A 72,089-nucleotide genomic window follows, 5' to 3' on the forward strand; every position below is an offset into this window, starting at 1 on the left:
ATTATTGAAAACTTGCTTTTCCATAAATTTAAGGTTTGGTATTCACATAAACAACAATCACTACTGTAAGAAAAAAAAGCTACATGGATTATAATTAAGGAGAATTTTTAGCTGAAATTTAGTAACTGTAAATTAATAACTAAGTTGCAGAAAAAGAGCAGATTTCAAATATCAAATTTTTCATATAAAAGTAAAATAGTCCTAGGACCTGTGGATTTGCACAACCACACAATGTCACAGAAAGTTCAGGTATTTATCATAAATATAAGAGTTCACTATAGCAAATTTGAAGTTATTAGGAAATAAAAACAAAATCCCAATTGTAGAAGTCAACATTTATGAAGATTGTTGCCTTGACCTTTAATATAGCTGATTATAATTATGCTTTTCTGGGTATATAGATTTTGTCATATTTTAAATGTAGTATCCTTTAGTAAATTTGGTATCTTTTTCCCTTTATTACATTTTCATTTTCTCAGGTTAATGAATCTTTTTGCAAACATCATTTTAACAAAATAATATTTCTGTTTTGGAATTTTTCTTCATATTATTTCTTGTTATTTACAATTGTCAGTACATTTCTATCAACAACAAAATAATATTTCCATTTTGGGATTTTTCTTATTATTTACAATTGTTAGCACATTTCTATTGACATACATAAATGGTATTATTTTATGTAAAATGAAATTTATATACTTTAAAATTAATTTTATTTTTTAAAACTTTTATTCTTGTTGAATTTCTTAAATATATTCAGTTTATAGAGGAGGCATAAACTATGATGAGATAAAGAAAATTCACCAGTATCAAAACTTTAAATTATTATATCTCTTAATTGCTCAGAATACTGCTCTGTGCACTACAGAACTGTAGAATTTGAGTCAACAGCAGCTATCATGAGTCCCCAATTCCTCATGGGACTATCACCTATTTCATCTCATACAGAAAAACCCTCTAGCCACTACTTACATGAATGCATAAAAATACAATCACATATACAATCCCTGGAATGCTAATTCATTTTTTAAATTTTCATTCATCTTTTTAAATTTCTTTTTGGTGTCCCAGAATTCATTGTTTATGCACCATACCCAGTGCTCCATGCAATAAGTTCCCTAAACAAATTGAGGGTTTTGGAGGGGAGGGGTAGGGAGGTTGGGTGAGCCTGGTGGTGGGTATTATGGAATGCTAATTATTTTATCTCAGAGAAATAATTTCTTTTTACTCAATTTAATAGGATTTAAAAAGGGAGTCACTGAATGCATAAATAAGCCTTTTATCATTCTGCTTTTATCATTAACATAATGTGTCCATATGTCCATAGCTGGTACTAAAGATGAGAAACGTATTATACACAATAAGCCAGACAGAAATGTATTCCAGATGGGCAGACATTTGGGAACCTTAGCAACTAGCTCTATTGAACCTATTGAACTAGCAATAAGCTCAAAGTAGAATGTGATCCTTCCTCCAACCATGTGCAAAGGGGAGAACCCTACAAGAGTTATGGTGATAGAAAAGGGCACAGGGTTACTATAGCAGCCTAATCATCTACAAAAGGTAATTTCCCATCCTAAGGAAAATTTCTACAGATTCTAATGACTATTCCACAGAATCTTAAATTCTACCTTTGAGGTTGTTTCCTGAAGATTTTTATTAAAAACCTAGTATCTCATGTAACGTGAGGATTTGGGGAGTAGGAAAAGAATAAATGAAACAAGATGGGATTGGAAGGGAGACAAACCATAAGAGACTCTTAATCTCACAAAACAAACTGAGGGTTGCTGGTGGGGGTGGGTTGGGAGAGGGTGGTGGGGTTATGGACATTGGGGAGGGTATGTGCTATGGAGAGTGCTGTGAAGTGTGTAAATCGGGTGATTCACAGACCTGTAGCCCTGAGGCTAATAATACATTATATGCTAATTTAAAAAAATGAATGGGAAAAAAAACTAGTATCTCAGGGAAATATAACTTAAGTCTTGAGACTCAATGTAAAAATTAAGAGAAAAAGAAAATACTGATTGATGGAAAATAGAGATGCATCAAGTTAAAGGAACTTTAGAATTTACTGAATATATATTCAGTATCAACTGAGGAGAAGATAATTTTTTTCAACTAATGAATAAGGATATATATCCTCAAGAGAAACATTTCCTTTGAAATGGGAAGATTCTTGCATTTTGTATGAAATATTACTTCCAATGTTACTAATGCCCCTTGTTTAATTTCTTTGATCAAGGAGCCAGGTCAAATGGATGAAAACCAAACAGAGGTGGTAAGAGACTTTGTTCTGGCAGGCTTCTCACAGATCCCATCTATTGAGACAGGGTTATTTGTACTATTTCTTTTCTTCTATGTGTCCACTTGGATAGGGAATGTCCTCATCATGGTCACAGTAGCTTCTGATAACTATCTGAATTCATCACCTATGTATTTCCTTCTTGGCAACCTCTCTTTCCTGGACTTATGTTATTCATCAGTAACTACCCCTAAGCTTCTGGCTGACTTTCTTGATAAAGACAAACTCATTCCCTATGACCAATGCATCGTGCAGCTCTTCTTTCTGCATTTTGTAGGGGCAGCTGAGATGTTCCTGCTCACAGTGATGGCTTATGATCGCTATGTTGCAATTTGTCGCCCCCTACACTATACCACTATCATGAGTCGAAGATTATGCTGTGTGTTGGTAGCTGCCTCCTGGATGGGAGGGTTTGTGCACTCTACTGTCCAGACCATTCTCACTATCCGTCTACCTTTCTGTGGACCAAACCAGGTGGACAACTTCTTTTGTGATGTTCCCCCTGTCATCAAACTTGCTTGTGCAGACACATTTGTCATTGAATTGCTAATGGTATCTAACAGTGGGCTGATTTCTACCAGCTCCTTTGTGGTGTTGGTTTCTTCCTATTCCACTATTTTGGTCAAGATTCGCTCCAAGGAGGGAAGGAGAAAGGCACTCTCCACCTGTGGCTCCCACCTTATGGTGGTAACACTCTTCTTTGGACCCTGTATTTTCATCTATGCTCGTCCCTTCTCCACATTTTCTGTGGACAAGATGGTGTCTGTACTCTACAACGTTATTACCCCCATGCTGAATCCCCTCATCTATACACTTCGGAATAAAGAGGTCAAGTCAGCCATGCAGAAACTGTGGGACAGAAGTGGACTTACTTGGAAAAAGCAGGAGACATAAGCAGTTGAAGTGATATTTTGAGAGCAGAGAATCTGAGATTAAAATAATTACTTTTACACTAATGAGTTACAAAGCTAATTGTTCAGTTTTCTTTCATTAAATCCTAATACTCCCATTAATAGCACTATAATGAAACTCAGAAAAACTCCTTTCATACTGAATTATTCTGTTTTCTGCCTCCTTTTTCTTCTCTGAAGCATCAGTTTGCTGCTTTTTTATCAGTTGTATTCTTCCATTCTACCCACTCATCTGATCAAACCTTATTCTACCCATTCTTTTCATTTAGTTTGATGCCACACACTGGTACAAACCACCCCTTCCAAACTCTCACAACTTTTATCTCCATCTTGTCTCTAGTTTTATTGTCTCCTCAACTTTCACAATCTAACCAGATGTCTGTAATGAACTGAGTAAGGAATGTATATGTGTTTATTACACTCACAAAGTATTTAGAGAATTATCAGATGAATTAGAGTAAATTCATTTTATATAACTGTGTAACAACAAACTAATGGTATATATTAGTTGGTTTCATCATTCATCACAACTACCATACAGTAGTGCAATTCAGAGAGCAATTGCCTAATAGTGCGGGTTCAACTAACTTTCTTTGAATTACTAATCAAGTGAATCTTAGACAAGTCATTTAAATTATTGCAACCCTACTCTCCTTAGCTGTAGCATACACAGAATGATGTTTAACTCTCAGTGCCCTGGGGAGAGCTAAAAAGGGCAAAAGATGGGAATAAGTTTAGTCTGGTACTTAACTCATAAGAGGACTTAACTATTATTTATTCATTAAATTTTTTTCAGTGACAGAAAGATACATATGGTGAACATTTAAACTGGTTGATTTCCCTTAATGAAACAACAGTAGGATCTACCATAACCAGTTTAGGGAGGATGCTAGAAAATACTCAGAAATGAGCCATGACATTTTCATCTTTATAAATTTGGTCACACTTTATAATACGATCACCATCATCACAAAAAAAGCCTTCATTAGTATTTGTTATCTTCAGAATTATATTAAGATTACTTCATAGGATTTTGCACTCCTTATTAAAATTTTATAATCAAAGATAGGAAAATTGAATTGTCATTTAAAAACTAAATAGACACAAAATATAAATGGACATTACAGCATTTTTTATCTTTACAGCTTTTAATTTTTTTTACATTTTTAAACATTTATTTATTTCACTTGAGTGAGCACTAGTGGGAGGAGCAGTGGGAGCAGGAGAGAGAATCTCAAGCAGACTCCTCACTAGGTGCAGAAGCTACTGCAGGGCTCAACTTCAGGATCCTGAGATCATCATCAGAGCAAAAACCAAGAGTCAGAGGCTTAACTGGCTGTGCCACCAGGTGCCGTATTTCTACTATTTTTTAAAGTAAGTGAACTATAGAAGCAATTTCAGCAACTAATTTGTGTGACAGAACAAAGCCAATAATGATAGGTAAATTCATTGAAGACTGAAGTATTGTCTTTTTTACCTTTACATCCCAAAGCTTTTTAAAATGCCTATAACAAAACAGAGATTCAATAAAAATGTATTTGATAAATGAAGGTTTTTATATGTTCTATGAACAGTGTGTGTCTAGGTGTTTTGATGTGTCTATTTTTTGATTAAATATTGTTTATGTGACAACTCTCAAAGTGTTTCCTACTTCTTGATGAAAAATTTACAAACTATCTTTCCAAGTATGAAGAAAGCAAACAGCTCTGAAATATCCCTTCCTTAAACTTTACCACACTGATGTATGTGTCTATTTTTGTGCAAATCCTATACTGTTTTGGTTACTATACATGTGGTATATCTTGAAATCTGGGGTTGTGATATGTCCAGCTTTGCATTTCTCTCTCAAAATTGCTTTGGTGACTCAGGGTCTTTTCAGGTTACTCAAAGAAGAGAATCACTAATTTAAAAATATATATGCACCCATATACTTACTGCAGCATTATTTACAACAGCCATGATACAGAAGCAACCTAAATATGTCCATCCATAGATGAATGGATAATGAAGATGTGTGTGTCACACACACACACACACACACACAATGGAATATTAGCCATAAAATAGAATGAGAGCTTGTCATATGCAACCAGATGGATGGATCTAGACGGTATATGTAAGTGAAGTGAGTCAGTCAAAGACCAATACCACATTTCACTCATACGTGGAATTTAAAAAACAAACCAAAGAAAAAAAAACAGTAAAAAAAAACAGGCTTTTAAATACAGAAAACAGGTGATTTCCAGAGGGAGGATGGGTGGGAGATGGGTGAAATAGATAGGATTAAGAGCACACAAATACTTATGAGCACTGAGTAATGCATACAATTATAGAACTATTATATTGTAAACCTGAAACCAACATAATAGTGTATTTTATAATTCAGTAATAAAAATAATTCTAACCCAAGTTGACCGCATTGTTCAGTTTATAATGAAATCATTTTCATCCCTTAAACTTCACTCTCTTAACACAACAAGTATTTATTCTTCATTCCTACCAATCTACAGATATGGGTGCAGATCAGCAATTGGTCTCTGCTCCATCTCCACTTGGGATTCTATTACTACTAGGGTAGGGAAAAGGCATGTGGTGAATCTCACACTACCTCCTGAATCTCCACTTACAACAATGGTCAATTCAATTATACCAAAAAGTTCAATTATTTGAATAAAATTTCCCATTTTATTCAAACTATTCAAGGCACTAAGCTGAGATCTATTAAAAATATTAAATCTATTCTTAAAATAATTCCCAAAAAGAAAATTCACATTAGTGAATTCTTCAAACACATAAGGAAGACAGTACTTGTGAAAAATGGAAAATAAGTTTAAGTCTTTTTATGCCATAAACTTGTCTTTAGTTCCAAAACACGACAATGAGGTTATAATAAAATTAATTTCACCTGTGAACATGAAAATAATAATCCTTAGTATAATATTAGCAAAATGAATCTAACTTGTATTATTCCAGGTATGAAAGGCTGGTTTGATATTCAAAAATCAATTTATATAATTAACCATGTTTATATATGGATAGATATAGTAAAACCTTTGATAAAATTCAACACCAATTCATTAAAAAAAATTGTAAACTACCAACAACATAAAACCTTATACTAGGAAATACTTAATCTGATAAAGAGTATTTACACAAATACATAAAATAAATAATTGTATTCACTTTTGCAGTATTAAAAACTTTCACCTTGACAATGGAAAATACATCAAAATGATGGTAATACAGCAGTATTATCACTTTAACTCAACACTGTTTTCGAGAATCAGATGGTATAATGAGGCAAGGAAAAGAAATAAAATGGAGAAAGATTTGGAAGGGGAAAAAAACTAAATACTATTCATAGATGACACAATGTATGTATATAGAAAATTCAAAAGAAATCTACAAAAAATCAAATTAATAAATGAGTTTAACACAATCATTGAATGCAAAGTCAGTATTTTATTGTAAAATCAATTGTAGAGTCCCAGTTCTGAAACAAGATGGAATAAATGTCCCTTTCTGTATACCTTCCACTAAAAGCTCGTTTTAAAAAATATAACCAAACCAATAGTTTTCACAAGACTAAGAAAATAAGAGTCAAAATAAGAAATGAAAGCAGAGATATTACAATGGATGCCAAAGAAATACAAAGAATCATAAAATTTTATTAACAACTATTCACCAACAAATTAGATAAACCTGGAAGAAATGGATAAATTCCTAGAAACCTAGAAACCAAAACTAAGTCATGAAGTCCAGCACCAGCTGGTGTCACTGGCAAATTCTACTAAACACTGAAAGGTAAATGATAACAATTCTTGAAATTTTCCGAAGGGGGGAAAATTTCTTCTACCTTATTTTACAAGTCCAGAATTAACTTGGTACTATAGCTAAATAATTACACTGTAAGAAAAATAGAGTACAGGCCTGTATCCCTGAAGATATGTGAGAAATATCAACAAAACATTAGCAAATCCAACTCAGCTCCACACTAAAAAGGATCATATACCATGAGCAAACAGGACTTATCCCTGGGATGAAATGTTTCAACATATGCAGATCAATCAATATGATATACCAACTATACAAAATCATAGATAAAAATCATATGCTCTTCCCCATGATGCAGAAAAGCATTTGAGGGGCATGCGGGTGGCTCAGTTGGTTAAGCCTCTGCTTTAGCTAAGGTCATGATCTCAGGGTCCTTGGATGAGCCCTCTGCCACTCCCGCTACTTGTGCTCTCTCTCTGCCCCTCCCTCTCTGTCAAATAAATAAATAAAATCTTAAATCTGTTCACAGAATGGAAGAATTAAAATTGTTAAAATGTCCATACCATCCAAAGACTTCTATATATTTGATGTAATTTCTGTCAATAGTACAATAGTAATTTTTCAAAGAATTGAAAAAACAATCACAAAATTTGTCTGAAACCACAGAAGACTATGAATACCCAATATTTCTGAAATTCTGAAAAAGAAAAACAACATTGGAGGAATTGTACCTCCTGACTCAAAGGTGTAGTAATCAAAGCAGAAGGTTATTGGCAGGGGTGCCTGGGTGGCTCAGTGGGTTAAAGCCTTTGCCTTTAGCTCAGGTCATGGTCCCAGGGTCCTGGGATCGTGCCCTGCATTGGGTCTCTGCTCAGCAGGGAGCCTGCTTCCTTTCTTCCCCTTTCTCTGCCTGCCTCTCTGCCTCCTTGTGATCTCTTCTGTCAAGGAAATAAAATCTTTAAAAAAAGAAGGGTTATTGGCATAAAAACAGATATACAGACCAATTGAAAGTCAAGAAATACACCCTCACATATACAGACAACAGAATAAACAATACTCAATGGCAAAAAGAACAGTCCCTTCAATAAATGGTGCTAAAAAACTGGATAACCACATACAGAAGAATAAGACCCCATCTTTAATAATTAGATCCTGGTATTAAAACACTCACAAAATATTAACTTGAAATGGATTAGAGACTTAAACATAATGCCTGAATCCATAAAATTCCTAGAAGAAAACATAGGGAAAAATCCCTTGATACTGGTCCAAGCAACAAGTTTTTGGATAGGTAACCAAAAGCACAAGTTACAAAAGTAAAAATCAAAATGTGGGACATCATCAAACAGCTTTTGCACAACAAAATGTAGAAGCAACATACAGGATAAGACGAAATATTTGCAAATCATTTATCTGTTGAGAACTTAATATCCAAGGGGCACCTGGATAGCTCAGACAGTTGAGCACCTGCCTTTAGCTCAGGTCATGATCTCTGGGTCTTGGGGGTTGAGCCCTCCATAGGCTGCCTGTTCAGCAGGGAATCTGCTTTTCCTGCCCTTTCCCTTGCTCATGCGCATACACTCTCTATTCTCTCTGTCTCCCTCTTAAATAAAGTCTTTCAAAAAAAGAGAAGTTAAATCCAAAACATATAAGGAACTCCCACGACTCAATAGCAATTAATCCATTAATCAATAAACAATCTAACTCAGAATAGGTAGAGAAACTGAAAAGAATTTTTCCAATGAAGACATTCAACTAGCCAGCAGGTACCTGAAATGGTACCCCCATGTCACTAATCAGGGAAATGTAAATTGAAATCACAATGAATTATCACCTCACACATGTTAGAATTATGGTCATCAAAAAAGATAAGGGATGAGTATTGATAAAGATATAGAGAAAAAGAAATCCTTGTACACTGTTGGTGGGAATATGAACTGGTGTAGCCACTAAAGAAAGGAGTAAAATAATTACAAATGGGAACTGCCATACAATCCAGCAACCCCTCTTGGTATATATTTTTATAAAAAAAGATCTCAAAGATATACCTGTACTCCCATGTTCAATACAGCATTGTTCACAATTGCCAAGACATGGAAACAACCTAAATATCTGTCAACAGGCAACTCAATAAAGAAAATGTGACATACAGATATAGATACACACACACACACACACACACACACACACAGGAATATTATTCAGCCATGAGAATAAAGGAAATTCTGCTATTTGTGACAATATGGATGGATCTTGAGGGCACTATGAATGAATGAATGAATGAATGAATGAATGAAATAAGTCAGAGAAAGACAAATGCTTTATGATATTATTTATATGTGGAATCTAAAAATGTTAGCTTACAGAAGGTTAAAAAAAACAAACAAACAAACAAACAAAAAATGTTATTACCAGGGCTTGGTATATGGGAGAACTCAGAAAAGTCACTTACAGGGTTTAACTTCCAGCTATAAAACAAATAAGTTTTGGAGATCATATGTACAGCCTGAGATTATATTTAATAATAACATAGTATATATTTTAAGATTGCTGAGAGTGTAATATTACACATTCTAACCAAAAAAATGTAATTGTATGATTTGATGACGGTATTAACACTGCAGTGATAATCATTTTGAAAATTATGTGTATGAAATCAAACCATTTTATAACTAAAATTTACACATTGTATGTTAGTTATATCTCAAAACTGGAAAAAAAGACACACTGAAGCCTTTACAGATAGATCACAATAAAATTCTAAATATTCAAGTAAGCCCAGGACAGCAGAGGAAAAAAAAAAAGAGAGCAATGAAAAATGAGGAAACAAACATAAAATAAAAAATACATGGGGAGACACCATATCAGCATTCAAATATAAGCATTTCATTAAAAAAAGTTTAAATTCGCCAATTTAGGACAGAGGTTGGCAAAAATGGAAAAATGACCTTTTAATGCCATCTCTATGAAACTTAATTCAAACATAATGATATAGTAGTTGAAAATTATATATACCAAGCAAACACCAAAAAAGCTAGAATAACTCTATTAATATCAAATACATTCAGAGCAAAAGAAAATTACCAGATACAGAGAAGGACATTACACAGTGAAAAAGGGGATAGTCCAATAACAATAGCTACCCAAAATATATATACACCAAACAAGAGAACTGCAAAATTTGTTAAGGAAAAACTGATAAGGCTGGAAGGAAAAACAGACAAATTCACAATCTTATTTAGAGACTTCAATGCCCCTTTTCTCAACAACTCACAGAGCTAGACAGAAATTCGGCAAGTATAAAGAAGAATTTGACTACACAGCCAACTGAAAAAACCCAATTGACTTTTATTGAATACACCATTCAACTACAGGAGAATAGTTTTTTCAAATATTCACAAAATTACCAAAACTGTATCTTGGACCATAAAATAACCTCAAAAATTTAAAATAATTAAAATTGTACAAAGGATTTTCTCTAACTATGGTTCATTCAAACTGGAAAGCAGGAATAGAAAGGTAACTGGGTATTTCCAAACAGTTGGAAACAAAACACTTTTAAATAATCCATGAGTCACAGCAGGAATTTCAAGGACAATAAAAAAATATATTGGACTGGAGAAAAACATGTAATGGATTGAATGAAGATGAAAATACAATATATCTAAATTCATGGGACAAAGTTAAATGAACACTGAAAGGGATTTTTATACCATGAAATGCTTATATTAGAAAAAAGGAAAGTCTCAAATCAGTTATAAAGTTCTCATATCAAGAACCTGGAAACATAAGAAAATAAATCCAAGGCAAGCGAAAGTACATTATAGAGAGAAGAGTAGGAATCAAAGGGATTAAAAACAATGACGACGACGATAACAACAAAAACAAAAACAAACAGAAAATCACTATATAAAAAGCTGGCTCTTTGAAAAGATCAATAAAACCCCTAGCAAGACTGAGAAAAAAAAGAAGACATAAGTAACCAATGTCAGGAATAAAATGGAATACCACCATATAACTTGCAGATATCAAGAAAATAAGAGAATACTGCCAATAAATCTACACATATAAATTTGACAACTTAGACAAAATGGTCTTTGTTATCATAATGCACAAACTAGCCTAACTCACCCAACATAAAACAGTTAATCTAAATAGCCCTACATTCTCAAGGAAATTCTAAGACACAGATCTGAAAAATTATCTATCTCTGGAATAGGTAAAGAAGTCTCACAGCTCCACAAGGGGAAAAAAATCCAATTAGAAACTGAATAGAAATATCTCACTAAGGTATATACATTGGTAGCAAATACTTGAAAAGATGTTCAGCATCACTAGTCTTGAGGGAAATTCATACTAAGACCATGTTGGGATATAACTACATGCCTATTAAAAGAACTAAAATTTTAAAAAATAGTGAAAATACTAAATACTGGTGAAGATGTGGATGAATTGGATTTCTCATACATTTCAATGGAAATGTAAAATGGTCCAGCCCCTTTGCAAAATAAGTTGACAGTTTCTTAAAGGACTATGAACACAGTTGCCATTTATCCCAGCAACAGCACACCTGGCCATTTATCTCAGAGAAAAATTTATATCAACAAACTGGACACAAATGTTTGGCACCTTTACTTGTAAAAATCAACAACTTGAAACAACCAAAATGTTCCCCAATAAGTGTGTGATTAAATAAACTGTACAATATTCACACCATGGGATATTACTTAGCAATTAAAAAAAAAAAAAAGAATATACCATTGACACTGCAACAACTTGAGTGGATTGCAAGAGCATTATTCTAAATGAGAAAAACTCAATCTCAAGAGACGCCATATTGTTTGGTTTTATTTACATAAAATTTTACAAATGACAAAATTATAGAGATGGAAAACAGATTAGTTGTTGCCAGGGGTTAAAGATGATGGGAGGAATGGGCACAAGAGAGAACTGCGGTGATGGAATAATTCTATATCTTAACTGGGCTGGTGATTACATGAACCTAACAAGTGACAAAATGACTTAGAATCAAGCATATATATTGCTCCAATGTCAATTTCCTGAAGTTGATCCTGTATGATAAGTATATAGAATATAAGCCTTGAGAGAAATCAGATAAAAAGCACAAAGGACCCTTCTGCACCATATTTACAATATTTCTAAATCTGTATTTAAAAATATGAAGTTTTAAAAGTCTACTATATTTCCATACACTGGCAATACAAAAATTGAAAATGTTATTAAAAGCAAAGCACTAAAACTATGATGCACGGAATAGAACCAATAGCAAAAGAAGTTGTAAAAGATAAAAATAGCTGGGGTTTTTTTTTGTTGTTTTGTTTTTTTTTTTTTTACTTCAACAAATGTAGGATATTGGACAAAACTCATTACCCACTTATGATGAAACTCACAAGGAGAATGAAAATAGTAGGAAATTCCTTAATTTTAGAAAGGATATTGACAAAGACCTACTGGAAACACCCTACTTCATGTGAATTATTTTTTTAGTACTTTTTTAAAGATTTATTTATTTGAGAGAGAGCAAATGCAAGGAGGTGGGGGTACAGGCAGAAGGACAAGGAGAGAGAATCTCAAGCAGTTTCCCTGCTGAGTGCAGAGCCTGATGCAGGGCTCCATCCCAGAACCCGGAGATCTTGACCTGAGCCAAAATCAACAGTCAACTGTTTAAGGAACTGAGCTACCCAGGTGCCCCTTCATGTGAATTTTTTAAAAGCTTTTCCCATCAGGGTGCCTGGGTGGTTCAGTCGGTTAAAGCCTCTGCCTTCGGCTTAGGTCATGATCTCAGGGTCCTGGGATTGAGCCCCGAATTGGGCTCTCTGCTCAGCAGGGAGCCTGCTTCCCTCCTCTCTCTCTGCCTGCCTCTCTGCTACTTGTGATCTCTGTCAGATAAATAAAATCTTTAAAAAAAACCTTTTCCCATCAACAAAAAGAAATAAAAGGTATTCAAACTGGCAAAGAAGAAGTCAAACTCTCTCTCTTCACAGATGACATGATACTTTATATGGAAAACCCAAAAGACTCCACTCCCAACTATTAGAACTCATACAGCAATTCAGTAGTGTGTCAGGATTAAAAATCAATGTACAGAAATCAGTTGCTTTCTTATATACTAAAAATGAAAATATATAAAGGGAAATTAGAGAATCAATTTCATTTACTATAGCACCAAGGACCATAAGATACCTGGGAATAAACCTAACCAAAGTGGCAAAGAATCTGTACTCAAGGAACTACAGAACACTCAAGAAAGAAATTGAAGAAGACACAAAAAGATGAAAGACCATTCCATGCTCTTGGATTGGAAGAATAAATATTGTTAAAATGTCTGTACTGCCTAGAGCAATCTATACTTTCAATGCCATCCTGATCAAAATTCCACCAGCATTTTTCAAAGAGCTGGAACAAATTTGTATGGAACCAGAAGAGACCCCAAATTGCTAAGGAAATGTTGAAAAAGAAAAACAAAACTGGGGGCATCATGTTGCCTAATTTCAAGCTTTAACTACAAAGCTGTGATCACCAAGACAGCATGGTACTGGCACAAAAACAGACACACTGACCAGTGGAACAGAGTAGAGAGCCAGATGTGGACCCTCAACTCTATGGTCAACTAATCTTCGACAAAGCAGGAAAAAGCATACAGTGGAAAAAAGACAGTCTCTTCAATAAATCATGCTGGGAAAATAACACAGCTATGTGTAGAAGAATGAAACTCAACCATTCTCTTATACCACACACAAAGATAAACTTGAAGTGGATAATAGACCTCAATGTGAGGCAGGAATCTATCAAAATTCTAGAGGAGAACTTAGGCAGTAACCTCTTCAACATCGGCCACAGCAACTTCTTTCAAAACATGTCTCCAAGGCAAAGGGAACAAAAGCGAAAATGGACTTTTGGGGGCTTCATCAAGATCAAAAGCTTCTGCACCACATAGCAAACAGTCAACAAAACAAAAAGGCAACCCAAGGAATGGGAGAAGACATTTGCAAATCACATTACAGACAAAGGGCTGATATCCAAGATCTATAAAGAACTCCTCAAATTCCCCCACACACACAAAACAGATAATAATATCCAAAAATGGGCAGAAGACATGGACACTTCTCCAAAGAAGATATACAAATGGCTAACAGACATGTGAAAAAAGGTTCATCATCATTAGCCATCAGGGAGATTGAAATCAAAACCACACTGAGATACCACCTTAAACCAGTTAGAATGGCCGAAATTAACAAGACAGTAAATAACATGTGTTGGAGAGGATGTGGAGAAAGGGGAACCCTCTAACATTATTGATGGGAATGCAAGTTGGTGCAGCTGCTTTAGAAAACACTTTGGAGATTCCTTAAGAAATTAAAAATAGAGCTACCCTATGACCCTGCAAATGCACTACTGTGTATTTATCCCAAAGATAGAGATGCAGTGAAAAGAGGGGCTGTCTGTACCCCAATGTTCATAGCAGCAATGGCCACAGTCACCAAACTGTGGAAAGTGCCAAGATGCCTTTTGACAGACAAATGTATAAAGAAGATACGGTCCATGTATAACTGGAGTATTATGTCTCCATTAGAAAGGATGAATACTCAACTTTTGTATCATCATGGATGGGACTGGAGATTATGCTCAGTGAAATAAGTCAAGCAGAGAGAGTCAATTATCATATGGTCTTACTTACTCACTTACTTGTGGAGCATAAGAAATACATGGAATACATTGGGAGGAGAGGAGAAATGAGTTGGGGGAAATTGGAGGAGGAGAAAAACCATGAGAGACTGTGGACTCTGAGAAATAAACTGTGGGGTGTGTGGGGTTGGGTGAGCCTGGTGGTGGGTATTAAGTAGGGCATATATTATTACATGGAGCACTGGGTATGATGCATAAACAATGAATCTGGGAACACTGAAAAAAATAATTTAAAAATTACAAAAAAAACAAAGTTTTTCCTGTGATACTGGAAATGAACCCAGGTTCCCAGTATAACAGCTTATGTCACATTTTCCCAGAGTTATGATCTGGGAACAATAAAAAGAAACTCAAAACCATACATTTTGAAAACAAAAAGAATAGTCATTTACAAATGACTGTGCTACAAGTGCACATACTGCATAATTTAATTTCTATAAGTTCAAGAAAAGAAAAAAATAATGCATACATAGAAAGTCATAACCATACCCTTAGTAAAAGAAAATAAAAGGGGGAACTAAAGAAGCTTTATGGTGTACTGACAACATTTCTCCATGTGGTTGATGGTAACACAACTGCCTTCACATTTTGAAATTTTATTGAGTCATAAAACTATTATTTGAGTACTCTTCTGAATGCATGTAATTCTTCAGTAAAAATGTTTACATATTAACAGTAGAAAGATAAAGTGTTATTAATTTCAATAACTTTAAAATATACTTCTGGCAGGATCCAAACAAAAATGCCAAAAGAAACTGGATTTTGGTAGTAATACTTTCCCCTGTTTAATCCTTCCCCAATGTACCAGGCTGTAAAAACTTTATAAAAGATATTGATAAATTTTCTAGAAAATAAATGTCTTCCCTTCCAAAGAAGTATTTCAGGAAAAAGTAAGTTCTCAAACTTATCATAAGATGCCAAAGAAGAAAAGAACATCAAAATAAAATTATAAACCAACCTCACTAATTACTATAACAGTTGCAAAAAAATTAACACTTTACAAATTCAAACCAATACTGTATTTAATCATTCCCAAATCAATTGGGTTTAATCCCAGGATGATTTATCAAAAGATGGATCAATTTTACAGAAATTCCCACTGTAATAGTAATAGATTAAAGAAAAACTATTTTATTTTAATGCATGCAGAAAAAAATCATTTGACAGAATGCAAAGAAATTATTCAATTGCTGGGTCTCAGAAATTGGCAATGGAGCTACTCTCTACTGCTACTCTCTACTATTTCAGGTTACTGTTTTTAGTTTATAATTGAGAAAAACTGTGAATTCAAGAGTATAAACTTTGAGTTTTCTTACTCTTTCAACCTTCTCATGATGAACCTCTAATTTCCACCCAGCACCTCTAATACTTACCACTAGAATCTTACACTCCATTTATCTCACTCATATCCAGACTTATTTTCAGGAAAAGAAATTTTCTATTTCTCACGTGGCCCATGTCTTCTGCTTCTGCCTAACATGGAGTAACACAGACTGGACTTACTCTCCCATATGAGACACTTAAAAACATGAAATAACCATTCTCAGAATCCTGGACTTCAGACAATGAAGGATACAGTAGTCTCTGAGACAGGAAACAAATAAATGGAGTGCTACAAGTATGCAGGCTTTTTTGCTGTGAGAGATTAGAGGCTGCAGCACAGAGAAAAGAAACCCGGATAGAGTCAGATGAACTTCCTCAGTTGAGGAGATAAAGCTGAGAAACTGGAGTGCCCAAGGAAGCTATCCTTCACACCACAGTCTCAAAGAGGAAAGACTTGCATACTCAGGTAATTGTCATAGTCTCTAATTTTCAAAATACCCACATTTGAAGAACCTAGATAAAAATGGAAATGGACTGAATCTAACAAAGACCTGAAAACTTCAGATTTAATCATTCCTTGAAAACAGATATAGTATCAAAATTATATAACTCCAGGGTTTTCATCCTAGAAAGTCTGACTCTAGATATGTCAACGCAAAATAAACAAATCTTTTAGAACTTCAGAAAGAGAAAGTTTCATTGGAGTCCAAGTTAGGACTGTTGCCTGAGATATACAATCTTTATGAAGAGTGTGCTCAGGAGAATGAATGTTTAATTTTATGGACTTGTTACATCAAGAGTTAAAAATCTGGGTTCCGGGTAGCTCAGTCAGTTGAGGGTCTGACTCTTGATTTTGGCTTAGGTCATAATCTCAGAGTCATGAGATCTAGCCCCATGTTGGGCTTCATGCTTAAAGGGGAGTTGGCTTGAGATTCTCTCTCTCCGACTCTCTGTCTGCCTCACCCTTCCACCTTCCAAATCTTCATGTTCCCATGCATGCACACACACTCGTACTCTCTCTAAAAATAAATAACTCTTAACAAAGAAAACTGTTGTGAATCATCATGAGCAAAGACACCCAGAAAATTATAAACTTTATCTTCTAATTTTTATATGTACAGAGCTTGGGATGTATGGGATCAGAACTTAATGTAAGAATAAAAATCTCTCTAAGTTTGAAGTATTTCTTTTAGTTTATCTGATACTGAAGCATAAGTGCAAGGTATGCTGGAGCAGAAAGAGTCTATGCTCTGAAGCCTGGTTAAGCCAGGTAAATTTTAAAGTATAGTTTCCCTGGGGGCCCAGAAGGAGGGCCCATGAACAATGAAAGTTGATTTCTTTTATCAAATATTCAAACCTGTGGAGGAAGTGTTTCTTAAACAGAAGCATAGAATCACATATCTTGCCCCTTCCTTGGGCAAGATCTCAGGGCCCTCCTAATGGAGGAAGGAGGCAATACCAAGAAAACCAATGGCTGGACACATATTTCTTTCTATGAAAGTCTTCCTAACATTTTCTTCTTCAAGCTGCATCTGATCAAGGAGGAAGATAGAGGAATGAAGAAAAACTCATGTCCCCATGTATAGGAATGGAGTTTTACTTCAAATTGAAATCCTGAAATTTGAGGGGTCCTCTTTGAGAATTTAGCATTTATTTATTTATTTTAAATTTCTTTTCAGTGTAACAGGATTCATTGTTTTTGCACCACACCCAGTGCTCCATGCAATATTCCCTCCATAATACCCACCACCTCACTCCCCCAACCTCCCACCCCTACCCCTTCAAAACCCTCAGATTGTTTTTTCAGAGTCGATAATCTCTCGTGGTTCACCTCCCCCTTCCATTTCCCTCAACTCCCTTCTCCTCTCCATCTCCCTATGTCCTACATGTTATTTTTATGCTCCACAAATAAGTGAAACCATATGATACTTGACTCTTTCAGCTTGACTTATTTCAGTCAGCATAATCTCTTTGAGTCCGGTTCATGTTGATATGAAAGTTGGGTATTCATCCTTTCTGATGGAGGCATAATACTCCATAGTTTATATGGACCACATCTTCCTTATCCATTCATCCATTGAAGGGCATCTTGGTTCTTTCCACAGATTGGCAACCGTGACCATTGCTGCTATAAATATTGGGGTACAGATGGCCCATTCTTTTCACTACATCTGTATCTTTAGGGTAAATACCCAGTAGTGCAATGGCAGGGTCATATGGAAGCTCCATTTTTAATTTCTTAAGGAATCTCCACACTGTTTTCCAACGTGGCTGCACCAACTTGCATTCCCACCAACAGTGGAAGAGGGTTCCCCTTTCTTCACATCCTCTCCAACATATGTTGTTTCCTATCTTGCTACTTTTGGCCATTCTAACTGGTGTTTAAGGTGGTATCTCAATGTGGTTTTAATTTTAATCTCCCTGATGGCTAGTGATGAGGAAAGAAACTGAAGAAGACACACAAAGATGGAAGACTGTTCCATTCTCTTGGAACGGAAGAGTAAACATTGCTAAAATATCTATACTGCCTAGAGAAATCTATACTTTTAATGCCATTCCTATCAAAATTCCACTGGTATTTTTCAAAGAGCTGGATCAAATAATCCAAAAATTTGTATGGAATCAGAAGATACCCCAAATTGCTAAGGAAATGTTGAAAAACAAAAATAAAACTGGTGGCATCACGTTACCAGATTTCAAGCTTTACTACAAAGCCGTGATCACCAAGACAGCATGGTACTGGCAAAAAAACAGACACATAGACCAGAGGAACAGAGTAGAGAGCCCAGATATGGACCCTCAACTCTATAATGAAATAATTTTCAACAAAGCAGGAAAAAAATATACAGCAGAAAAAATACAGTCTCTTCAATAAATGGTGCTGGGAAAATTGGACAGCTATAAGTAGAAGAATGAAACTCAACCATTCTCTTACATCGTACACAAAGATAAACTGGAAATGGATAAAAGACCTCAATGTGGGACAGGAATCCATCAGAATCCTAGAGGAGAACATAGGCAGTAACCTCTTTGATATCAGCCACAGCAACTTCTTTCAAGATATGTCTCCAAAGGCAAAGGAAACAAAAGCAAAAATGAACTTTTGGGACTTCATCAAGATCAAAAGCTTCTGCACAGCAAAGGAAACAGTCAAGAAAACAAAGAGGCAACCCACAGAATGGGAGAAGATATTTGCAAATGACAGTACAGACAAAAGATTGATATCCAGGATCTATAAAGAACTTCTCAAACTCAACACACACAAAACAGAAAATCATATCAAAAAATGGGCAGAAGTTATTTATTTATTTTTAAAGATTTTGTTTATTTATTTGACAGAGAGTGAGATCAGAAGTAGGCAGAGAGGCAGCCAGAGAGAGAAGGGGGAAGCAGGCACCCTGCTGGGCAGAGAGCCAGATGTGGGGCTCGATCCCAGGACCCTGAGATTGTGACCTGAGCAGAAGGCAGAGGCTTAATCTGCTGAGCCAACCATGCACCCCTGATAATTTAGCATTTAGAAATTATGTTAAAAGTTTCTTTACACAAAATAATTTGATTTCAAAGCTTAAATAATGTTGTTATTATTATATATTATATATATTATTAAAATTATTATTATAGTTATTATTATAAGGATATTAAAAAACACTGATATATCACAGAGAATTAAAAGAGGAAGCCACTGATCCCTTTATGACTGCAGGTAAAGGAAGAAATGTTTAAGAGGCCTTCAAATTCACAGCAATGTCTCAGCAACTTACTCTTCTGTCCATAAACAACACATTTTATGAGGTCACAGTTTTTGATTTAATATAACTTCATGATGTTTATCTGAGAATGCATCATATTCTGTTGAGAGATTTCTCACAGGAGCAAATCCTTCCAACCAAACCTTAATAGCAAATACTACTGCAAATGGATAATGTCAACAATTATCCAGTGGTTCTCAGTCAGGATTATGAATTAGAATTACCTGAAGCAGCTTAGAGTAAGAAGCACATTTCTGGGATTCATTCCTAGAATACTAATTCAGCAAAGCAATGATGGATTCATGTTCTTTGCTTTCTGAAAAGCATCTTTCAAGTTACACTTTGAAAAACTCTATATTCTCTATTTTATTTACCTTATTTCAAAATAGGAAGGTGAATTTCATAAACACTACCTTGAAATTCAAAAAAGTTCCTCTATTTAAAACCTACGGTGCAAGGGAAGCCTGGGTGGCTCAGTCGGTTAAGTGTCAGACTCTTGATTTCAGCTCATGTCTGGATCTCAAGGTCTTAGGTTCCAGACCCATGCTGTGCTCCACACTGAGCATAGAGGCTAATTTAAAAGAAAAATAAAAATCTATGGTGGAATTTAAGAGACAAAACAAGAGAGCAAAGGGAGAAAACAGAGAGAGAGATAGAGACAAACCAGGGAATACTCTAAAGTGTAGAAAATAATAACCAGAGGGGAAGTAGGTGGGAGGATGGGTCAAATAGGTGATGGGGATTAAGGAGGGCACTTGTGATGAACAACAGGTGTTGAAGGGAAGTGCTGAATCACTATATTGTATATCTGAAAATATTACACTGTAAGCTAACTGGAATTCTCCTAATATTTTATTTATTTATTTGAGGGGTTGAGAAAAGAGGCAGGCACACAAGTAAGGGGAACAGGCAGAGGGAGAAGCAGCAGCAGAGACTCTGCTGAGCTGGGGCTCCATCCCAGGACCCTGGGATCATGACCTGAGCTGAAGGAAGATGATTAAGCCACTGAGCCATCCAGGCACATTAAGTAACCAGAATTTAATTTGAAAAACAAACAAACAAACATACAATCTGCAGTTCCCTGTGCACTGACAATCACAAATTCCCTACAAAAGCCCATAGTTGGGGGAAAACTGGTGATTTTGCTCACTCATTTCCCTAACAATTCAAGCAGGCACCTCTTCCCATCCAGACAACTAAAATCCAGGGATTTCTGCATCTAAAGTGAGGGTGAAAGAGTACACACTATCTTCATGGATTTGGTCAAAGCAAGATAAAGAGCTGGGCACAGACTGCAGGTAAGAGCCACTTGGTTTAAATAAAAATAAAATAAATAAAAAATAAAAAAGATCAACTAGATAGATCTACAAAATCATGAACACCTGTGGGATCTAGTATCTATCAGCATTTACTAGGGACTGGTTCTGTGCTAAGCACCCTATGTGTGTGTAGTAATAAGAGAAAATACAAAATCCTTGGAAATCAGAGAAAAATTGAGTTAATAAGGGAAGTGTTTCCTAACCATGAGGACTGGATTAAATTTCCCTCTCCTGAACTCAAATATCATGTTTATCATTACCATAGACCTCACATGACAGCATATCTTGTGACCGTTTCCTTGTTTTTATTCCACTACACTGAGAATGTGATCTAATCTGAAACATAGTAGGTGCCTGACATTAACTGAACAAATGTATAAATAGTTACTAGACATATCTTGAAAAAAAGTGGCTATCTCTATAATCTACAAAGTCAATAGTCATTATTACACCAATAATAACTAAGGAAATTAATCCCAAGGCAGATAGATTTCCTTTTAACTTCTCTCTATACTCCCCCACTCCATGTTAACTGCACAATGGAAGCACTGCAGAATCTGAAATGGCTATGATGGGATTCTCCTCCCTAAAGAATGCAGTCTCAACTGAAATGGAAGACACTAAAAGACTAGCCCCTTCTCTCAGTCTTGTTCTCAGGAACTCTCTGGAAGCCCTCCATTTTGACATTTTAATTAGGATGACCTGTAAAACAGCATTCATCACCCCCTCCCTGAAACAACCACAATGTCTTTTCCCAGTCAGTTTTGGGACCAGACTGACTACAGCTGCTGACTGACCCACACAACTCTGAAATCACTGCCCCATCCCCGACTGATGGTTGCCCAAGGTCGGGACAAATTTCCTGAATCCAAAGTTCTCATTCCCTATTTGCATATGCTGTGACATCACCACAATACAGGCCCCAAGTACAGGGCCCGAGGAAGGAGAGCCATACCAGAAGCCTATCGGGAGAACACTCAAGATGGGCCATTATGTGGGGCCCATCAAGAAGGAGCCTTGCAGGAACATCACACAAAGAGGGGCACCGCGGGAGGACAACACCTGGGCATGATCTTCCACAAGGCGACCCGGCCAGAATGAAGACGCGATCCGGATCTTCAACACGACCCGGCGCCGCCTCCACCCGGGGCCTGCTGACGGCTCACCTACCTGATGGAGATCGAGCGTCCCCCACAAGTGGCCGGTGACATCTTCGGAGTCCGCAACAGGAAGCAGGCCATGCCTTGCAGGAGCCTCCGCTGGCAAGCACACCCACGTTTGTCAGGAAGGCCTCCCGGCCCTTCAGGGAGCTAGTAAGGCACACCTGAGGTCTCACACAGGCAGCCAGGCCTGGCCCCAGTCTGTGCTCCACCAATGGCCGACCCTGCCCCGAGGCCTTCTGGACAACACCAGCTGCCTCAGCACGGTGGAGCAGGAGACACGCAAGCACCGACGCCCAAAGGAAGGCACGCCAGCGCCGCACCACCTCCGGAGCGCTTTATTGGCGGCCGTCTGGGCAGCCCCCGCGGCCCTGGCCCAGGACTCCCTGCTGCGCCCGCACCTGGCTAACCACAGGCTCCACCACAGCCTGGAGCCCTTGCGTGTTCTTGCGGTGCAGACTGGGTGATGCTCTGGCAGACAGGTTTCTAGGACCCACTGCCCGCCTTAGCGCAACATTGACATTTGATGTTGTTTCTTCTGATGTTTATTTCAAGATTTCAGAGGCAACAGAAATGCCCTCCCAGCTGGGCCTTACTGGGCAGGAGGGAGGGGGTGGGGGTTGGGATAACGAACACTTTTTTTCCCGTTTGTTCAGAGGGAAACTCAAATGCTCCGCAAAATTTTTAAATAAAGGCATTAAGAGAAAAACATGAAACAGACTCCCATAGACATGATGTTCATTTATAACGGGATTTAACCTCTCAAGACACAATATATTTTCTTCCTTTTTTATTTCAATGTATTCTAGCATGTTTATAAATAAAACTTTTCACTTTCAGATTTTAACCCTGCTTTTGCTCTCTTCAATAATATACGAATAAGATATCATCGTCCTAAAAGCGATGTTGGTATCCACTCTTTCTTTGTTTTAATTGAAGTATAATTGACATACAATATTCCTAGGTCCCCTCAGGAAGTCTAGTTACTGTCAACTTACTAGGTTATTGCTGTGTTATTGACTATATTCCCTATGTATCACATCCCTGACATTTATTTTATACCTGGAAGTTTGTATCTCTTAATGCCCTTCAACTACTTTGCCCATATCCACACTTCTCCCATCTGACAACTGCCAGTTTCTTCTCTGTCATCTCTTTCTCTTCAGTTTGTTTGCTTTGTTTTTTTTGGTCTCCACATATAAGAAATCATAAGATATTTGTCTTTCTCTAACGTATTTCACTTACTATGATACCCTCCAGGTCCAGACATTTTGTCTAAGGGATAACACTTCATTTTTTTTTTTTTTTTTAAGATTTTATTTATCTGACAGAGATCACATGTAGGCAGAGAGGTAGACAGAGAGAGAGAGGAGGAAGCAGGCTCCCTACTAAGCAGAAAGCCCAATGCAGGACTCGATCCCAGGACCCTGAGATCATGACCTGAGCTGAAGGCAGAGGCTTAGCTCACTGAGTCACCCAGGTTCCCCACTTCATTCTTTTTTAATGGCTGATAAATATTCTGTATTATCCATTCACCTCTGTTTAGACACTGGTTAATTCCATATATTGTTTATTTTAAATAATACTGTAGTGAAAAGAGAGTGGAGCTTTAAGCTCTTTAATTGTTCACATACAGGGATATAATTGGTCATAAATATTGACACGGCCGAAGTTTTATGAAATTCCAAAACATAGTTTTACTGCAGTAGCAAACAAGAAGAAGATTCCTGAGAAATTTATCCCAAGGCAGTTTTCAAACTATATTCTTTTAGTGTTTATGAAAATGTGCGAGATTACAGCCATAGGAGAAGCCACAAGTACCCAGGAGCATGTTTCTCTTTATTGAAAACACTGTCCAAAATTATTAGAAATTTCATCCAGTTACTCAAGGAATCCAGTCATTGGCCAATTCTCTCCATTCATTTGATGTTTCAGAATCAACATACAAGAATATTGATTGAATTCTTTGACCATTAGTTAAGTTAATACAAATGTTAACTCTCGTTTATAATTATCTTTTTAGGATCCCAAGGCATTCAAAAACTCAGCATAAGATCTGGCTCTGTGGTACTCAAACACCCTTCCTAATAGATTCCATCCCAAGGGACAGAATCAACTCTAAGAAACAATGTAGATGTATGGTTTATTTAAAGTCTGTGGGTTAAAATTTATTAATTTCCTACTCCAGTGAATTTTAAATAGTAACACAATAGCTTATTTTACACCATAAAATATTAACCCATAAAATACCCTGTGTGAAAATTACCTTCTGGTAAAATACCTTGATTTACCTTGTGTGAAAATTAACTTCTGTAATTGAATTTCACTGACATACATTCATTTTTTTTCAATATAAAGTTTAAGCATAATATACATTCCCAAGAAAAAGTTTCTTTTTATATTAATAAGATTTTGAAATAGTGTCTTTTCCCTCCTCCTCTTAAAAACCAGGATAAAAATTGATAGAACATTTTATTCTCACATACCTTCCTTCTGCTGAATATTTCATGTCTCGAATGCTTACAAACTGACAGCTCTTAGTGTATTGAACTATAATTAGGAAATTCAAATCACTTTCTATAAATATTGTAAACAAAATAAACTATAAAGAGAAATCTGGTTTAACAAAAAGAAAATTGCCAAGTCCATTCCAAAGTGAATGTGTGGGTTGAAAGTGTATGTACATGTATATCTGTTTACATAAAGTTATATTACATAGTAATTACTATACAATTCTAATATTACATTACAATGCAGTTATATTATACTTATAAATTATATTTATAATACAAAATTATATAATAAAATTATAATATTATAATGTATTATAAATCTTAGAGTATAAGGTAGTGATACCATAAAGTGATATTATAGAATTTTATTTAAAGTATGAAATTATATAGAATAAAATTACACACATGATTTTTGTTGTAATCCACAACTATTTCTCTGTAATATAAAACAATACAAATTATACCAATAAAACATCAGGATGAAATCTTTATGCGGAACCCTATTAAAGAAAGGATATCCCCTAAATGAGTAAGAACACGTAAATATAAGGAAAGGTGGAATTCAGTGAGAAGTCACACGTTGGTTATACAGTTTCCTCATAGCTGTTTTCATCTCTGTATTTCTCAATGTGTAGATAAGAGGGTTCAAGAGTGGAGTAAAAATGGTATAAAACACAGACAGGAGCTTGTCCACAGAGAACCGATTGAAAGGCCACACATAAATGAAAATGCAGGGCCCAAAGAAGAGTGTGACTACCATGATGTGTGCAGAGCATGTAGAGAGTGCTTTGGATACCCCACCAGCAGCACGCTGTCGGACAGTGATCAGGATAACAGTGTAAGACACCAAGAGGAGCAGAAAACAGCTCATGGAGAGCAACCCACTGTCTGAGATCATAAGTATACCCAGGACATAGGTGTCCGTGCAGGCAAGCTTGATCACAAGAGGAAGATCACAGAAGAAGCTGTCCACCTCATTGGGGCCACAGTAAGGTAAATTCACAGTAAAGGCTACTTGACTGATGGAGTGCACAAATCCAATGACCCATGAAACCAACACCAGCCCCATGCAAGTCTGCCGGCTCATCATGGTCATGTAATGCAAAGGTTTGCATATAGCCACATATCTGTCATAGGCCATGGAAACCAGAAGTACCATCTCAGCCCCACCGATAAAATGCAAGAAGAAGATTTGAGCCATACATCCTCCAAAGGAGATGAGCTTTCGATCACTAAGAAAGTCCCTGATCATCTTGGGGGTGGCAAATGAGGCTAGCCATATATCTAAGAAAGATAGATTTCCCAGCAGGAAGTACATAGGAGAGGAGTGCAAGTGGGAGTCAGAAATTACAGTGACCACAATGATGAGGTTACCCAGCACAGTGGCCACATAGATCCCAGAGAAAAATATAAAGAAAAAATGCTGGAGGTGTTGTGAAGTGCAGAGTCCATACAACACAAATTCTGACACAAAGGAGTAATTCTGCAGCTCCATAATCTCAAGTTTCAGGTTGTGTCCTGAATCTATATAAAGAAAAGAGGTGGACATAAAAGGGTCTGTCAACTACCAGGCACATGAAAGGGATCACCTAATTTTATCTGAATGTAATTTTAATTTGTAAGACAAAATATAAAATACAATACAGAGATGATTAAATCCAAGTCCAACAATAGAGTTTGCTTGTCTCCATAATTAGGCTGTTTAGAATCTTCCTTTTAAAATATTTTTAAATCCACTTAAGATAAAATGTACCTACCTACCAAAATTCACCCATTTTAAGTGTGAAACATAATAATTTTTAAACAAATTTATGGACTTTTGCAGCCTTCTCTACAATGCTTGCTTTGAAATCTAGACAATCCAGACTCCTTCAGGGACTTTTGGTAGTAGTAAAATTATCTCTTCCTTCCACATTCATTTGCTCACTCAGAAGCTCAAGCATTCAGACCATGGCTATGTAACACCGAGTTTCCCATTCTCTCTTCAGTTAATAAAGCAATAGTATAAGAAGGGAGTTGAGGGAAATTGGAAGGGGAGATGAACCATGAGAGACTATGGACGCCGAAAAACAATCTGAGGATTTTGAAGGGGTATGGGGTGGGAGGTTGGGGGAGCCAGGTGGTGGGTATTATGGAGGGCACGTATTGCACGGAGCACTGGGTGTGGTGCATAAACAAAGAATTCTGTTACACTGATAAGAAATAAGTTTAAAAAATAAATTTTAAAAATTTAAAAATATTTTAGAAAAAGGAAATAAGTCAATTAACCTAAGGTTCGTACAGTTCCCCTGATCCCACATTTTATTACTGCTCTTGTCATCTCTATTAATCATCTGGGTTTGGGATTAAAAAGCCAATAACCGAATTCATTTGTAGATTTATTATGTATAAACTGACTACTTATTGAAGATTTTAGAGTGGCTTCAATTAAAGAAACATTTTCCAAAACCTCTCAACATGAACCAGAGCATAAAACCTATGCAATAATTTGAGGGAGGGGGTAGCTTTCACAGTATACATGAGTACTGATAATTTCAGCATTTGAATAAGAAGGTAGTTCTGAACTTGAAGAAGAACTGGGTTGGGATGGATAGGTCACATTATCAGTTTATCGTGAGTAATGAGGTGGTACCCCAGTTGTCTCACTAAGAGGAAGATATTGTATAAACATTTTTATAAAGACATTGAACAGAACTCTTCATGAGTAATTTTACAAATGATGCAGAACTGTCCCTTGTTAGAACTTTTACTATGTTGGCCCTTTACAAAATTGAAGACTGTAACATGAAATAATAGTTTGGTAAGGCTACTTAAAGGAAGCTAAAGTTACATGTTCCAGATTTGAAATATTCTAATCATGTGAACATGATATTGTGATAGAATTAAAAATCTGGAGGAATTCTATGGTTATTTTATCTGTTTTAGTCCACTTGAATACCACCAGTCTCAACCAGGTTTTTGTAAAGATAACAGAGATTCAGATTCTTTTGTTCCTCTTGAACTTTTATAAATGGATTATATCAAAATACTTAATTGCAAGATTTTTTTAGGAATAGGTGTTACCCCTCTTTAAAATGGGATTATATATCTGAAGTTAAACACTACTGAAGACAATTCAGGATCTCTTCACAAACTTAATTAGATAGCACTGATATTAGCTAACATACATATTACAGACCACAATGGCCACTCCTTTTTTGACATGTTTTTGCTCAAAGGCCGTTAAGAATTTTCACATATAAACCTGAAACATAAATGGGTTTTCTAGAGATTTCCCAAATGGAAAACTTGGGAAGCAAAAATAAAGAAATGTTTAACTTGTTATTGAATCAAAGATGCTCTGAAATTGGATATTGGTTATGGTTGCACAACTCTGTAAATATACTAATAACCATTGAATTGTACCCTGGAAATGAGTGGAGTTTTCGGTATATAAATTATATATCAATAAAACACCAGGTGGTGGGTATTATAGAGGGCACGGATTGCATGGAGCACTGGATGTGGTGAAAAAATAATGAATACTGTTTTTCTGAAAATAAATAAATTGAAAAAAATTAAAAAAAAAAGGAGGCAAGGAAATGAAAATAAATAAATAAATAAATAAAAGACATTTTTGAAAATGGATGCTAAAAAAAGCTGAATAAATAGACTTAAATAGGGCTCTGATTTCAGAGAACACGCTGTGATTTTCAAAGGCATTTTAAAGATCGTTAAATCTTAAGTTTATAATCAGAAACAATGAAGTTGATTTTGTATACCTGCAAATGCTACTTGGGAAACAAATATAACAATGACAAAATTTGATTTTAACTGACAAGTTAATATTATTTCCTCCAACAATTTTAATGTAAAAAAATAATGGAATGAATTAGTCTCTGGTTGACTTGTATGTTCAGACACATATTCACTAAATTTCTATCAAAGGCTGTTTACTAACCTGGGGTTAGATGTTCACCGCTGGTGCTGCTGATCCCTCAACTTTTTTTTCAAATCTACTATACCTGAATGAAACTTCTGAAAACATACATATTTTTTATTCTATAGAAGATTTAATAATCTCTTTCTCTTTCTCCTCCTCCTGGAAAATAATTCCAGAAAAGCATCACTTTAAGAAACTGGAGAACTTCAGACTTGAGTCTTCTTTGGACTTTAGATATAAATATCTATATCCTCTCTCCCATCAAATTAATAATCCCTTAAAGATGGGACATTGATGGCCAATTACCATAATGGAGCTTAGGGAATATTTTCAAGTGGAAATTTGTGCTAATAATTCATGTTCATTTCCCAAGTGAAAAGGAAGAAAGATTTAAAGACATCAGGTTCTATATAAACACAGGTACAATTACTTTAATAGTTTAAGCAGGATAATATATATCCTCATCAGGTTAATAGACTTTAAAATGTACCTTTCTTTCCTCTAGAAGATTAAATTAACAGGTTACATTTTAAAAATATACTGAAAATCGGCCAACCTTGCACATTATTTTATGTAACTTTGACAAAGCACAATATGTTGGAGCATCAGGTTTTTATGTGCCAAAATATTTGCTTTCTCCATATTTATATGTTCATGAATAATGAAATCTCTTAGTCTCTGGGTTATTTTGCACACTATTTATAATTGTTATCCCACTTACCTCCCCTAATCATTTGAGGTTAATTCGGGCTTCTTTTGCTAATGGTTGTATGCTTGATTACAAATATCCCAGAATTTTCTGATGAATGATAATCACATTTATAACAATTCGCACGACATTCAATTCCATATTAGGTGTATAAGCATAACCCAATTTATAAGGGATTTCACTAACAAGACAGCATCTTAGTAAAAAGTCTCATTTCCTATATTGGCTTTAGATAATTGTGTTTCACTTAAAGGGAATCACAAAGCTTTTCTAAGTTTGTTTCTCTTTTGAAAACACACAAATAATTATTGCTGAAGAAAAACTAAAATAACCTATATGTTGGGGCTCCTGGGTGGCTCAGTGGATTAAGCCTCTGCCTTCTACTCAGGTCATGATCTCAGGGTCCTGGGATCAAGCCTTGCATCAGGCTCGCTGCTCAGAGGGAGCCTGCTTCCCCCTTTCTCTTTGCTTGCCTCTCTGCCTGCCTCTCTGCCTACTTGTAACCTCTCTCTCTCTCTCTGTCAAATAAATAAATAAAATATTTTTAAAAAGAGGTAACCTATATGCATCAATTTAATTTGTTTTTGATATACAGCTATTATTTAGGTACAAGTATACTATGTAAAGCCAAGAATTGTTGAGAAGCTGCTGATAACAACCAGACTCAATGTTTGGTTTGGAGTTAGGAGAATATTTCCTAAATATCGTGATTAATATTATGTGTCAATTTGGAAGAATGTTGTGGAATGAAATTACCACAGAAATCGATGAATTCCAAGTAAAACAGATTTCCCTGCATGACGTAGGTAGGCCTTCCCCCAGTAGCTGAAGTTCTGAAGAGGAGAAAAAGACCAGTCTTCCCAAGCAAGAAAGAACTCTCCAGGAGGTTGTCTTTGAATTTCATCTGTACCATCAACCCTCCTGGGACTCTAGCCTTCCAGTCCACATTGTAGATTTAGATTCTAAACTTGCCAGGCTCTGAAAGACAGTGAGCCATTACTTGTATTAAATCACTCTCTCTCTCTCTCTCTCTCCCTCTCCCTCTCATTCATCCTCTCTCTATTTCTGTCACTGTCTCATCTCTCTCTCTTTCCCTTTCTCTTACCTGAAAACCCTGAACAATACCATAAATATAAAGTCAGTAATAGAAGATTCAGAAAGCAAAATACACAAAAATATGTAAAAAAAAAAAAAAAAAAAAAACCCCAAAACTTTGTATTTTAGGAAGCATCACAATAGAATTTAAATCCAACTACAAACTTGTTAACTCTGTTTCCAATCTTGTGACCCCCAAAGTCATTACATAGAGTTGTACAGATTTTAAGTGCTCTAGACTTACTGGTCAAAGGGTCTGTGGGAGCTGATATCCAGCCTGTGCCCCACCCTTCCAACAAACAATATATCCTAAATGAGCCTGGGTTTGTCCCCTGGAAGCACTTTTTTTCTAATCCATACAAAGTTCCAGTGTGGCTATTTTAGCCTTGATGACAAAACCCTGAATCTTTAATATAGAAAAAGTATTTATAAATCAGTAAGTGAGGCAAATTTGAAGAGAGAGAAGAGGAAATAATTTAAGAAAATTATTTTTTAAAAGAAAGAAGACTAATAGGCCAATAAACATTAAAAATTGACCTGGTTAAATAAAACTTAACAAGGCATATCTTTATTCACATATCAGATTTGGGATAAATACATCAAACTCATGGTCAGGTCTAATGAAAATAGTTAATTTCATAATAAAAATAATATAAATTTAAATAACACTTGATGTCTCTTCAGGGCTTTCTTTATGCCAGTACTATGTCAAGTTGATTCTTTCAATTAATCTTCACAAAAGTCTAATGAGAGAAACACCATCATTACCAGTGTAAAAATGAGGAGACTGGACACACACACTGTCAGTAGCAGAGCTGATGTTCTAACCCAGGTGCATGGGCTCTAGAATCTATATTCTTAACTGTGGGATACTGCTGTCCTCACTGTTAATATATATCAGGGGGCACCTGGGAGGCTCAGTTGATTAAGTGTCAGACTCTTGGTTTTGGCTCAGGCCATGATTTCAGTGTTGTGAGACTATGCTCACAGAGTTGGGCTCTACACTCAGCTAGGAATCTGCTTGAAATTCTCTCTGCCACTCTTATCCTCACCCCTACCCATGTGCTCTCTGTTAAATAAATAAAATCTTTAAAAAATGTAAATCAGCATAAATTTTTGATAGACACTTTGGAAATATAAATCAGTCTCCTTGAGAACTGCCAATAGATCTAGACCTAGTATTTCTATGACAAAAGAAGTCTGTTAAGAAGTGTGGATTAATAAATAAAAATCTATAACAATTTAATTTTTTCCACATTAGTTAAAATGAATTAAAGTAGATCAGTGTGTCATAAAATAATGACAAGAAAAACAAATTTTTAGTGCATATTTCAATATATTAAGAAAGGTTAATGGTGTTTTCTTAAAAAAAAAAAAAAAAGAGAAAGAGAGAGAGACTAGGCTATACATTTAGTACACATTCTCAGTAGCAGGAAGCACTGACTCTAAGCCAGTAGATGTTTCTCGTCTGGATCTTTGAGTTGGTTATATCATCACTGCCAGAAAACATCCTGATGCAGATTCTTTATATGTAGAAGAAGTAGATGTTGGAGAAACAGCCCCAAGAACAGTTGTCAGTGGTCTGGTGAATCATGTTCCTCTTGAATAGATGCAAAATTGGATGGTGATTTTACTTTGTAACCTGAAACCTGCAAAAATGAGGGGGGTAATATCTCAAGCAATGGTGATGTGTCCTAGTTCAACTGAGAAGGTTGAAATCTTGGCATCTCCTAATGGGTCTATTCCTGGAGACAGAATTATTTTTGATGCTTTTCCTGGAGTCCTGACAAGGAGCTAAATCCTAGGATGATTTGGGAGGATATCTAGCCTGATCTCTTTACTAATGATGTGTGTGTGACTACACGTAAAGGAGCTCCCTTTGAGGGGAAAGAGAAGGGAGTGTATAGGGCTCAAACTATGACCAATAGTGGAATAAAATAAAATTAAATGCTTCGTTTACTGAACTACATTGGAGTTGTATTGGTGAATGAAATAAACAATTGTCACAGTATTTACAGTATTTACAGTCTCACAGAAAATGCAGACAATTAAACATAAACAAAATGGTAATTTACAATAAGTCTAAGAAAAAAAAATCAAGGTAAGTAAGAGTGGAAATGCCGGAGTTTTCATTTTAAATATGATGTTAAGAATATGCCTCACTGAGAACAGGACTTTTGACCAAACACTTAAAGGATTACTTGGGAGCATCCATGTGTACCTCTGGGAAAAGCAAAACACAGAGAGAACAGCCAGTGCGGAGGCACTTACGTGGCTGCTGCCTGATGATATTCAAATAACTCCTAGAACTAAAGTAGAGTAAAGTGGAAAGTGGTTGGGATGATAAGCAACTGTAGGTGGGGCATAAATCCTAAAGGGCCCTGTAAGACACACCAGCACATGGCTTTCTCTTCTGAGTGAAGTGGTGAGGGTGAGTTTTGAGTAGAGGACAGGCATTAAAACAGCTCTAACTGCTCCTGTTGGAAAAGGCAAGGATGGAAGCTAGGAGGCCAGATAAGCAACAAGTTCACTAATTCAGGCCAACTCTGATGATGGCTCATTCCACAAATGTACACTGTAAGACAGAAGTAGTCAGATGCCAGGTTATTTGAAATTATAGCCAATAGGATTTCCTGAAGATTATTTTTTTTCAAGTTTTTATTTAAATTCCAGTTACTTGGAGAGTCCCAGATGACAGAAGAGTAGGAGGTCTTAATTTCTTCTGGTCCCAGGAATTCAGCTAGATGGCTATCAAGACATTCTGAACACCTGCAAAATCAACTGGACATGGAAGAAAAGAATTGCTGCAACTCTATGCATAGAAAAGCGACCACTTTCTGCAAGGTAAAAGGTGTAGAGAAGTGAATCTAAGGCGATTTATGGGAAAATAAACCACAGGGGCAGGGAGCCTCTGTCAGCTGGTACTAGCAAGTGATACAGTCGTGGAGTAGAAAATCAGAACTTTTAGAAGTCTGCTTCGGTAAGGGACGTTGTTCAGGCTGCTAAGTTAGACTGAACCCTAGCCTGTTCAAACTGGCTGAACCCCCTAGACCAGGGGTGCCTAAGTGCAGCAGAGCTCCCAGGCATCAGAGTGGAGAAGCCAGCTGCAAAGACTGAGCCCAGGAGTGAGCTCTCAGCTCAGGGTTGCCATAAACCAGAAACCACAGCACAGTAAGGCCACTGCTCTCTGACCAGAGGCCCAAAAAGTGGCAGAACTGGCAAGAACCCCCTTCCTCCCTGGGAGGAGTGGCACAGGAGTGCACCAAAGGAACCTACAGGGTTTCATAACTTAAAAGGGGGCCATGTGCCTGAGATAGAAATGCTGAGTCACAGATGAGTGAGCACAGAGTGTGGCTAGAGACCAGGGAGACAGGAGTGATTGATTGCTTTTCTCTGAGGGATCACTGAGGAGTGAGGCCCCGAGCTTTCAGCTCTGAGGACAGATATCAAGAGATTACCATTTTCATTCTCATCTTCTATAGGTGCAAATAAAGTCTTCAGAGAACAAAAACCACATATAACAAACTGGAGCAGATTGCTTAGCCTGGCCCTCTGGCAAGGATGGTACAATTCCACCTCCGGCAAAGACTTGAGAATCAATGCAACAGGCCCCTCCCCCAGAAGAACAGCAAAAGTATCCAGGCAAGACCAAGTTTACCAATCAATGGGAACTGCAAAACTCCAACAGTGAGGGAATACAGCTTATAGAATTCATGGCTTTTTCCCAGTGATTCTTTAGTCTTTCAACCTTAATGTTTTTTAAAATTTTTTCTTTCCTTTTTCAACCAATTTCTTATTTTATCAACTTCTTTTTAAAATTCTTTTTTATTTTAATTTTTCCAATTGTACTCTATCCCTTCATTGTATTTAATCATATATATATATGTATGTACATATGTGTGTGTGTGTGTGTGTGGTATCAGGTATTCTTTCTTTACAATTTTGGGATGCAGCTTCTACTAACAGACCAAAATACACTCAAAATCTAGTGTATGGCTCTGTTTTCTATTCACCTGTCTGATTATATTCTCTTTTTTTGTTGTTGTTTTTGTTGTTTTTCTTTTTCTTCTTCCTTTTTCAGTTTGTTTGTTTTGGTTTATTTTTTGTTTTTTGGACTTTTCTGTTTGTTTGTTAAAGTTGAAGTTTCTTAACTTTCATCTTTATAGTTACATTCTATGTTTTCAATGTATTTCATAAGTTTTTCTTTACAATTTTGAGATGTAGTTTCTTCTAACAAACTGGCAAAAATACACTCAGAAGATGGCGCATTGCTGTGTTCTGTTCACCTGTTTTTTATATCCCTTCTTTTTTTTTGGTACTTTAATTTCCATTTTTACAGTTACATTCTATCCTTCCATTGTATTTAACTTTATTTTTATACCCATATAAGTCTTTCTTTCTTTAAAATTTTGTGATCTATTTTTCTAAAAAAAAAAAACAGACCAAAATACACACAGAATCCAGTGTATTACTCTATTCTGCTCTCTCTCTTTTTCTCTCTCTCTCTCTTTTTTTCCTTTTCTCCAGTTTCAGATCTCATCTAATTTGTTTACTGTATATTTTTCTGGGGTCATTGTTCCCAGTATTTTGTTCTCTCATTCATATATTCTTCCCTGGACAGTATGATAAGATGGAAAACCCTTCCTCAAAAAAGAGAACAAGTGGCAGTACTGACTGCCAGGGACCCAATCAGTATGGACATAAGTAAGACATTGGAACTAGAGTTCAGAATAATGATTATAAAGATACTAGCTGAGCTTGGGGGGAAAAAGCATAGAAGATAGTGGGGAATCCCTTTTTGGAGAAATAAAAGAACTAAAATCTAACCAACTCAAATATTATTTATAAGAGCAATCAAAATGGAGACTCTAACTGCTAGTATTGATGAAGCAGAAGAGATAATTAGTGATATAGAATACCAAATGATGGAGAATAAGAAAGCGAAAAAAGGAAAGATAAACAACAACTGAATTCCATGGGGAGAATTTGAGAGATGTGTGATACCATAAGGTGAAACAATATTAGAATAATTGGGATCTCAGAAGAAAAGGAAAGAGACAGATGCAGTAGATATACTGGAGCAAATTACAGCAAAGAACAACCCTAACATGGTGAGGGAACCAGGCATCAAAATTCAGGAGGCACAGAGAATCCCTCTCAATATCAATAAAAATAGGTCAACATCCCAACAAATAATAGTGAAACTTAAAAATCTCAGAGACAAAGAGAAAATTCTGAAAGCAATGAGACAAGATGTCAGTAACCTACAAGGGTAGAAACATTAGATTGGCAGCTGACCTATCCACAGAGACCTGATAGTCCTGACATGATATATTTAGGGTGCTAAATGAGAAAAATATGCAGCCAAGAACACTTTATTAAGCTAGAATTCAAAATTCATTCAAAATAGAAGGAGACATAGAAGCCTTTCAGAACAAATGGAAACTAAAAGAACTTGTGATCACCAAACCAATGCTACAAGAAATATTAAAGGGTATTCTGGAAGTGAAGAAAGAGTTGCAAAGTAACATAGACCAGAAAGGAAGAGTCGATACACAGAAACAGTGATTTTATAGCCAATACAAATTCATATCTTTTAATAGTTACTCTGAATGTAAATAGGCTAAATGTTCCAATAAAAAAAACACAGGGTATCAGATTGGATAAAAAAGCAAGACCCATCAATAAGCTCTTTGCAAGAGACTCATTTTAGACCTAAAGACACCTCCAGATTGAAAGTGAGGGTGTGGAGAGCCATTTATCATGCTAATGGCCATCAAAAGAAAACTGGGGTGGCAATCCTTATATCAGACAAATTAGGTTTTAAACCAAAGATTGTAATAAGAGATGAGGAAGGTCACTATGTCATAATTAAAGTGTCTATCCAACAAGATCTAACAATTATAAATATTTATGCTCCCAATTGGGAGCAAGCAACTATATAAACCAATTAATAAAATTAAAGAAACACATTGATAACAATACAATAATAGTAGGGGACTTTAACACCCAACTCAACAGTAATACACAGATCATCTAAGCAGATCAACAAGGAAACAGGCCTTTGAACGACACAGTGGACCAGATGGACTTCTAAGCAGATCAACAAGGAAACAGGCCTTTGAACGACACAGTGGACCATATGGACTTCACAGATAAATTCAGATCATTCCATCTCAAAGCAACAGAATACACATTCTTCTCAAGTGTACATGGAGCATTCTCCAGAGTAGATCACATATTGGGTCACAAATCAGGTCTTAACCACCACCAAGAGACTGGGATTATTCCACACATATTTTTGGCCACAGTGCCTTGATATTGGACCTCAATGACAATAGTAAATTGGGAAGGAACTCAAATACTTGGAGGTTAAAGAACATCCTACTAAAGAATGAATGGGTCAACCAGGAAATTAAAGCAGATTAAAAATATATATATATAATAACAGTCACCAAACTGTGGAAAGAACCAAGATGCCTTTCAATGGATGAATGGATAAGGAAGATGTGGTCCATATACACTATGGAATATTATGCCTCCATCAGAAAGGATGAATACCCAACTTTTGTAGCAACATGGACGGGACTGGAAGAGATTATGCTGAGTGAAATAAGTCAAGCAGAGAGAGTCAGTTATCATATGGTTTCACTTATTTGTGGAGCATAACAAATAGCATGGAGGACAAGGGGAGTTAGAGAGGAGAAAGGAGTTGGGGGAAATTGGAAGGGGAGGTGAACCATGAGAGCTATGGACTCTGAAAAACAATCTGAGAGGTTTAAAGGGGCGGGGGGTGGGAGGTTTGGGGAACCAGGTGGTGGGTATTAGAGAGGGCAAAGATTGCATGGAGCACTGGGTGTGGTGCAAAAACAATGAATACTGTTACACTGAAAATTTAAGAAAAAAAAAAAGAAAAACAAATAATGTAAACAAATGAAAAGGCAGTCCTAAGAGTGAAGTAAATAGCAAATGCCTTCCCTAAGAAACCAGAAAAGTCTCAAATACACAACACAACCTTACACCCAAAGAAGTATGAGGAAGAATAGCAAATAGAGCCTAAGCCAAGCAGGAGAAGAGAAATAATAAAGATTAGAGCAGAAATCAATGAAATGGAAATCAAAAGACAGTAGAACAGATCAACAAAACAGAGCTGGTTCTTTAAAAGAATTAATAAAATTGATAAACCCCAAGCCAGGCTTTTCAAAAAGAACAGAGAAAGGACCCAAATTAATAAAATTATGAATGAAAGAGGAGAGATCATGACCAACACCAAAGTAATATAATTATAAGAACATATTATGGGCAACTACATGCCAATAAATTAGGCCATCTAGAAGAAATGGATGTATCCCTAGAAAAGTATAAACTACCAGAACTGAAACAGGAAGAAATAGAAAACCTGAACAGACCCAACAACAGCAAGGAAACTGAAAGTGTCATCAAAATCTCCCAACAAACAAGAGTCCAGGGATGGATAGCTTCCCAGGGGAATTCTACCAAATATTTAAAGAACTAATACCTGTTCTTCTGAAGCTGTTTCAAAAAAAAAAAAAAAAAAGAAAGAAAGAAAAAAAAAAAGAAATAGAAGTGGAAGGAAAACTTCCAAACTTACTGTATGAGGCTAGCATTATTTTTATCCCCAAACCAGACAAAGACTCCATCAAAAAGGAGAATCACAGACCAATATCCCTGATGAACATGGATGCCAAAATTCTCACCAAAATACTAGCCAATAGGACCCAACAGGATCCTAATCCAATAGGATTATTCACCACAACCAAGTGGGATTTATTCCTGGGCTGCAGGGGTGGTTCAACATTGCAAATCAATCAACGTGGTACATTACATTAATAAAAGAAAGGACAAGATATATATAATCCTCTCAACTGATGCAGAAAAAGCATTTGACAAAGCACAGCATCCTTTCTTAATTAAAACCCTTCAAAGTGTAGGGATAGAGGGAACATACTTCAATATCATAAAAGCCATCTATGAAAAGCCCATGGCAAATCTCATTCTCAATGGAAAAGCTCTCAGTATTTTTTCCTGATCCCCAGGTCAGGAACACAGCAGGGATGCCCACTCTCACTATTGTTGTTCAGCGTGGTACTAGAAGTCCTAGCCTCAGAAATCAGACAGCAAAAAGAAATAAAAGGCATTCAAATTGGCCAAAAAAGAAGTTAAACTCTCACTCTTGACATGATACTTTATATAGAAAACCCAAAGACTCCACCCTAAAATTGCTAGAACTCAGACAGCAATTCAGTGAAGTGTCAGGATATAAAAATCAATGCACAGAAATCAGTTGCATTTCTATTCACTGACAATGAGACTGAGAAAAGAGAAATTAAGGAATTGACCCCATTTATAACTGCACCAAAAACCATAAGATATTTAGGAATAAATGTAATCAAATAATTAAAGAATCTGTACTCCAAAAACTATAGAATATTCATAAAAGAAATTGAGGAAGACACAATGAAATGAAAAAAAAATGTTCCATGGTTGGTCATGGATTAGAAATACAATTATTGTTAAAATATCTATGCTATCCAGAATAGTCTACATATTCAATACAATCCTTATCAAAATACAATCAACATTTTTCACATAGCTGGAACAAGCAATCCTAAAATTTGTATGGAACCAGAAAAGACCCCAATAGCCAGAGGAATGTTAAAAAAGAAAATCAAAGTTGGTGGCATCACAAAGCCAGACATCAAACTGTATTTCAAGGCTGAACTCCTCAAGATAGTATGATGTTGGCACAAAAACACATAGATCAATGGAACAGAATAGAGAGGCCAGAAATAGAGCCTCAACTCTATGGTCAGCTAATCTTTGACAACTGGAAAGACTATCCAAAGGAAAAGAGACAGTCTCTTCAACAAAATGGTGCCAGGAAAATTGGACAGCCACATGTAGAAGAATGAAGTGGATCATTTTCTTGTGTCATAAAGAAAGATAAACTCAAAATGGATGAAGACCTAAACGTGAGATAAGAATCCATCAAAATTCTAGAGGAGAACAAAGGCAGCAATGTCTGTGACTTCAGCCATAGCAACTTCTTGCTAGACACATCTCCAAAGAGATACACACACACACACACACACACACACACACACACACACTGGAATATTACTTAACCATCAGAAAGGATGAATTCCTACCATGTACATTGATATAGATGGAACTGGAGGGTATTATGCTGAGCAAAATAAGTCAATCAGAGAACGACAGTTATCATATGGTTTCATTCATATGCGGAATATAAGAAATAGGGCAGAGGATCATAGGGTAAGGGAGAGAAAACTTAATGGGAAGTCATCAGAGAGGGAGAAAAAATTATGAGAGACTCTTAAATATAGGAAACAAATTGAGCGTTGCTGGAGGGGTGGTGGGTGGGGGGATGGGGTAATTAGGTGATGGGCATTAAGGGGGGGTTAAATGCTGTGATGAGCACTGGGTGGTATATGCAACTGATGAATTACTGAACTCTACACACTGAAAATAATGATGTATTATATGTTTCTCTAATTAAAAAAAAAAAAAAAGTCAGTTTTGTCTGTTGTATTAGCTTCCTAGGGCTACCATAACAAATTACAACAAATGATACAGCTTAAAACTACAAAAATTTATTCTTTCACATTCTGTATGCAGAAGTGTGAAACCAAGTTATCGGCAGGGTATGCTTCCCTCGGGAGGCTCTAGGAAAGAATCCTTCCCTGGCTCCTCCAGCATCTGATAGCCTCAAATGTTTCTCAGTTTTTCCTGCATAACTCTAAACTCTGCCTACCTATGTCTTCATGTAACTTTTTCTCTGTGTAGTTCTACATCCTTTTTTGACTGTTAGGGGCACTCTCACTGAATGTAGGGACCATCCTCATCCAGTCAAATTTCATTTAGATCCTTACCTTAATTAGCACTGCAAATACCCTCAACAAGTAAAATCACATTCTGAAGTTTCAAGTAGACATAAATTTGGGGGGAAATTATTCTAAATACAATGAGGCCAGACACTTGTTTCCTGGGCTATTTTCGAGGCATAGCAGAGCTATCATTTTATTAATTGCTTTGTTATCTTTGCATTACACTCTTACATTAATTAATTCAATAAATGTAATTTTAAAATTAAATTTTTACCTCCATTTTCTATTTATTCACTGACTGTAGAAACTTACTGGGGACCAGTCCGTAACAATTGTCTTGACATATCTGATCATACCAGGTCCTAAATAGTGACTCCTTGTCCAGAAGAATACTTAAATCTAGATTGTTTCAAGTACTGCTCTCTACACTACCCCACCCACTTCAAGGTTTCAAGAAAACCATTACCCTCCTCTCATGTACATAAGCTGTCCCTAAGCACAATAGAGCAAGTCGGCTTTAAGAATGATCCCTGCCTTCTTATTGGGTTGCACTTCTGATAATAAAACTGTCTTTGCTTCAAAACCAGGGTTTCAGAAATTGGCGTAATGTAAATTGGGTGCACGGACAAATTTGAATTCCCTAACAAATTTGGTGAGCCAGCCAGGACTGGCCTGTGGCAATTATATTTATAATATAAATATAAATATATAATAAATAAAATAAATCATTTTAAAAACTCAATTCCTTTGAGTGACTCTTAGAGTTGAAAGTTTTTGTATCACGTTTTGACTCAAGTATATGAGAGCAATACATTAGCCTTTGCATATTTGTCTGTGGAGTCAGCTTCCCGGCCCTCTATTTTAAACAATTGCTGGATTTGGAAAAGAGGTAATTTACAATGGGTTTCCAGAATTTGGTTAATACTGTTAGAGGCAGCACAAAATTATAAAGACATGCATAACTCCTAAAAACAGACTTGTTGGAATCTGTTCCTTTCCCTCCTAGCTGTGGAAAGTTAGGTAAGTTATCAAAGCCTTCTGCTCTGTTTCCTCATACAGAAAATGGGGATGAAAACAGCATCTCACTTATAAGACTGAGAAATTCAAAGACTTCCTAGATAGCCTAATCATTTACTTAATTAATTTTTCAAATACTGTCCTTTAGAGACAGATGGAAGAACTGCTTTTGGCCACTCTCTCTTTAGTAGCCTCAAATAAGTCCTATTTTCCTTTAGACACACCAACCAACCTATCTGACCAATTATGCTCAAAGTAAAATCATTTGGCAGGACAATTCTGAGCAAAGGGTTCAGCCTTGCAAATTAAAATGATGAGAAGTATATATATATATATTTAGTTCCTCTTGAAATTTGGAAGGTTCATCCATACTTTTAGGAAGTTAAAGACTTAGTTTTGTAAATTTATGGCAGGCAATAGATTTGAAAATCATGAACAATGATTTTGAAATATGGATAATTTCTAGGTACTAGTCTGCTTTGCCTTTTTCAGAACACTCTAACTCTTAATGGTGACCTAATGAGTTTTGATGTCCCCTGGAATTCTGGACTTAGCTGATGGGTATTAGCAGATGGGAAGCCCTTAAAATAACATTAAAATTTGTCTGTGAAAATGGCTATTTTGGGTAATAGTGAGATGGTAATCAGCTTGACTGCCTCTTTGGAAGGTATAGGCTGCATATTTGTTGCCTTTGGGGGACTGCAAAGACTCCAGACTATTCTTATAAATCCTTCCTAATTCTTGCTTTTTGTTAAAACATGAATGAGAAACACAGATTACAGCCACTAGGTGGCAAGCAAACATCTTGTAAACTTCCAGTTTTTGCTTAGTTTTAACATCTAACTTTATACTAATTTTCTTAGATTTCTTCTACAGTTTTAAAAGATTTACCTCTATCCATTGGAAATGTTCATAATAGCTCCAGTGAAATTAACAAATTTTTCCATGTCAAATAAGCCAAATGTGATTGGTAGTTGTTATCATCCCAAATACATGTTATTTTTATTAAAATGTGTAAAATATTCACCATATTGTAGAAAAATTAAAATCAGTAATTCTCCTTACTAGTGTACAGATGTGTCAGATCTTTTGTGACATATATCTATTTTGTTCTTTAGCATTCAGGAAAAATTTCAAAAGGTATTTAGTCCTTGACATGTCATGATCTAAAATATCAAATAAGATGTTGAAAAATAATAGTAGAACATAAGATTATCATAGCTAAAACATTATGCTGAGTGGAAGAAGCCATGTTCAAAGGCTCCTTATTCGCACAGCAAAGAAAACAATAAACAAGCTAAAGGGCAACCTGTGGAATGGGAAAGGATATTTGCAAATGACATAACTGTTAAAGGGTATCCAAAATATATAAAGAACTAATACAATCCAACAACAAAAATCTCCAAATAATCCAATTACAAAAAGTCAGGAGATATTTTTCCAAAAAAGACATCCAGGTGGCAACAGACACATGAAAGATGCTCAATATCACTCATCATCAAGGGAATGCACATCAAAGTTACAGAGATACCACCTCACACCTGCTGGAAGGGCTAAAATTAACACAAGACAAAATATGTGCAGGCAAGGATGTAGAGAAAGGGAAATCCTCTTGCACTATTGGTAGGAATGCAAACTGGAACAGCCACTCTGGAGAACAGTGTGGAGGGTCCTCAAAGAATTAAAAATAGAACTACCTTATAATCCAGCAAGTGCACCGCTAGTTAATTACCCAAAGAATACAAAAATACTTAATACGCTATTTATATCACCATTATCTACAATAGCCAAATTATGTAAACAGCCCAAGTGTCCATTGACTGAAGAATGGATAGGAAGAAAGAGATCTATCTACCTATCTATCTATCTATCTAGGAATATTATTCAGGCATAAAAAAGAATGAAATGTCACCATTTGCAATGGCATGGATGGATATTTGGCATATTTGGCTTAGCATAATACTTGGTATTATTATTATTATGTATAATATACTTTGTATTATGCTAAGCCAAAGTCAGGCAGAGAAAGAATATGTGGAATTTAAAAAAAAAAAAAATTGAGCAAAGGGGAAAATAGAAAAAGAGAAGCAACCAAGGAACAGATTCTTATCTATAGAGAACAAATTGATGGTTACCAGGTGGTGGTTGGGTTAAATAATCATAGGGATTATGGAGGGCACTTGTTGTGATGAGTATTGGGTGTTATATGGAGGTGCTGAATCACTGCTACACACCTGAAACTAATATTACACTATATGTTAACTAACTGGAATTTTTAAAAAAGCTTTTAAACAGGTTATTTCATATATGATTCTAATTATATGATAGTCTAGAAAAGGCAAAATAGGTGTAAAAAACGGATTACTTTTTTCAGAGCCAGAGGATAGGAGAGAGGTGGACCACAAAAGAGCACAGGGGAATTGGAGGGTTGACGAAATTCTCCTATATTCTCAATGTGATAGTTACATGAATATGCATTTTTCAAGACTCACAGAATTCTATACTAAAGAATGATTCTTGGAGCACCAGTGTGGCTCAGTTAGTTAAATGTCCGACTCTTGATTTCAGCTTAGGTCATGATCTCAAGGTTGTGAGCTCAAGCCTTCATCAGGCTTGTACTGGATGTGGAGCCTGTTTAAAAATTCTCTCTCTCTCGCTCTCTCTTTGTCCCTCCCCAGTCATGCATGCATGCATTCACTCTCCCTCAAGAAAATAATAAATAAATAATAAAGAGAGTGATTATTTTATGTTCGTAAACTGTATTTTGAAAAAGAAAATAAAAGCTTGATACTGCTACTAAGAATTAATTGTAGACTTTTCAGGAGTATCAATCACCTCTTACCCTTCCCCTCCCCCCAAGGACTCTGAATCAATTTACCCATGGATTCAGAAACAAGGCAGAGCCCATTATTAGTGTTATCACTGATAAAGTTGAGTTGAACTTTCAACCATGTAATATAGTACTGTTTACAAATTTAATTCACTCTTTCCATCCAAGGACTGTAAGCTTTCTGAAACCCTGGATGTACCTCCTGGCACACTGTGGGCTCACAAAATATGTGAAGCAAAGTTGGAAGCACTGTATCTGGGCAAAAGAGTGACTAAAAGTTAATACACATTAACTTTAATACACTTTAACATTAGGGATTATCTACTTTCTATTTTTTTTTATTAAAGTTAATACATATTAACTTTAATACACATTAACATTAGGGATTATCTACAAAGTGTATTTTTCTAACACCAAATAGTAATTAACCAGGCACTCAGCTAAATGGCTATGTGAGGCATCATCTGTATGCATTTTCTACATATAGATTCCCAATAATAGCTACAACTATAATAGCAGCAGTAATAACGACAAGTTTGAAAATAAGCTAAGTAAAGAGAATTTATTAATTTTTTTTCAAATTTGCATGAGAAGAAGCAGTGAAGAGAGGATTTAAATGCATGTCTTCCAGACTCTACATGTCATGTGTTTAATCACTGAAAGTGACAAAAAAAGGGGTTTGCTCTTTAACAGTTACACCTACTGGTTCCTTTCTTAAAATGTCCACACAGAAATTATTTCTTCAGAAACATCATCTACAAAGTGTGTTTTGAATTTGTATGTCGAGTCCTTATCTTCTTCATGGCTGATTTTATTTCTTTATTCCTTAATGTATAAATAATAGGATTTAAGAGAGGTGTGAAAATTGTATAAAACACAGAGAGAAAGGGCCATACATACATAAAGATACAGAGGGCAAAGAAAAGAGTCACAACCGTGATGTGTGCTGACAGAGTGGAGAAGGCCTTGGCCGAACCACCGGCAGCACGGTGCCTGACTGAGTATATGATGATCCCATAGGAGACAAGCAAGAGGAGAAAGCAGACCAGGGGCAGGAGGCCACAGTCAGCAACAACCAGCCATTGTAGCAGGTAGGTGTCCTTGCAGGAAAGTTTAATCACAAGGGGAAGGTCACAGAAAAAGCTGTACACCACACTGGGACCACAGAAGGGCAAATTTAAAATGAAAGCCATCTGACTAGATAAATGCACAAATCCAACTGTATAGGAGGATAACAGCTGCCAAACAAGCACTCATGGGCTCATGAGGGTCACGTAATGGAGGGGTTTGCGTAAGGCAACATACCTGTCTATTGCCATGGCTACAAGCAACATCATCTCACCACCCCCACCCCCAAAGAGGTACATGAAGAACATCTGAGAGTAACATCCCCACCAAGAGATGGTCTTTCGTTTTCAGAGGAAATCCACAGTCATCTTAGGGGTAGCAAAAAAAGGCAGGCTCATATCAATACAGGAGAGTTTCATAGGCAGAAAATACAATGGTATGTGAAGGCATGAGTCAAAGGTCATTGTGACCAAGATGAGGAGGTTTCCTAACAAAAACCTGGCACAAGACCACAGAGAATCCTAGGAAGAATAGAATCTGAAGATTCTGAGATTTGAAAAGTCCCTGCAAAATGAACTCGAACACCACTGAATGGTTTGCCCTTTCCATGTTGTCAGCTTTATCCCATCGTAAGCAAAATGAGTGAGAATCATAGGCAGAAAAGCTGTGGTTACAGAAAGGATGGTTCATGTTGGTATCTAATTTTGATACTTAGACTGGGTACCTGAACTTAAAACACCTCCCACTTTTAGGTGGTGATTTTGTTAATGATTTCTGAAATGGCCAAGAGAGTGTACCAAAAAGTAAGGGGAATTCAAAATATACATTTCTGAAAGACAAAAATGAAAACAGCACATGAAATCATCATTGTATTGTGAACCTGGAATCCAAAGACCTCATTACAACACCTAGCTGAGCTACTTATTGAGGGCAACGCAGGACAAGTATCTCCTTTCCAGGGTTAAGTTTACCCTTCAGTAAAATAAAAACAACCAGACTGCATGGTATTGAATGCATCTTTGTGCTGTAAAGATGTTCATAAATGCGATTATGATGGTGGTGGGTTCTACATTCATAGAATAATATTGATTTTTTTTTGTCCTGGAAATGATAAATGCAGAAAATACAGCAAGGTTTCCAAAGACCCATATTTTGAAAGAGATTCTGGTAAGGAACTATTAATTAAACCTTAAATTATGTCTTAACTTGTAAGTTTTTGTGTCCTGAGAAATGTATCTCCTCTTTCCTTCTCCATTCTTGCATGAAACCCTCAGAACTCATGCTAGTATCAGTGATGGTTATCGCACCCACTTTGTAAGAGTGTAATCGTGTAATTATATATATGCCATATATTATTATATATATTAGCCAGTAACCATAACAACCATATATAATAACCATTATATATATAACCACATATATATAACCATATATATATACCACTAACTATATATTAACCATATTATATATTAACCTTATTATATATATATATATATAAACCAATATATATATATTAACCACATATATTAACCATATATATAACCATTATATGTATATTAACCATATAATATATGTACCAAGGATGCCCAGGTCCACAGAGAAATGGAACTGAACTTACTTCATTTTCATTTTGTATTCACTCATTCACTTGTTGATGGCTATATAAAGGATTGCTGTTTGGACTATGCATTTTATTCCTCACAAGCTTCAAAATGACAAAATGGGGTGGCTTGAGGTAACTGTTTCATTTGGATAAGAGAAACACAGTTCTATCACTACAGTCATCTAAATTTATGCCATAATTTCCCCATCAGCCCATGCTTATAATACCAATGGTTTTACTGGTTTGTTCAAAAAGATTATTTTCATCATTAATGGTTTCTTGGTTATCTAGATTCTTATAAATCTCCTTCAGCAAACAAAATATAGTCTTCCTTTTGTGTCATTATTGCTTACCAGAGTGGAGAAAATACTTTTAGGGGAATGTGCCCCATGTGAATCTGGGGAATAGCCTTGCATCTCCTTATCCTGTACTCCCACCAATTCTCTGCAATTTATGTTCCCAATCATCAGAAATAGAAGAAGCATCATGATGCTGTGCACTCTGTTTCTCTGAGACACCCCTATGGGTACATTCATCCAACAGAGGATGCATTTTTTTCCCCATATACACATGTCCTCTAGCCAACTTCCTACTCTGAGAACCTGGGATTGATGTAAAGTGCTAAGTCTTATTTAACATATAAAGTTATTTCTTTCCGTGTCTAGGACGGTTATATCTCCTTTCAGCTTTAACCTTTTTTATTTTTTCTGTTGAACTGGTTTTATTTAAATTTTTTATTTAAATTTTACAGAAACCTGATTGAAGTATGTCACTGTAAGTCCAGTAACAATTCTACAAAAATGCACATATGATGCCAGAGTTTCTTAAAAGCAACTAATACCATATTCTTGCCTTGAAAAAACATGCATTTATGTCAGCTGCCACACGTTGGCCAAAATCCATCTCCACAAGAAAAGACAGTCCATCACAGTAAGAAAACTAGTTGTGAACATAGGTTTAAAAAAAGAGGTTTTCTGGTTAATGTAAAAGAAGGGTCAGTACCTTTCTGGAGGAGCCCCTCAGCCCTGGGAGGAGTGTACTTTATGCCAGCTGGGAACACGTGGCCTCCTTGGCAGTCCTGGGAGGCCAGGTTAAATCCTAACCCTTTAAGGATTCATACTTTTGGAATTCTCATTTTCGAAACTGCATTCCAAGAGAAAAGGACAAACTTCAAATACACATGCAGTAGTTTATACACATTCTAGCATCTAGAATACTGTATGACTACTCAAACATCTATTGAAGGAGTGGATAAATGAATGGCATATATAATGAATATTCAGGATCTAGATTAAAAACAGTGTTAATGCAAAATCCATGTAAATTAGGAACTTTAGCCTATTTTTAATTGTCAAATTGAATGTAAGCAATTTTAAATAGAAACAGAATAACTGTTCTAAAAAAAATTGTTAGAAGAATTTTCCTTAATTTACTTTAGAAAAATATCAAAGTAGCTTATACTAATGGAAGAGAAAACATGCCACACATAGCAGAATGATAACTCTTAGCATTTTATTTCCTGGATAGCCTTTGAGAAAAGTAATATACACATTAGCACAGTGTGTGTGTTCTGAGTGTGTGTGTGTGTGTGGGGGTATTAGTATATATTTACATTTATATGTTTTTTATTAAGACAATAGTGTTCGATAGAATTTATTGAGAGGATAGTATTCACATGCATACTTATTTTCCTTGGGTTTGTCAATATGTTAAAATTCTATTCCTATGAGTAGATGAAAATCTACAGCATTTTGCAACTATATAGAATTCAATTTTGTTGATAATGCACAATGTAAATGCCCATGAGTACAGTTTTCTTTAAGGAATTGAGTATTACTCATAAAACTTTGTTTTCATTCTATTACTGTCTTCTTTAAAAACCTACAATTACATAACTCTATTATCAATCCCTAGTTCTCCAAGGCCTTCAAAATCAGCCTCTTACCACTCTAGATATCCAGCACTGTTTTCTAATAGTGCAAAAACACAATTTCTGTTTTAGTAGAAACAAATTCATGGCTTTCTGCATTCCCCTCCCATTTTTTCCTATCTCTACATGTTTTCTTCTTTTTAGTTAGATGAATTTCTCCATCCATATAACCATATTCTTAGGGACACCTTGAGACTTCTTTTCTATATAATAGAACTTTCCCTAGTACAAAACCCATAACAATTTCCACTGTACTACGGTCTATCTCATGTGCTCTACCATTTACATAATCTCCAGGTATACTGTGTGCAGTAGGTATTAATATTCTGAAATTGAAGTAACACTAGAACAAGAGCTAGGCAAATCTGTTCTTATGTGAGTTCCTCATTTCTGCTTTTGTGATTCTTCTTTCCCCAGATCATTTTTAAGCTCCTTGAAAATAGACAAATTACTCATATTCTCCACAATACATGCTATAAAGGCTATCAATAGAAATGTTGATGAAGTGAGTAAAAACAGACATATATTTAACAAGAAAAACTTAAAACTTATGTCTCATTAATCAGCCCATTTTGTTGAGATTCTCAACGAGTGACCCTTTGCTTATTTGGGTAGTCTGAACAATATATTTCCCTTTCTTTCAATGTGTTAGCCTCACACAATTTGTCCAATTTCATATGATCTAATCATGAACTCAGAGCTTCAAAAATATTGTTGCTATTATTGGATTCTGCTCAACTTCTAGAAATCTTAAATATGTAAAAGTACTTAACTTGTAGGCTCACACACACTCTCCTTTCATCACTATTTATAATTTTAAAATATTGAAACCCTCTAAATAGCTAAGTTATTCAGTCCCTATGTTAGAGACCTGCTATGCATCATTATGCAATACACTGAGGATATTTATGTGCTAATTTTAATTAAGTAAAAGGAAAGGTTAATTGATCTATGTAGAACGTTTTAAGTGATATATATTAATGAGGCTGGAAAATGTTCAGAAGTATTATTAAATGGAAATAATCCAATTTTGAAATTATTTACAAAGACTGATTAGACCTTAAAAAAAAAAAAAAGAAATGGTGAAAGTATGCAAAGTAAGAAAAAAGAAAAAAGAAGGAACTTTCAAGAGAACACACTGAAGTAATTAAGATTGAATTGCACTTTTTTTCTACTTCTATCTTTTAATTTTCATTAGTGTCTATTACTTTAATAATGAAAAGAGAAATGCTCACAGAATAATGGAGCTAAATACTAGTAGACCTACTACGAGACTGAACAAAATTTATTCAAAAGAAAACAGATTGATTTAAAAAAACAAAAATGACAGTGATGGGGACATGTCAAAGGAGTCAACTGAAAGAGCTCCCAAGAACCAAAAGCCGGAACTATTTGAGTGACCAAATTAATAAAGTAGTATTGGATTATAACTCAGAGTGTAAAATAAAAATTCATGAATCTACACTGGTATAAATAAATAATTCAACAAATAAATAAGTAGAGAAGATAAAATTTTCCCATGCATTAAAATTTCAAATAATTTATGTAAATGTTTCATGTTCAAAGAGGTAAAGCATAGCACCCCATTCCTTAAGTGGTCAGTGTGCATAACGACTTCCTTCCAAAGAGGACAGGATGAGAAGCAAGGGAAAAGGTAACTTGAGAGTAAAGAAACCTGAAAGACTGCCTCACCCAGGTAATAAAAGTCAACATTAGCAACAGTGATTAGTCACACTGACATTATGTATCCATGATAGGATAAAATGGCACTTACTTCGGTGGACTTCCTCCCCCAAATCTATAACCCCAGTATAATCATTAGGAAACGTAAGACACATTCCAATGCAGCAGCATCCTGTAAGACACCCAACCAATAATAGTCAAAACCTTCATGGGCATCAAAAATGAAGACAGTCTGGGAAATTGTCACAGCCAAGAGGTACCTAAGGAGACATGAAGAGTAAATCCAATGTGGTATCCTGGATAGGATTCTGAGAGAGAAAATGGACATCAGATAAAAACTAAAAAAAATCTGAATAAAGTGTGGACTTTAGTTAATAATAATGTATAAATATCAATTCATTAGTTCTAACAAATACACCACAATAGAGGAAAATGGATGCAAGGTATATGGGAACTCAATGTAACTATGTATGAAATTTTCCTGTAAATCTAAAAATAAAGTTTACTAATAACAACAGAAAAGAAAAAAAAAAAAAAAAAAAAACAACAACAACAACAAAAATCCCACAACTTTTTGGAATACTGCACTAATGATATAAAACTATGGAATAGATAGTTTTATTGAAAGTCAAAGAATTTTTCTATTTTTTTTGTTTTGCTTCTCTTTTGAGAGTTTAACATGCACTAATCTATAATTTTCCTTTAAAACACATTTCCTTTAAAACACATCTTTTTTTAAAAGATTTTATTTCTTTATTTGAGAGAGAGTGCAAGAGAGAGAGCATGAATGGGGGAGGGGTAAAAGGAGGGGAATAAATAGTCTCTCTGATGAACAAGGAGCAAGAAAGAAAAGAGAAAAAGTTTGTTTTCGAAGCAAATATTTGGGTTATCTGACCAGCATCATCCTTTCCCACAGAAACAAAGTTCCTTAGCTTTCTCCTCACTGTAAACAATTTTCTGGCTATTCTAAAATGGCTGAGGAGAAAAATATATAAACTCTGACATCAACATTTTAATTCTAATGCATAGACTCACATGCAATTAAACTGAGCATTAGAAGTAGAAATTTATTTTTTTCAACATTTCCTTAGCAATTCGGGATCTCTTCTGATTCCATACAAATTTTTAGGATTATTTGCTCCAGCTCCTGGAAAAATACCAGTGGAATTTTGATCAGAATGGCATTAAAAGTATAGATTGCTCTAGGCAGTAGAGACATTTTAGCAATGTTTATTCTTCCAATCCAAGAGAATGTAATGGTCTCCCATATTTTTGTATCTTCTTCAATTTCTTTCATCATCACTAGCCATCATGGAGATTCAAATTAAAACCACGTTGAGATACCACCTTACACCACTTAGAATGGCCAAAATTAGCAAGACAGGAAACGTGTGTTGGAGAGGATGTGGAGAAAGGGGAACTCTCTTACACTGTTGGTGGGAATGCAAGTTGGTGCAGCCACTTTGAAGAACAATGTGGAAATTCCTCGAGGAATTAAAAATAGAGCTTCCCTATGACCCTGCAATTGCACTCCTGGGTATTTACCCAAAGATACAGATGTAGTGAAAAGAGGGGCCACCTGTATCCTAATGTTTATAGCAGCAATGGCCACGGTCACCAAACTGTGGAAAGAACCAAGATGCCCTTCAATGCACGAATGGATAAGGAAGATGTGGTCCATATACACTATGGAGTATTATGCCTCCATCAGAAAGGATGAATACCCAACTTTTGTAGCAACATGGACGGGACTGGAAGAGATTATGCTGAGTGAAATAAGTCAAGCAGAGAGTCAATTATCATATGGTTTCACTTATTTGTGGAGCATAACAAATAGCATGGAGGGCAAGGGGAGATGGAGAGGAGAAGGGAGTTGGGGGAAATTGGAAAGGGAGGTGAATCATGAGAGACTATGGACTCTGTAAAACAATCTGAAGGGTTTGAAGTGGCGGGGGGTGGGAGGTTGGGGGAAGCAGGTGGTGGGTATTAGAGAGGACACGGATTGCATGGAGCACTGGGTGTGGTGCAAAAACAATGAATACTGTTATGCTGAAAATAAATAAATAAAAAAAAGAAGTGGAAATTTATTCATAGGCAATCATATGGAACAAATTATGAAGAGAAAAGACACACTGTTATTAATCTACTAGTTGCCTGACCTACAGAGAGCAGTCTGTCCAACTACTTGAGAATATAGGAGTGATTTATTCTATTATAATGTACTTTTTAAAAAAAAAAGAACTTGTAACCTTAAAACAGAAGAACCTGAAATAAAAGCAATTATTTCTTAAGTCAGATTTGCTAAAAATCATGTTCTTGTCCACATAATACTAGACAACTTAGCTGACCTTTATTTGTCTGCTTGTTGACCACAATGGGATAAACTGAAGTATTAGACCTGGTAGGTTTATAAGCACAAGGAACAACACATTTCTTTGAAAACAAATGCAAAATTTCATTCAGCCACTTACTTCCTGAGGAGGCACTGTTTGTCATGAATTGCAAATGCTCTCAAATGTTTATGGGTAATGATATTGACATCATGAAGTTTGACATGGAAACTCTTTACCAGATGGAAAATAAAATCACTTGAAGTATATCAAAGTATACTCAATTATTTAATTTGCCCTGCATTGTCACACTTATAATGAGAATACACTGTGTCTGTATGATAACTAGAATGATAAGGCCTTCTAGCACTCTCTAATGTCGTCATAGTGTTCAGTTCCTAAAGGACTTTCAACATTTGATTCTACCTATGAACAAAGAAATTAAAAGCCCATATCTAGAAACGGTTCTATATTGTTTTGATGTATGTTAAATCCTCCCCTATGACTTACCGGTTTTACAGTGTTTCAGTGTTTCAGAACATTACTTGAGTCAGGCACATTGAAACCTGGAGAGCTGCTCTTTCCAAAAATAATGGTATATCCTTAAAATAATGACAGATATGAATATTTTACTTAAAAAAGAGCCATATAGGGTGCCTAGGTGGCTCAGTGGGTTAAGCCTTTGCTTTTGGTTCAGGTCATGATCTCAGGGTCCTGGGATGGAGCTCCACATCGGGCTCTCTGCTCATCAGAGAACCTGGGTCCCCCTCTCTCTCTGCCTGCCTCTCTGCCTACTTGTGATCTGTCAAATAAATAAATAAAATGTTAAAAAAAGAGTCATATGTATTGAGAGAGTGGTGATAAAGAAATGTATTTTGAGACCTAACAAAACCCAACTGATGATTAAATACCAGTGGGAATTATTAAAGATGTCATACTGTTTTCCATGAGTTACAAGAAAGAAAACTTTTTCTGGCATTGCATACTTACCAAAATTTTTATGTTTTATCAAGGAAATATAAAACCACTATCAGGTTGGGAGTGTTTTAATATGAAAACTTACTTAAAGAATATTAAAAAAGATCAATCATAAACATATACCTACCACTTACTGTATACTAACTTTAGGCCTGGCACTGTTGTAAACATAACTGGAGCTATCAAAACAGAAGATATAAAGATAGAAAGCTGAGGGAATTGTAGTCCCACCATTTCCTTAATCCCATGTCCAGTTCCAGGAAATATTTCCTGTAGAGTATCCCCTTTTTTCTCTTCCATATCCAATTAAAAAATACATTTATCCAATACAACCAGCTAGATCTTCATGCCTCTCCACTCTAGTCTGAAGTAACTTTGAACTGCCTGCTTCCATTTTCAGTGAGACCACTGCTCCAAGAGTAATAGGACAAGTGATATGGAGTGCCTGGGTGACTCAGTCAGTTGAGGGCCGACTCTTGATTTTGCCTCTTGCCTCTGGCTCTGGTAATGGTCTTGGGTAGTGGGATTGATCTCTGCTGACCAGCTCCACACTCAGAGCAGATGTCGGCTTCAGGTTCTTTCTCTCACTCTGCCCTCCCCCAACTTCTCTCTCTCTCTCTCTAAATAGATAAGTAAAATCTTAAAAAATAAAAAATAAATGTGATACAGCCTTGTAATCCAATGTTTGTTCAATTCTTTTTGTAGATTAGTAACAGTCAAGTGCCTTTCTTGATCAGAGGAATTTCTCCCCACAAAACACACTGATAGACTCTCCAATATTATAAAACTTTTATTTTGTTCATGGTGGCTTCTTCTGTAAGGCTATTATGGAACCATGTATCACAGTCCTTAACTCAAGGAATGAGTGGGTGAGCACTGGCATGCTCTGTCCCAGGGAACCCCGAGGGGGCATCACAAATTGAGAGCATAGCTCCTGGCTGGGTTTGCCAAAACTTGCCAAACAAATCCAGATAAACTCATGGCAAAAGAAGCCAGTAACTGGAGACAAGGATTTGGAAAAGAGGGAAAAAATTAGTTCTGGTACCTATAGCTGGGTGAGGTGGCTCAAGCCTTACAAAAGACCTCTCTGCTGGCAAGACGGACACCTAGAGTTTTCTAGGAGAGGTTTAGGAAACTACCTGCAAGACAGCAGGCAAGGAGCACATGATCACAGGTGGGGGTTGGTATGTGTTTTTAGTCCCTGATCATGTCCAGCGAAGGGGACTTGTGGGTGGTGGTCTTCTAGGCATTCCATTGCTATGAGATAGGGCTTTTTTATCTAGAGGTTGGGTGTTTCAGTCATAAGAGATAACTGCTGGGGTCTAGAGTTGAGCAAGTAGGCTTGCTAACAAGAGGATTAGCAAATCCTAGAGCTGAATTGGTGTCAGTTCCATTGAATTCCCATTTTTAGATCATTGGGACTTGTGGAAAGAGTCCAGTATGATCCATTTTTTGTTTCTGTGCAGATAAATCTGCCTTCAGATTTCCAGAGAAATCTTGTCTTCAGGGAAATCTGCCTAAAATTGTCAGTTGACAGCCTTCCTATGAACACTGAGTTAAGTACACAGTGTTAATGGCTTTGCTGGGTGAGACAGAAGTAGGTCCACTTTTTCTCTGCTTGGATGTTTCCATGCCATTTTATTTCATCTCCAATAGTTGGCTCAGGAATCCCTAAAGCATCTGACAAAAATCTTAGCATTCCAATCTCCTGCCTCAGTACCATGTCTTTCTTGGGTGGTTTCTACATGACTTGTTTTAATATTTCTCTAAGTTCCCATAAATGTGCTCATGACTGAATGCTTGAAATGAGAGTGGTTTTAGTTTCTAATTACCTATGGCCAATTTACTTACCCATACAGCAAGATTCCCTGGCTTAAGTGACTATCAACAACTAAAGGTATCATTGAGCCATGAGCCTAATTACTTCTGCAATACAAAGTGAGGGGCATTTGACAGAATCCATCATGCTGATCTCCCCTTATCATTTTCATCAGAGTTTGACTGTCTTCAGGATTTACTGTGGCTGATTTATGAAGAACAACAGCCTTCATTATGGAAACTACGTCAATAACCAAAGAGCATGTTTTGATTTGATCAGGAAAGGGACAAATAGTTTAAACCTGGAATATGTCCACATTAGTAGCCATTAGACATATATGGTTATTTTAGCAAACTACTTTTTCTTTCTTTTTTTTTTCTTCTTTTGTTCGTTCCCTCCTCCTCTCCTCTCCTTTCTTCCTTCTTCTTCTCCTTCCTTTCTCCTTCTTTGATTCTGTTATTCTGTCATTCCAGTCCCACTTCTTTTTCTTGGTTCTTCTAGACTTTATATTATGCAATTTTAAATTCACATTCTAGTACCTTTAAATAATATTATACCGTTTCACCTATACTGAACTTCTCTATCCTCTAACCTCCTTTGTACCATATTGCCGTGTCATACTTCTATTTGCACATATTATAATTGTGGTAGTCATTAAGCTTCGTTTAACATTTGTGATGGCCATGAAATATTTAATCTGTTGTTCACTCAAAAATGTCTTTTTTTCACCTTTAAGTTTGAGAAGATAATTTTGGTATAGAATTCTACTTTGAAGTTTTTTTTTTTCTCTCTTTTCACATTTTAAAAACAGTGGGCATAGTTTCTGAAACTAGAGTTGTCAATATCTTATTCTTCTGTATATATCTTTTTCTCCTCTGACAGATATTAATATTTTATAAATTGCTCAATTTCAGCATTTATTGTATGTCTTGAGGGGATTTTTTTCATGAAGCATTCAAACCTAATTTCGTTCTGTGATTATTAAATATTTTTTTCTTTTAAAACGTTAAAAAAAAAACAAGTATATAATCTTGAACAGATAAATGGATACTCTGATGGTAATTACTATCACAAATTTGCACAAGCTCAAATGAGTTTTTATCTGAAGGCCTTGATATATTGTTTATGATAAAAGTTTTATGGGGTTTATGACAAATATTTTTATTTAGCTATTGTAATGAAGAAAGTGAAGCATAGAAAAGACTTAAAATTGCTAGCATGTCCTTTACCATGTCCTACAAATACATGGATTTATCAGTCTCTTACTGATAGAATTACAGTTAAATAGAAAGAAGAAAAAGATGTCGTGCTTTCCTACTATAGTTTCTTGTAATTACTTTTTAACTTGTAAGGAGAAAAATTAAAATTTCATGAAATTATTAAAAAATTTTAAAAATAAAACATTGGAATGTTTCAGTCATTGTCAATGCCTCAAGGTAGTGCAATAAGAGATAACTCCTGGGTTCTAGAGTTGAGCAAGAAGGCTTGCTAATGAGAATTAGCAAATCCGAATGACGAATAGGTGTCAGTTCCATTGAATTCCCATTTTTAGACCAATGGGGCTTCTGGAAGGAGTCCAGTATAATCCATTTGCTGCTTCTGTGCAGGACCTTGTATTCAGAGAAATCCACTTTATATTATCATCAGATGATTTCTCCCTGTGGACACTGAGTTAAGTACTCAGTGTTCAGACTAAAGGCTTTGGAGAAGTAAGGGAGAACTATGTACCTCTTTTTCTCTGCTTGGATGTTTCCATGTCATTTTATTTCATTACCCCCAATAGCTGGCTCAGGAATCCCTAAAGCATCTGACAAAAATCTTAGCATTCCAATCCCTTGCCATAGTACCACATCTGTTTTGTGTGGTTTCTACATTTGTCTTAATCTTCCTCTAATTCCCATAAAGGTGTTCATGACTGAATGCTTGAAATGTGAATGGTATTAGTTTCCAATTACCTACACCCAATTTACTTACCTGAAATGTACTCTATTTAAATTTACTTTACTTAAATGATCACATTCTAGTACCTTTAATAATATTATACCATCTCACATATAACATACTGAACTTCTTTATCCTCTTATCCCTGTACTATATTGTCATGTCATACATTTATTTGTATATATTATAAATGTAGTAAATTATCATTACAGCTTCATTGAACATTTCTGATGGCCATGAAAAAATCTTTTATTTGTGCAAAATGTTCTTCTTTCACCTTTAAGTTCATGAATATGAACTTAAGATTTCTACTTTGAGAGGGTTTTTTTTTTTTTCATATTGTAAAGATAGTTTCTGGAAAAGAAGTATAGAATTGTTAATTTCTTGTTCTTCTATATATAATGTATTTTTTTCCTTTAACAAATTTTAAGACCTTATAAATTGCTCATTTTCAGCATTTATTGTGTGTCTTGATTTTCTTTCTTTTTTCCTGACACACCCAAACCTAATTTTGCTCTGTGAATTTACACTTTCCATCAGAATTATTTTTAAACATTATTTTTCAAATGTTTTTGTTCTGTCACCTTTGAATCTAGTACCACATGCATTGGATCATTTGATTTTTTTTTAAGATCATTTGATTTTTAAAAATTTATTAATTTTTTAAATTTTTTTAAAAACATATAATGTATTTTTATCCCCAGGGGTACAGGTCTGTGAATTGCGAAGTTTACATACGTCACAGCACTCACCATAGATCATTTGATATTTTTATAGGTCACTAAAATTCTGTTAATTTTTCCACAATTTTTTTGGCTTTTGCTTTAGCTTTAGCTTAAATGATTTCTGTTTTCTATCTAGGGATTTTTGTTGTTGATATTCTTTTGTCTTTGCAATGGAATCTCTCAATTTCTATATTTTAAAATTCCATTTGACTTGTATTTTTTCTAAGAACCTGTTTTACACTTTTTTTAATGTTTGTGGTACATTCTTTTTTTTAAATTTTTTATAAACATATAATATATTCTTATCCCCAGGGGTATAGGTGTCTGAGTCACCAGGTTTACACACTTCACAGCACTCACCAAAGCACATACCTCCCCAATGTCCATAACCCCACCCCCCTTCTCCCAGCCCCACTCCCCCCAGCAAACCTCACTTTGTTTTGTGAGATTAAGAGTCACTTAGGGTTTGTCTCCCTCCCAATCCCATCTTGTTTCATTTATTCTTCTCATACCCCCTTAAGCCCCCATGTTGCATCACTACTTCCTCATATCAGGGAGATATGATAGTTGTCTTTCTCCGCTTGACTTATTTCGCTAAGCATGATATGCTCTAGTTCCATCAATGTTGTCGCAAATGGCAAGATTTCATTTCTTTTGATGGCTGCATAGTATTCCATTGTGTATATACACCACTTCTTCTTTATCCATTCATCTGTTGATGGACATCTAGGTTCTTTCCATAGTTTGGCTACTGTGGACATTGCTGCTATAAACATTTGGGTGCATGTGCCCCTTCGGATCACTACCTTTGTATCTTTAGGGTAAATACCCAGTAGTGCAATTGCTGGGTCATAGGGCAGTTCTATTTTCAACACTTTGAGGAACCCCCATGCTGTTTTCCAGAGTGGTTGCACCAGCTTGCATTCACACCAACAGTGTAGGAGGGTTCCCCTTTCTCCACATCCTCACCAGCATCTGTCATTTCCTGACTAGTTAATTTCAGCCATTCTGACTGGTGTGAGGTGATAGCTCATTGTGGTTTTGATTTGTATTTACCTGATGCCCAATGATGTGGAGCACTTTTTCATGTGTCTGTTGGTCATTTGAATGTCTTCTTTGCAGAAATGTCTGTTCATGTCCTCTGCCCATTTCTTGATTGGATTATTTGTTCTTTGGGTTATGAGTTTGCTAAGTTATTTATAGATTTTGGACACCAGCCCTTTATCTGATATGTCGTTTGCAAATATCTTCTCCCATTCTGTCAGTTGTCTTTTGGTTTTGTTAACTATTTCCTTCGCTGTGCAAAAGCTTTTGATCTTGATGAAATCCCAATAGTTCATTTTTGCCCTTGATTCCCTTGCCTTTGGCAAAGTTCCTAGGAAAATATTGCTTTGGCTGAGGTCAAAGAGGTTGCTGCCTCAAGGATTTTGATGGATTCCTTTCTCACATTGAGGTCATTCATCCATTTTGAGTCTACTTTCGTGTGTGGTGAAAGGAAATGGTCCAATTTCATTTTTCTGCATGGGGCTGTCCAATTCTCCCAAAACCATTTATTGAAGAGGCTGTCTTTTTTCCATTGGACATTCTTTCCTGCTTTGTCAAAGATTAGTTGACCATAGAGTTGAGGGCCTATTTCTGGGCTTTCTATTCTGTTCCATTGATCTATGTGTCTGTTTTTGTGTCAGTACCATGCTGTCTTGATGATGACAGCTTTGTAATAGAGTTGAAGTCGGGAATTGTGATGCCACCAACTTTGGCTTCCTTTTTCAATATTCCTTTGGATATTCGAGGTCTTTTCTGGCTCCATATAAATTTCAAGATTATTTCTTCATTTCTTGAAAAAGATGGATGGTACTTTGATAGGAATTGCATTAAATGTGTAGATTGCTTTAGGTGGTATAGATATTTTCACAATATTTAAGCTTCCAATCCAGGAGCATGGAACATTTTTCCATTTCTTTGTCTTCCTCAATTTCTTTCATGAGTACTTTATAGTTTTCTGACTGTAGATTCTTAGCCTCTTTGATTAGGTTTATTCCTAGGTATCTTATGGTTTTGGGTGCAATTGTAAACGGGATTGACTCCTTAATTTCTCTTTCTTCTGTCTTGTTGTTGGTGCACATAAATGCAACTGATTTCTGTGCATTGATTTTATATCCTGGCACTTTACTGAATTCCTGTACAAGTTCTAGCAGTTTTGGAGTGGAGTCGTTTGGGTTTTCCAAATATAGTATCATATCATCTGCGAAGAGTGATAGTTTGACTTCTTCTTTGACAATTTGGATGCCTTTAATTTCCTTTTGCTGTCTGATTGCTGAGGTTAGGACTTCTAGTATTATGTTGAATAGCAGTGGTGATAATGGACATCCCTGCCGTGTTCCTGACCTTAGTGGAAAAGCTTTCAGGTTTTCTCCATTGAGAATGATATTTGTGGTTGCTTTTTCATAGATGTCTTTGATAATATTGAGGTATGTGCTTTCTATTCCTACACTTTGAAGAGTTTTGACCAGGAAGGGATGCTGTACTTTGTCAAATGCTTTTTCAGCATCTATTGAGAGTATCCTATGGTTCTTGTTCTTTCTTTTATTGATGTGTCGTATCACATTGATTGATTTGCAGATGTTGAACCAACCTTGCAGCCCTGGAATAAATCCCACTTGGTTGTGTTGAATAATCCTTTTAATGTATTGTTGAATCCTATTGGCTAGTATTTTGGTGAGAATTTTCGCATCTGTGTTCATCAAGGATATTGGTCTATAGCTCTCTTTATTGATGGGATCCTTGTCTGGTTTTGGGATCAAGGTGATGCTGGCCTCATAAAATGAGTTTGGAAGTTTTCCTTCCATTTCTATTTTTTGGAACAGTTTCAGGGGAATAGGAATTAGTTCTTCTTTAAATGTTTGGTAGAATTCCCCTGGGAAGCTGTCTGGCCCTGGGCTTTTGCTTATTTGGAGATTTTTAATGACTCTTTCAGTCTCCTTACTGGTTATGGGTCTGTTCAGGCTTTCTATTTCTTCCTGGTTCAGTTGTGGTAGTTTATAGGTTTCTAGGAATGTATCCATTTCTTCCAGATTGTCAAATTTTTTGGTGTAGAGTTGCTCATAGTATGTTCTTATAATAGTTTGTATTTCTTTGGTGTTAGTTGTGATCTCTCCTCTTTCATTCATGATTTTATTTATTTTGGTCCTTTCTCTTTTCTTTTTGATAAGTCTGCCCAGGGGGTTATCAATTATATTAATTCTTTCAAAGAACCAGCTCCTAGTTTCATTGATTTGTTCTATTGGTTTTTTTTGTTTGTTTGTTTGTTTGTTTGTTTGTTTTGGTTTCTATTTCATTGATTTCTGCTCTGATCTTTATGATTTCTCTTCTCCTGTTGGGTTTAGGGTTTCGTTCTTGTTCTTTCTCCAGCTCCTTTAGGTGTAGGGTTATGTTGTGTACCTGAGACCTTTCTTGTTTCTTGAGAAAGGCTATATATTTTCCTCTCAGGACTGCCTTTGTTGTGTCCCACAGATTTTGAACCTTTGTGCTTTTATTATCATTGTTTCCATGATTTTTAAAAATTCTTCATTAATATCCTGGTTGACCAATTCATTCTTTAGAAGAATGCTGTTTAGTCTCCATGTATTTGGGTTCTTTCCAAATTTCCTCTTTTGACTGAGTTCTAGCTTCAGAGCATTGTGTTCTGAAAATACGCAGGGAATGATCCCAATCTTTTGTTATTGGTGAGTCTTGATTTAGGACCGAGGATGTGATCTATTCTGGAGAATGTTCCATGTGCACTAGAGAAGAATGTGTATTCTGTTGCTTTGGGATGAAATGTTCTGAATATATCCGTGATGTCCATCTAGTCCAGTGTGTCATTTAAGGCCTTTATTTCCTTGTTGATCTTTTGCTTGGATGATCTGTCCATTTCAGTGAGGGGAGTGTTAAAGTCCCCTACTATTATTATATTATCGTTCATGTGTTTCTTTGATTTTGTTATTAATTGGTTTATATAATTGTGTGCTCCCACGTTGGGGGCATAGACATTTAAAATTGTTAGATCTTCTTGTTAGACAGACCCTTTGAGTATGATATAGTGTCTTCGCCATCTCTTATTATAGTCTTTGGCTTAAAATCTAATTGATCTGATATAAGGATTGCCTCTCCTACTTTCTTCTGATTTCCATTAGCATGGTAAATTCTACTCCACCTCCTCACTTTAAATGTGGAGGTGTCTTCGGGCTTTAAAATGAGTTTCTTGTAGGCAACATATAGATGGGTTTTGTTTTTTTATCCATTCTGATACCTGTGTCTTTTTATTGGGGCATTTAGCCCATTAACATTCATGGTAACTATTGAGAGATATGAATTTAGTGCCATTGTATTGCCTGTAAGGTGACTGTTATTGTATATTGTCTCTGTTCCTTTCTAATCTAGCACTTGCAGGCTCTCTCTTTGCTTAGAGGACCCCTTTCAATATTTCCTGTAGAGCTGGTTTGTTGTTTGCAAATTCTTTCAGGTTTTGTTTGTCCTGGAAGCTTTAAATCTCTCCCTCTATTTTCAATGATAGCCTAGCTGGATATAGTATTCTTGGCTGCTTTGTTTTTCTCATTTAGTGCTCTGAATATATCATGCCAGCTCTTTCTGGCCTTCCAGGTCTCTGTGGAGAAGTCTGCTGCCAATCTAATATTTTTACCATTGTATGTTACAGACTTCTTTTCCAAGGCTGCTTTCAGGATTTTCTCTTTGTCACTAAGACTTGTAAATTTTACTATTAGGTGATGGGGTGTGGGCCTATTCTTATTGATTTTGAGGGGCGTTCTCTGCACCTCCTGAATTTTGATGCTTGTTCCCTTTGCCATATTGGGGAAATTCTCCCCAATAATTCTCTCCAGTATACCTTCTGCTCCCCTCTCTTTCTTCTTCTTCTGGAATCCCAATTATTCTAATGTTGTTTCATCTTATGGTGTCACTTATCTCTCAAATTCTCCCCGTGGTCCAGTAGTTGTTTGTCCCTCTTTTGCTCAGCTTCTTTATTCTCTGTCATTTGGTCTTCTATATCACTAATTCTTTCTTCTGCCTCATTGATCCTAGAAGTGAGAGCCTCCATTTTTCATTGCACCTCATTAATAGCTTTTTAAATTTCAACTTGGTTAGATTTTAGTTCTTTTATTTCTCCAGAAAGGGCTTTTATATCTCCCGAGACGGTTTCTCTAATATCTCCCATGCCTTTTTTGAGCCCGGCTAGAACCTTGAGAATCGTCATTCTGAACTCTAGGTCTGACATATTATTAATGTCTGTATTGATTAAGTCTCTAGCCTCGGTACTGCCTCTTGTTCTTTTTTTTTTTGGTGAATTTTTCCACCTTGTCATTTTTTCCAGATAAGCGTATATGAAGGAGCAAGTAAAATACTATAAAGGTGGCAACAACTCCAGGAAAATATGCTTTAACCAAATCAGAAGAGATCCCAAATCATGAGGGGGGAGAAAGGGGATAAAAAGAGGTTCACAAAGAAAGAAAGAAAAATGAAAAAAAAAAGAAAGAAAAGAATTTAAAAATGATAACAAATAAAGAAAAGTATAAAAAGAAAAAAATATATATATATTAGATAAACTAGTTTAAAACATTAAAAAAGAAAATGATCAAACTTAAAAAAAATTTAGCATAAGAAGAGAAAAAAATTAAAAATAAAATAAAATTAAATAAACTGCAAGACTAAGGAATCATAGGGAGAAAGCCATGAGTTCCGTGCTTTGCTTTCTCCTCCTCTGGAATTCTGCTTCTCTCCTTGTATTGAAACTGCAGTCCTTGGTAGGTGAACTTGGTCTTGGCACGATTTCTTGTTGATCTTCTGGGGGACGGGCCTGTTATAGTGATTCTCAAGTGTCTTTGCCCCAGGCAGAATTGCACAGCCCTTACCAGGGACCTGACTGAGTAACCCGCTCGGGTTTGTTTCAGGAGCTTTTGTTCCCTCAGTGCTTTCCGTAGAGTTCGGGAGGACCGGAATACAAATGGCGGCCTCCTGGTCTCCGGCCCGGAGAAGCCGAGAGCCCAGGGCCCCACTCCTCAGTGCGCCCTCAGAGAACAGCACCCAGTAATTCCCATCTGCCTGACCTCTGGCCATGCTCCAAGCTCATCGAGCCTGTGACCGGTTCAAGGTAACCCCGAGCTGAGAGCTCACTGTCAGCTCTGTCTCTGTAGCCAGCTTCCCCCTTCTAATACCTGTATGCTCTGCAACACTCAGACACCCCTGATCCTTCTGTGACCCTGCGGGACCTGAGGCCATGGTGACCCCACGTGAGCTTCATGGGCTTCACCCTGGTTTAGCCTCTGGAGCGATGTCCCTCAGTGGAACATACTTTTAAATGTCCCAATTTTGTGCTTCATTGCTCCGCCGCTTGCTGGGAGCTGGCCTCTCCCCCTGGGGTCTATCTTCCCATCGCTTTGGATTCATTTCTCTGTCAGTCCTACCTTTCAGGATGTCATCGTTTTTCTGTTTCTAGAATTGCTGTTCTTCTTCTCTTAGATCTGCCGATGGATTTGTAGGTGTTTACAATCTTTAGATAAGCTATCTAGCTGATCTCCTGCTAGCTGAAGTAGTCTCAGCCTGCTACTTCTCCGCCATCTTGACTCCTCCCCATTTGACTTTTTTAATGTCTTTTATTTTTTCTGTCATGTTTATGTTTTCCTATAATTTCCTGATTATTTAATAAAACCTGTTTTTAGAACAGACACATAGACCAGTCAACAGAGTAGAGAGCCCAGATATGGACCCTCAACTCTATGGTCAAATAATCTTTGATAAAACAGGAAAAACTATACAGCGGAAAAAAGGCAGACTCTTCAAAAAATGGCACTAGGAAAACTGTACAGCTATATGTAGAAGAATGAAATCGACCATTCTCTTACACCGTACACAAAGATAAACTCAAAATGGATAAAAGACCTCAACATGAGACAGGAATCCATCAGAATCCCAGAGAACATAGGCAGTAATCTCTTCGATATGAGCCACAGCAACTTCTTTCAAGATATGTCTCCAAAGACAAAGGAAACAAAAGTGAAGATGAACTTTTGGGACTTCATCAAGATCAAAAGATTCTGCACAGCAAAGGAAACATTCAAGAAAATAAAGAGGCAACCCACGGAATGGAAGAAGATATTTGCAAATGATAGTACAGGCAAAAGGTTGATATCCAGGATCAGTAAAGAACTCCTGAAACTCAACACACACAAAACAGACAATCATGTCAAAAAATGGGCAGAAGATATCAACAGACAGTTCTCCAATGAAGACATACAAATGGCTACCACAGACATGAAAAAATGTTCATCATCACTAGCCATCAGGGAGATTCAAATTCAAATCACATTGAGATACCACCTTACACCACTTTGAATAGCCAAAATTAGTGATACAGGAAACAACATGTGTTGGAGAGGATGTGGCGAAAGGGGAACCCTCTTCCACTTTTGGTGGGAATGCAAGTTGGTGCAGCCACTTTGGAGAACAGTGTGGAGATTTCTTAAGAAACTAAAAATAGAGCTTCCCTATGACCCTGCAATTGCACACTGGGTATTTACCCCAAGGATACAGATGTAGTGAAAAGAAGGGCCACCTGTACCCCAATGTTTATAGGAGCAATGGCCAGGGTCGCCAAACTGTGAAAAGAATCAAGATTTCCTTCAATGGACGAATGGATAAGGAAAATGTGGTCCATATACACTATGGAGTATTATGCCTCCATCAGCAAGGATGAATACCTAACTTTTGTAGCAACATGGATGGGACTGGAAGAGATTATGTTGAGTGAAATAAGTCAAGCAGAGAGAGTCACTTATCATATGGTTTCACTTATTTGTGGAGCATAACAAATAGCATGTAGGACAAGTGGAGTTAGAGAGGAGAAGGGAGTTGAGGGAAATTGGAAGGGGAGGTGAACCATGAGAGACTATGGACTCTGAAAAACAATCTGAGAGTTTTGAAGAGGTGGGAGGTGGGAGGTTGATGGAACCAGGTCGTGGGTATTAGAGAGCGCATGGATTGCTTGGAACACTGGGTGTGGTGCAATAACAATGAATATTGTTATGCTGAAAAGAAATAAAAAGAAAAAAAAGCTATATTGTCTCTAGAGTGGGAATAGTTATGTTCATGGAGCTAAGTAAAGCTAAAATCCTAAAGTATGCTTACAGTCATAAAAAAATGTATAAAATGCTAAAGTCAACTGGGTAATAGTGGCAAATACATTTGCATTTTAGGAAGTTGATGAAAAATTGGAAGTAGTTTCATTGGAAAAGAAATGGGAATCAGTGGTACTGAATTAACTGAGAATATTTTTGTTTCTTCAAACCATGTACCCAATCCCACATCTTTTGCACTGCCCTCAGATGTCAATTCTAAAAAATAAAATAAAATACATGAAAAAAAAGCAAAAAAAAAACCCCTGTTTTTGGAATCTTTAAAATTCTGTCATCTTAGTATTTTTGAATACGGTTTTCTTGGTTATTTTTTTCTCTTGGATATCTTAATTCTTCTTGCAATTTTTATTAAATATTTTATATTTAAAATTTTATATTAAAATTTCACGTTTAATATTTATATATTTATGTTTGTACTTATTATTACTCAAATGGAATATATCAGTGCTTCTCAACTGAGGGGGATTTGGTAATATCTAAGGATATTTTGGGGTGTTCCATATGGGGACAACTATTGGCATGTAATGGATAGAGGCCAGGAATGCACCTAAATATCATAGAGTGCTCAAGGCAGTCTCCCACAAAAGAGAATCACTGAGCCTAAAATGTCAATAATGACAAGACTGAGAAACCCTACCATACATTATGAATATTACATTATTGCATTTTTTGGTATATTTCCAAAATAAGAACATTGTTGGGAATACATATTTGAAATGTCTTCTCTGGTATGTCAACTTTTCTTTTTTTAAAGTTTTTATTTAAATTCCAGTTAGTTGATATACAGTGTAATATTAGTTTCAGGCATACAATGTAGTGACTCAACACTTCCATACAATACCTATTGCTTTTCACAGCAAGTGCACTCCTTCATCCCCAGCCTCTAATTCACCCATTCCCCCACCCACCTCTCCTCTGGTGACTATCAGTTTGTTCTCTAGGATTAAGAGTATTTCTCGGTTTGCCCCTCTCTCTTTGCAAGTACTCATATGCTTTGGACACAAAGGGGTAAGTAGATACTTCACAACTGGAAATATTCAAAAAGTAAATAACCATATGAAAAGATATCTTACATCATGAAATATCAGGAAATAATAATTAATTCACAATGAAGATTCCAATATATCTTAAAAAATTGCTAAAATTAAAAAGGCTTCATAATACCAAAATCTTGTAAGTATGTAGAACAACCTGAACTCTACACCACAAGAGGGAGTGTAAAGAAGTACAGCCACATTGCAACTCTCTGGCACTTTTTAAAAGACATGCCTACCCCATGATCTAGTAATTCTACTCCACAATATATCTAAGACAAATGTGTGATTATGCCCATAGGAAATATACAAGAATGACTATAACAGTTCTGGAAATAATACATAAACCCCATTAATGAATATGTTATTTTCTTTAGTGTCTGAGCTACAAATATATGAAGTAATCAATTCAGAGATGAAAAAAAAAAAAAAAAAAAACACGTAGTTTTAGATATTGCTGACCAAGCTGATCACTGAAATAATAGCATTATTAGATAAAGTAGTTGGTTGTATAGGCCATAGACCATTTGTTGACATCATAACCATAGGCAGTCCAATATGAGAAAGAAGAAACTAGTCAGCTATTGCTTAACAAGAAAGAGATCAAATAACAGCAAATTGCTTTCATTTTAACCATGAAGTATTCTGGCACAATGCAGTATCAACAAAGCTTACAAATCCAAAAGGAACTAATTATAGAAGAAAATTAGAAAGGTATTAGAGAGATGTGACCCTTAGGAACCAGTTATTTCCATTAAATGGTACTCTTCTCTTCACCTTTATTCAGATGATAAGATTAATGAAAGAGATTTTTGTGACCATCAAAGTTTTATAACAAGTTTTCTGTTATCTCATGTTTCTAAATTCTTCTTACTCTGGGCTTTGGAAAATTCAAAGTTATCCACACTTTAAAGAGACACTCTGTTTCTATGTCTGCATCTGCTCACAGAAACATAGTTATATTGTTTGGTTGATAATGCATTCTTTCTGTCTCTCTTTTTTTAATGTTCAATTAGCCAATGTATAGTACAGCATTAGTTTTTAATGTAGTGTTCAACAATTCATTAGTTGCACACAACACCCAGGACTTATCACCGCACGTGCCCTCCTTAGTACCCATCACCCAGTTTCCCATCCTCCCTAACGCCCTTCCTTCTGTAATCCTAAGTTTGTTTCCGGGAATTCAGAGTCTCTCATGGTTTACCTCTCTCTCTGATTTCTTCCCATTCGGTTTTCTGTCTCTTCTTTATGGGGAAAATCTACACACTAATGAGAGATTCTGAATAATCTAGCTTGCCAAATGTATGACTTTTAATTGCTGAGGGAATTCATTTATAAGATGCAAGATTTTCCCAGGGTCATTAATTGACAAATCCGTCATGTTGTTTCTGTGGTTTCAAAATAAAAGGGAGTTCTCCTTCATTAGAATGGGGACACACAAAAGGAACATGGAAGAAGTGGGGATATGTGAAAAACTCCTGAGTCTCAATGACTTTCAGTTACAACTCCTAAAGCAAGAATAAGGTATGGAGAATAAAAGTTAGAGATTTTTCTATGTTTCCATTTCATTAAATAAATTATTTGCTTAAAAAATTTCAAATTTCAAATGTAGAACACGTTTAATACATAATATTTGTGATAAATCAAGAAATATAGAAAAATATATACCAGATACGTAATTATACATCCAAAATACAACACTAAAACACTTTGATGTATGTGACCTCAACGTATATTTTTACTGAAATTAAACTCTCTTTTTCATATATTCAACCATTGTTTATATATTTTCTTAAACATTTGGCATTTTAGCTTGGCTTATTTTTATAAAGGTCTCTTGAAATTTTCCATATCAATGTATAAGAATTTGATATTAAGGACATATATATATTTGGCTACTTTTCTCCAGTTCAGCTTTTGCCTCTTAGAATTTTGAGTATGTTTTTGAGAGCTTGCTCATCTTCACTGAATAAAATCTAAAAAAACCTTAACTTCTGCGGTTTCTGCCTTTGTCATGATCCTAAGCCAATATATAAAATATAACAAAGCATGATATTCACTTATTTATTTCTATTATTTATTGTTTGAACTATTATTTGTATACTTAAGTATTTAAATTCATTTTTATTAACCACTGTGTAGCTCACCAGCCTATTTATTCCCAAGTAACTGCAACTTTATCCTAAACAGTATTTTTAATATAGGACTCTTTTACTAAAAAGTCTTGGGTGTTTTACATCTGTTTATTTTTCTATCTATTCTTAGTAAGGAAAAGTATCATTTCATTACTCTATCTATGTAACACATTTTAAAATCAGAAGATTTGTCTCTCTCATTGTTGTTTTCAAGAATTGTCCTGGAAATTCTCAGAGGACACTTTTGGAAAGGCTGGTGGGAAAAGGGGACAGAAGACATCTTGCCTTTTTTGGTGAGTTGCTTTGTCACAAGTGGATATATGACACAGAATGTATTTCCAGTCCTGGCTGTCTATAATAGATTGCCAAATCCATACTATCACCTTTAGTGCTGCTGCAACTCTAAATGTAGAGCCAGCATAGCCTGTTACTATCCCAAGCTGCAAGTTATTTACAGATTATTTTGCAAGTTCTTTACAGCTATATGTAACATAAATGACTTTCTGATTTGAAATCCCTAGCTAAATATCAACTACATTTTGGGGAGCATTGATTATTTATCTAGGATATAATTCAACTTCATTAAATTTTACAGAACCTGACTTATAAAAATTAGACTCTGCATTAACACTAAAATCTAATAGACCAGAGGTAAGCACTCTTGATACTTCAATGAATCTATATTTCTCTGAGATTTCTCTGGAATTTGTATATGGGTGCATAATTTTTCATAAAATGCGATAATAATCTATTTAAAATATTTAATATAATGACATTTTAAAATTTAATAACATATCTTACACATTTTTCCATATAAGCACATATAGATTTCCATTTTAAATCATTCTATTAATGACAGGCTTTGGAGGAGATTTCCAAATATTACTTATTAAAGCTAATAGTACAATAAGTATTTGGCCATTTCCCTGTGAAAACTTATACTATAAATCACAGAATTGAGGGTTCTTTTTAAAAATGTTGCAAAGTGAAATCAAAATATAATGGCATGCCACAATTTTTTGTTTCTCATGTTGTTAATTTTAGCCATTCTGGCAGGTGTGAGGAGATATCTCATTGTAGTTTTGATATGTATTTCCCTAAAGATGAGTGATGTGGAGAAAATTGAAATTGGCTACATTTCTACCTACCTACATTGTTGGTAGGAATGCAAGCTGGTGCAGCCACTGTGGAAAATGGTATGGAAGATCCTCAAAAGGTTAAAGATAGACCTACGATAGGATCCAGTGATTGTACTACAAGGTATTTACCCAAAGGATACAAAAATTTGAATTCAAGGGTGTACATGCACCCCAATGTTTATACCAGCATTATCAACATAAACCAATTATGGAGAGCCCAAATGTCCACTGACTGATGAAGAGATAAAGAGGAAATGGTGTATGTATGCAATGAAATATTACGCAGCCCTCAAAAAGAATGAAATATTGCCATTTGCAATGACATCGAGGGAGTTAGTATTATGCAAAGTAAAAAAAAAAAAGTGCACTTTCTTTTTTTTAATTGGAGTATCCTTGAAACATGACAGTATATTAGTTTCAGGTATTCAACACAGTGATTCCACAAATCTATATGTCATACTCTGCTCAGCTCAAGTGTAGCTACCATCTTTCACCATTCAACCCTATTACAATACCATTGACTATAGGCCCTGAATTTTACTTTTTGTTCTCCCATGTCTTATTCATTCCAAAACTGGAATCCTGTGTCTCTCACCTTTACCCATTTTGCTCATCCTCCCACCCCTATCCCTTCTGGCAACCATTAGTGTGTTCTTTTATATGTGGAATCTAAAAAACAAATCAAAACAACAACAAATCAAATGAATAAAGAAACAAAAAGCAGAATCCAACCTACAAATACAGAAAACAAACTGATCGTTGCACCATTTTTAGAATAGCAATTCTTCAGTAAAAATAATTTCTTTCTCAGAATTTTGTTATGATAAGATATCATATATTCATTTTTACAAGCCACACCCAAAATAATAAGATGTTAAGTGAAATACACTATTCCAGTAGTTTTTGTTTTATTTAAATCTGTGAAGCAAAATGATGAAAATACAAATATTTATTTACTCTAAATAATGGTATGAATATCTCAGTTATTTTATTATTATACTTTTCCAAATTCTTACATTTCAAAATATTTTAAAACTATATTATATCTATTTCTATGAATGAAGTCTTCAGATATAAACTCTTTTGTGTTTTTTTTTTCCAATTCTTCATTTTTTTCAGATATCACTTTTTTTTAAGTCTCAAAAAATTTGTTTTGCTACTACTATCTCTTCGTGGATATCTGTCTTATCTTCCTCGATACTTTACTTCAAAATTTCTGGCTGGCATCACTCATGCTTAAATGGATGTCATTCCACATGGGTCTGCCTTAGTCATCTAGAAGTGCATGGATCTGTTCCCTACAGATCCTCCTTTGTTTATC

At 35.8% G+C, this 72,089-nt stretch overlaps 2 protein-coding genes and 2 pseudogenes across 2 annotated transcripts; 2 read left to right on the plus strand and 2 right to left on the minus strand.

Moving 5' to 3' along the window:
- Window positions 1–2,254: 2,254 nt before the first annotated feature.
- LOC101687445 (olfactory receptor 4Q2) lies at window positions 2,255–3,196 on the plus strand. The gene has a single exon (XM_004781922.1). The coding sequence runs from the start codon at window positions 2,255–2,257 to the stop codon at window positions 3,194–3,196; it is 942 nt and encodes a 313-aa protein (XP_004781979.1).
- A 22,124-nt stretch (window positions 3,197–25,320) lies between these two features.
- LOC101690007 (olfactory receptor 4K14) lies at window positions 25,321–26,280 on the minus strand. The gene has a single exon (XM_004781929.2). The coding sequence runs from the start codon at window positions 26,251–26,253 to the stop codon at window positions 25,321–25,323; it is 933 nt and encodes a 310-aa protein (XP_004781986.2). The 5' UTR covers window positions 26,254–26,280.
- Window positions 26,281–30,125: 3,845 nt separating this feature from the next.
- On the plus strand, window positions 30,126–32,425 carry LOC101689725 (annotated as a pseudogene).
- Window positions 32,426–44,955: 12,530 nt separating this feature from the next.
- LOC101689435 lies at window positions 44,956–45,877 on the minus strand (annotated as a pseudogene).
- Between the last annotated feature and the right edge of the window lie 26,212 nt (window positions 45,878–72,089).

This window comes from Mustela putorius, unplaced genomic scaffold, assembly GCF_011764305.1.
Source record: "Mustela putorius furo isolate JIRA1106 unplaced genomic scaffold, ASM1176430v1.1 tig00003896_pilon_pilon_pilon, whole genome shotgun sequence".
In the NCBI taxonomy this organism is placed as follows: Eukaryota; Metazoa; Chordata; class Mammalia; order Carnivora; family Mustelidae; genus Mustela; species Mustela putorius.

What these genes read in the sequence shown, in the direction of transcription:
- LOC101687445 (XM_004781922.1), top strand. Translation starts at nt 2,255, where the DNA reads ATGGATGAAAACCAAACAGAGGTGGTAAGAGACTTTGTTCTGGCAGGC.
- LOC101690007 (XM_004781929.2), bottom strand. Translation starts at nt 26,253, where the DNA reads ATGGAGCTGCAGAATTACTCCTTTGTGTCAGAATTTGTGTTGTATGGA.